The following is a 60948-nucleotide window of genomic DNA, read 5'->3' as shown; positions in this document are numbered from 1 at the left end:
AACAAAAAAACATGTAAAAAACAAACCAATAATGGTGTGATGATAACAATGAATATATCTGAGTAATATTTCACTTATAACAGGGCAACAATGGCCAAAAATCCAAGGTTGGATATTTAAATAATTATTTTATTTGGCTAATAATTTCAGTTAATAGATGTTCCTCTCAGCTCTTCAATGCAGCACAAAATCTGCACTGCAATAAATAACTTCACAGACGTGATCAAGAGTGTTGCCTACTTGATGACTCTAAACTGAAAGTTATCTGACAGTTTGTAAGTGCTGGGGGGCAAAAAGTGAAGAGGAACATCCCAAGGTAAAGTATCAAACAGAGTGATGGAGTGACGCCGGGTGGAGGAGGAGACAGGCTGTCAGCTCTTTTTGTCCAGCTCCACCTGTCTACTTCAGACAAGAGAAAACTGAGATGCAGAAGAAGTCCTCAGAGCTCAATTCCACCTAAGAGCTCTGGAGACTATAGGAGGGAAAATGTAAACTCTTCAAGGTGAGGAGTTGTTTTCTATATCCAGCTATTTGTTTTAATGAGCATTTTTCCTCCTCCGCTCTGCGCTTTACCGTTTCTCTCTAACATGCTTCACCTTCTCCTTCTCCTCTGTACAGAAAACGTCTCATCAACTCAAAAAATCGATTCTATTGCTGTTATTTAGTCCTGCACCTGCCTCATGATATTCTCTCATTAGTTATCCCCACTGGCATTTTAGTTCTGCATATGTGTGTTATTGGGACGAGTTGGCACTGAGGGGAACCCAGCTGTAATAGTTTTAATTTAACCAGGGATGCCGGGGGGAAATGAAAATCACTTGAAAATCATCAAGGTCAGACAGAAAATAAACAAACACAGACACATACACAGTGTAACAGAATTGTATCACCAGGTGAAAGGAGACAAGATGTTTCTTATGAAGACAGACCTGCTGGAGATAGGAAGGTGTTTCAGGTTCTGGTACAGCGGATGACATTCTCACTTTAGTTAATTTGCTCTCCACATTTCCTGTCTCCACCTCCCGAACACTCATTATAATTGGGCAGCAGATGGTGTCTCTGACTCAACATAAAAACTTGATTGGAGTTTGTTGGTCACTTTACAGAAACCTCTGCCACTAGTCAGCGAATGGGTGTGAATGTTTAGATGTGACCTGCAGTATAAAAGTGCTATACAAGCTCAAGTCCATTTGCCATTAGCAAGGCAGATAATCTTTATTTCGGGGCTGTGGTCTTTGGACCATCAGATGGAGTTGCATTAAAATTAAACACAATCCTGTTGAGACTCGTGGCCATAACTACATGGGCTCTGAAACACTGCCAAAAACCATAGTTTTTTAACACAGTTTATAGCTGCATTCACAAGTGCTGGCTGGAACGTTACCATATAAAAAGGAACGTGTACATGAATCAGATGAGGAAATTGTGCTGCCTTCACTTGGTGAGGTCTTATCTAAAATGGACTGATGTAACTCGAACATAGCAAAGCTTTACACTATAGACAGAGAGATTAATGTGCAATTTTTTGGCAGACGATCAAGTGGAGTAGTGCATCAACATGCAGAACGGGATGGTGTCAACTACCATCCACCATAAAAAAAATCTGCTGCACAGCTCCTATCAAATCCCCCTCAGCTTATAAAAATTGATAACTTTGCTACCATGCAGGGCTCTAAAAGCTGTCAAAATGGCACCAGGATTGCATTTTTGTGCAGTCCTTTCAAAACCTTGTCTTTTTGTTATCAAGAATGTATTTAATGAAATTCAAGAAATTTCAGATGCTGCTATTTTTTTAGCAGAGATAAAAATACAAGACATGGCGTGTGCTCTCTCTCTCTCTCTCTCTCTCTCTCTCTCTCTCTATATATATATATATATATATATATAATTTTTTTTAAGGGTTTTCTGCAGCACTATTTACAAAACCTCTCAATCTTTAAGAGATACCAATGTTTTCAACCATAATGTATGCAGGAAGTAAGGGCAAAATGTCAGCCATTCCTGTGGTATTGACAGTTTCACTCGAAATATAAAATCCTAACAAAGGGGATCATTCCTGACACAAACAGTTAACCGCAGACACCCGGCAGCACAAAGCCATAATGAAAACACACAACACAAGCTCCTGGTGTTACAGATACAGACTTTAATTTCAAGCCCTGGGCAAAACCTCTGAAGGGGAACAGACTTCACTTCCACTGAAATTCCAGCTAAGACGTTCCGACAGCTCAGCAGGCTCCTGGCTCGACGCGTACACGTTTGAGAAAAGAGAAGCGTGATCACAGGGGTGAGGCCGATAAGCTTCAGTGGAAAGGCAGGACTGGAGACACGGCTAATGTCCCATGAGTGCTTAAAGGGAGCAGCTTGCCCTTCTAAACCACCTCAGTCCTTATTTTTGGCATCCTTTCTGATAGAAACTATAACAGCAGGGAGATACAGTGTGAACATGTTTGTATGTATGGGACTAAGCAGCAGCAGTAAGGCTTCTTAGAGAAGCTGCCTTTTACTTCAACATGTGAGCTGTGGAGACTTCTTCATGTAATGGTAATGCCTCAGGAGTGTGTCAGCGGTCAGAAAGAACCAGACAACCATTGGTCCTTGGTCTAAAACTTCACTAGTCCACATATAACATGCATTCCTCCCCCGGCTCCCCTGTAACTACTAATGGGATGTGATGTGAGGGCAGAAGATGTTGCTCCTGAGAGGTTATTACTCCTCATGTATTGAGAGTTTTAATTAAATTTAGTAGCCCACGTGTAATGAGGAATTACCTGTCATATATTATCTTTAGAAATCTTCTTAGGGGCACTGGTAGCATAGTGGTAAGTGTGCGCGCCCCATGCTCAGAGGCTGTAGTCCTTCAGGTCAGGTGGTCCAGGTTCAAATCTGACCTGTGGCTCCTTTCCCGTTTGTCATTTCCAACTCTGCTCTGTCCCTGATTTCTGCCTCTATCCACTGTCCTGTCTCAAACAAAAAGGCATAAAAAGACCCAAAGATAAATCTAATCAAGCATGTAAGAAGGCACTTAGAGAGCTTAAGCATGTCTCATGAGCTGAGCAGGTTATTTGAAGCTTTTTCTTTGTGACGTGTTCACACACTGATTGTAAAACTGACCGAGCAGACAGACGTTAATGGAGGTGACTGAGTAGCTTCCTTTAAGTACTGAGAAAAACAAAAAAGCAACCTTTGTTCAACTGGGACCATTAGTAGAGAACAGTCAGGTTTCTGGTCAACACTCGAGCTGGTCTGATAAACATATCAGAAAAATACCAGCTTGCACAATGTACATTTCTATGCACAATGTAAGCATGTAGTTCCCAATTGATAGTACCAATTTTGTTCAATGTCCTGTCCCCATATGGATTACACCTGTGAAATGAAACACTGAAATATTTTACATGACCTCAGTACCTGAAATCACATCTCTCCACAGACTACAAGCTTGCAAAACAAAGTGAGTTGTTGAAGTTGAGCTGAGCTGCAACATTATGAGAGGACTAAGAGTAGAAACCTCTGCTCTGCTTACAGTACATTAAATCCGGATATTGAAAAGGATTATGTAATTTCACCGCAGAGTGACGATCATCTTTCACTGTAGCACCTTAAAATTACAGTCTTAAGTGAGGGCTATGTAAATGTGCACTATAGAGCCCCCTTAGATGAAAGCCTCGCATGACTCTATTAAGGTTTGTAATTACCAGTCTGCCTACAGGACACTTCCACTCATTGTTCTTTTTAGCTTACTTGACTTAATACACAGAATCAGTCATTTTAGCCTCACAAGAAGACCAATAAGTGAATAAAATCAGGTTTATTTCCCATCTGTGACACCACTCAAGCAGGGAAATTGACTTCTGCTTGTGATTTTATCAACCAAAAGTCCAAGTAAAGCCTCGCACAAGTAGCAACATGTGAAACTAACTATGTGAGAGAGCTTCAACCTTTGAGGTTTCATTGTTGGTGTTCCAGCTCTGCTCCCCCAGGGTTTGATTGGAGACTGAAAGAGTGGTTTACCACACACGGTGAAGCGGTCAGGCTCTGAGCTCCTGTGTGCATAGTGGGGAAGTCCACACAGCGCTCTGCTTGGTGTAAGATATACACTGGAGAGACACGCTGGGACCATTAGACACAGTATAATTTTAAAAGGAAGTGAGAAAAAAAAGCGTAATCAGTTCTTGGAACGGTCATATTCAGTCATAATTATATTTGAGGATGCTGATTACCTATGAACGAGAACTCAATTATAATTGTCCTGTTCACAAAGAACACCGTGCGTGTAACACTAACTGTCAACAACAAGGCCTCAAGTACACAAATCATACCCTCCCAGACTTCATTCAAAGGTCCATCTTGGTAATGATGCCATTAGAGGCATTAAAGTCACCTCTGTTTAACTGTTAAATCCCTTGTAGGAACAGCATGAAGTTATAGTTGGAAAAAGAAGGAAGTTGTCTGTTTTGAGTCCCGATTCAAAAGCCATTGATTTAACTGTCTCGTATTTTGCTCTTTGTTTTTTTTCTATATCCACAGAAACATGATGCAAAATGAGCCTGCTGTGGTGGTTATGACCGTATCAGAAATTCCATCCACATATTGATCTGTGCTGACACCAAGCGCAGTCCTTTAAACCAACTGATCAATACATGATTCAAACAGAGTGTTTGAGTGCTGGTTTCACACTCTGATCAGTATTGGAAACTATCAGTCTCCATGCTGAGAGAGACACAGTGGAGTCAGCACAAGCACTGCCATGGAGGTGAAAGAGCTGAGCAATTAGCAATTCAACTGTTTGTAACACTACAGCAACATATGCTACATGTACACACGAGTGTTCTTATGCTTCTAATTCCCTTAGAAATTCTAATGTGTAACATAATTGATGCATTATATTTAACAGTATAGTCAAACAATGAAAGAACACAATAAGTACAGGTGGTGTTTACGAGCAGAGCTCATAATGGAGTTTACAATGTGAACACTGCTAGTTTGAGAGTCATGTTACCGAAATAAAAAAAAACAGGAAAAGGCACAATCTTTAACTCAAACCATTTAAAAAAATACATTTTATTTATTTGATGGTGCCTTTCAAGTCACCCAAGGTCACCTTACATAGGATAAAAAACATAAAATAGCAACATCACAAAAATAAGAACCAAACACTGATGTACAAAAAAACAGAGAAGACAAGTGTAGTGCACAGTGACCAGCCGGAGTGAGTATGCCAGTTTGAACAGGTGGGTTTTGAGTTTGGATTTGAAGGTTGAGATGGAGTCAGACTGTATTATGTGTGGGAGGAGGGAGTTCTATATAATCTAGGTGCTGAGCAGCTGAAGGCTAGGGCACCCATGGTACTGAGGCGTGGTGGGTGGATGGTTAGCAGGCAGGCAGAGGTTGAGCAGAGAGGGGCTGTATTCATAGAGGAGGTCTTTGTCGTTTGATTTAATTTCTTAATGACTGCAGACTTTTGAATCAAGTGTCAGGAATGTACTTTGTTTTAAAATGCAATTGAAATATGAAGTGCCAGCAGTCATAAGACGTTTCATATTCAATTTAACAGAGAATAAAATGCAGAGATGAAAGGAAACAAGAGCGTGGTTGTGTTTATGGCAGAAAACACTTGGCAGTCAGATGATGTGTGGAGCTCCTATAGTGAAAAACACTGAGTTCACAGTGATTTGTTAGCCGGAGCTAACACCACAGCACAAATACTGCCTGATTGAGTGACTCCCAAAGTCCCTGTTAGAATTTTAATTTAAAATAGATCTATTATTTATGAGTGAATTATTGAAATGGCTGGCTGTGGATCCCCAGAGCTCTATGAGCAGAAGTCGTCCACAGCAAATGGACCACAATAGTAGAGGACTGCCAATTACCTCATAGACGGAGAGAAATGAACGAATAATGAGTAATGAAAAAAGTTAACTAGTCCAGGGTTGCAAAATAATCTACATTTACATCTAAATTTACATTTTCAATATGGTTTTACATCGTTTCATAATTTCTAATGAAAATTAGACTGATCTTAAACATTATTTTTTCTTGGTCATGTTTCAAAATCAATTACATCAGTGTGCAATGGTGACATGACTAACAGGCAAATTCCCAAATGCTGATCCAGACAGGGCTTAAATCAATCCCCATCTGTTCAGCAGGTATATTGTCTCGGGTTATCTGGTGCCATTCCCTTTGTATTCCAGATCAATTTATATTAGGGTTGCAATTTTTAAATTGTTTTAAATCGCAATTTTCACATTATGGCAATATGAGCTTTTGCAGTGAACACAGCGCATGAGACTGAATTCATCACAATAAATGAACATTATTTTTTGCAAACAATTATTGCTTTATCTCTCAGTTTGTCTACATATCACTCCGACCAAGGCAATGAAAACAATTTCAATAATTGAAATCCTGTTTGACTTAAGTCTTCTAATTGGTCCAGTTATAATTGGTGAATTTATCAACAATATTACAATTTTCAGAGAGTGAAGTCATCATCAAGTATTGGGACCACTCTGAACACATATGACGAGTAACAACACTATTTTAGTTTTTGTGCATCCTCTCTTAAGCTTAACTAATTGTCATTTCAGTGCATCAACCTGAACCCCCCCCCAAAAAAAATACAAAACTATGTCTATGTCTATTTGCAAAGAAAGCAACTTAATGAATGAATTAACTTCAATATAACAAAATGGGATCAATAGGCAAAATATGTTGGCATGGAAGAATAAGCTAAAAGAAGTGTTAGTCAAGCTGCAGAGAGATGTTTTGTTTACCTGTGCATGTTAAACACTCTTCCTCAGGGATATCTGAAAGTCTATGACATGGTTGATGGGGAGGGGAGTAGGTTTTACCACCAGCCTTTGAAGGGCAACAGAACAGATCTGCTCATTTAGAAGTACGGGTGTAAAATGAGTTCAAAAAATAAAATTGATTAAGTGTTCCATTATGTCATTTAATTAGTGGAAGCTTTAAAAAAAAGACCAAACACGTTTATTTGGGTTCATTGACTTCCTTTCTACTATTATTTTTATTTAAAAGGTCAGCACAACAAGTGCAGAATGAATTCAACATCTTCAGCTTCAACATCTGCTCTTCAATTGAAGCCACATGTGAACCTCAAAATCACAGCTGTTCTGGTGTAAATGGGTTTGAGTCTTAGATAGTGTAACAAATTGGGTTGAAATCTGTTAATTTTAGTAACAATTTTGAAACCAATGTAATATTGTCTGATGATGATGTGTTCTTAAGGAGTGCTGGCTACTTCGTCAGGCTGTAGCTGCATGTGAGCTTTCCAAAAGTAAGCATGGCCAAGGCTTCCATCCCCATGCCCTGGTTATTGATAACAGTTCAACCAGAAAATCAGTAAGGCTGAGTATTGAAAGAACATTTCAAGTCTGGATCATTTTCAGATGATCACTGTTGATAGAGATCTATAACATGTGTATTCCTATTTAAGCAATGTTTATGGGACTACAGAACATCATGGATGTACAGAAAGTGTTCCTGCACACGATCACAATCACTGACACACAGTTGATCAATACCATTAGCCAACCAATAGCAGTACGCTTCAAACCCGAACAATCTCCCTTGCAAACAGATTCTGCATTTAAACTTGAATATTAGTCAACTGAGTTTAATTAAATTAAAAAAAGAAAAAAAAGAAAAAAGAAAAACATCCTCTGACTTTGCTCTGGAAACATTCCATCACTGGCAGTGACATTATACATAATGAATAACTACCAACATTTGCCATCGTCCTTTTCGGCCAACAGTGTGTGTTGATCATCTGGAGTTTGCATCTGGGTAAAGTATCACCTTCTGTGACAAAAATCCACATTGTGTTAGGAAGAGGAAGTGTGAGATGAAGTGGTGCTAACATTGACACACACTCACAGCAAATCTAACATGACAACTGCATCATGATCAACAATGACCCCTGAACAGCAAAGCATATTGGACAAACCTTACAAGCTTCAGCGTTTTGTTGAGCAACATGAGTCTGACCATGGCTTTGTGTGTTTTGCTTGGTTATTCATTGTGTTTTCCTTTATGCTGTCTTGGCATTTGCTGAGAGCTTTCTAGTCCTGAAGGGATCAGGACGAGAAGTCAGCTATGATCCCTCTGTGTCCTGTGACAGCTGTCTGCTGAATCGGAACATGCTATAACTGCTATCCCATATTACACCGCTGCCACTCATCCCCAACAGAGATCAGAAAACCAATTTTAAACAAGGTTGCCCAGTGGGAGGTGACTGTGACGCAAAGACGGGGATGTATGCTTAAATAAAGACAGGGTGTTGTGTGTGAAGTGGCTGAATGGGTAAGTCAAAGAAATTGAGGAAAATAGTCATAAGAGTGTGATGGACGGAGACAAAAAGCTGGGGTGAAAAAAATGGCAATAGAGTAACAATGTCATCAACAGAGCTGATGCACAGGGAAATTAAAGCTCCTGATTTCTCAACTATACTCAGACAGGGAGAAAAACGAGAAAGCCTTAAGGATGTTATCCAATGGACCAGTTTGTGCTCAGTCAAAATGCAAGGAGACAATGATATCTGTGAATTGTGTAGAATTGGTGTATGGGATTGGATGAAAACACACTCCACACCTTTTCCTTGAAAAGAGTATTGGATAGTCATGTGAAGGAATGGAAAATAGACTAATTTTTCACTGTGAATCCCAACTGTTAAAAACTGCAAAATGTTTCAAAATAATGTAGATTTTAAACTTCATTGATTAACAAGTGAATCAGTGTCATGGAAATGGTTAAAGACACGATTAATCAGATCTAATTCTTGTCCATTGTCTGCTTTTTACATTAAGGCACCAGCAGACAGATTGGAGCAAGATTCAAAAGACAGCCATTGTGTTCAAGAGTCTACTTTCAATTTAACTAAAAACCAAGAAAGCAAGCCCCTTCTGGACCATCTTTGACACACCAAAGATCCTATTTTGGCACATCATTGGTTTCCAGAACAGTAATCTGACTCCAGGTCTGTTTTCGTTTCCTCCAACATGTTTGACAGATGAAGCAGATGCACCCAAAACGGGGAAAGAGATGGATGTGATTGAGCATGTGGGACATCCCGTCATAGAAGGACTGACATCACCGACAAATTAAACTTGCCTGAACTACGGCATACATTTTAGGACATCCTCAGGTCTCAGACGAAGGTGTCAGACCTCAGACGAAAAAGCATCAGTTCTCAGGAAAACCTCCGTCGGGTGTCAGACCTCAGACTAAACGGCCTCAGATGAAACTGTCTCAGACTAAACGGCGTCAGACCTCAGACGAAACGGCCTCAGACGAAAAAGCCTCAGACGAAAAAGCCTCAGACGAAACGGCCTCAGACTGAACGGCCTCAGACGAAAAAGCCTCAGACGAAACGGCCTCAGACGAAAAAGCCTCAGACGAAAAAGCCTCAGACGAAACGGCCTCAGACGAAAAAGCCTCAGACGAAAAAGCCTCAGACATATTTATGTTATTTATTTTTAAATTCGAGGGGGGGGGGGGGGGGGGTGACTAAACGGCCTCAGATATAATTATTTTATTTATTTATATATTTTTAAATTGGGGGGAAGCGGAGCGTTGCCGGGGAACATGAAACGTCATCAAGATGCGACCACAACAACCCTGGCGCGTCTATGGGCGCGGAATGAAAATACAGTAAGTAAGTTTTAGTTAACGTTCGCCGTTCTGTTTCTTTTGCTTATGCCATTGTTATATATATTGATTTATTGACTTATGGTTAAAAGGTAGGAAGAGAGCTAGCGTTATATTATATTTTTTTAAATTGTAAAATTAGGCCGATACTATTGTGTCTTGCTAATCGTAGCTAGCTTCAGTACATTAACGTTAGTAGCAATGGCTAATGTTTTGCTAAATTGGTCAGTAATTGATCCATATATATTTCAGCAGATGGACAAAGTGAAAGCCTATGAGGATCTTCAAAAAGAACTTGAAAACGGTAACGACTGTTTCATTGTGGTTTAACGGTAATGGTAGCACATTCATGCTGACTTTAACTGCCACACAACGCTGTATGTATGTGTACTTTTTGTTGTTAAAATATAAAAGGTGAATTTGATTCAAGATTTGGTGACTGACTACTGCATTATTGTCACTCCCTCCACTTCAAATTTAATTTGTAGGTGAGCTTACCAAAAAAGGCTTTGATGCCAAAGTCAAAAAGCTCCTGGCAGCTGACAAAACAGGTAGGCTTGACTATTGATAGTTGTTGCACAACTTGTAAAAAATTACAGGCTGATTGAACGTACAATATGAGGACATCACATTTGTATATGAAGTTCACTGTACAGAAGCCTGTGGCAGTTGTGGAATTAATGCAGTTGTTTCATAACACTGCCCTTCTCATATTGCAGATGACACCAACTCAAGAAGGGCCAATGCATTTTTAAGTAAGGAAAAATAAAATTGTACACAGTTGTAAGAGCTAGTACTGTTACTAAGAAATAGTTTAGATCGCTTGGCTTGACACAATTGTCAGTCTAAATGTATAACTACTTTACAGGTGCAGCAGAGGCATTTGGCAAAGCCAAAAAGCTACTAAAGCCCCAAGTAAAGAAAAAACAATTTCCACTCAATGATAAAGATTTGGGCTGTGGAAAATCATTAGTGAAGGTGTGTGAATACTAAGCCACAGACACAGATTGTATGAATGTGTTGTATACATATCTTTGTAAAGACCTTCTTTTATTATGATTACATTTTATTTTATTTTTTTCCCTTGATGTTAGATAAGACTGGCTCCAATGGAGTGGAAGCCTAGAACTCTCAGAAAGTATGGACGGTACCAGAAACTGATTTTGGATGAAACTCCACCTCGCGTCCTTCTACAAGGCCATGAAACCTATGATGACTTGGTCAACATAGGCAAAAACAGTTTCTGGCCAGGGGATGTTGAGGGGAGTGAGTTCACCCTTTGCCATTCTGATGGGTCCAGGTGGAGTAAGGAGGACTTTCACAAAGAGTATAAGACTGTTTCAGACCTTTCGACTCCATGGAAAAGGACAGTTTATGTTGGACGAAGAGAATGTGGTAATTAATAGGCAATAGTGTAATAAGTATTGCTTTTATCTTTAATGTCCAATTTGTTAATTTTGTAAGAAATATTGTTTTTTTGCAGATGTCATGGTTTCAGGTGATCTAAGTTCCGCCTCAGGTGTGTACTTGTATATCTGCCAATGCTAAATGAAAGATTTTTTAAATTTTGTCTTGTGATTACATTTCCAACCTATATAAGCTTGTGCACTATGTGTTTGCTAATGTATGTTTATATTTTTTTGTGTAATGTGTCTAATTTTGCAGATGAACTCCTTAAAACTGATGTGGGCGATGATGAAAGTGGCATCTGTATGTCTGCCGATACTGAATGTATGGACTTTTTTTAGTGTATCTTGAAATTACATATTGAACCGGTATATGGTTGTGTAGTATGTGTGCACTATTGCATGGTTACAATTTTAGTCTAATACATGTCTTATTTTGCAGATGAATTCCCTGAAACTGATGTGGGTAGGAGTCTTGCAGATCAGGTAAAGCCTTGATCTTCATTATGGTCTTATTTGTGTCACGGACATTAGTTAGTACACAGTGGAAAACATGCAGTATAGATATTTTCTCCAAATGTGTTCATAGGATATCCATCCTAAGACATCCAGCTCAGGTGAACTGGAGACAGGGAGAGCGAGAAAGGAAAGCCAGTGCAGGTCACAGGTGGATGTAAATTCAGGGTCATCTGCAATTATAGGCAGAGCTGTAAGCCAAGGGCTGTCACCATGTGCACCTATAGGGGAAAGGAGAGCAGTGGAGGGAGATGAAGAGCTATTTGTAGGTTCTGCAAATATGTTTCTCCCTGAATCGTCCAGCATGACTCCCATTTTACCATCATGTAAGTAATGTTTTTTGTTAGATTTATCATTAGACATATTTTTAAGCAGAGGTTGAGTTAAACCAAAGAAAGAATAGAAGTTGTCATATTTCAGGGGTAGAAACTGACTACAGCTCCTGGAGATAGCCTTGCATGGTTTAGATATGACTGTTCTACAAACATGACAGGAGTGATTGGAGCACCAAGTGGCAGCTGTTTGATAATGTGTGTTTTTATCCCCAAGTGTATCTTCCACGTGTTCCATATGTGGACAAGGCTTTAATTAAATACGATGAAGAAAACCTACTTGGTGAAGGAACATTTGGCAAGGTATATCAAGGTTCTTTCCATGGTACTCCGGCAGCTGTTAAAAGGATAGTATTTGGCTCTGCAGGATGTGAGGACGACGACATCCAACATGAAATAAACGTGTCCTTGTAAGAACTTACATGTGATTTATATTGTTTTTTTATTTGATAGTGCTGTGTTTGCGAAAGTTTTATAATGATACATTTATCATTGTATTTATCAATGTTGTAAAACAATGTGACACTACATTGTGTTCTTTGTCTTGTATTTTATCAGGAGACTGTCTCATCCCAACATTGTCAGACTCATGGCAGCAGCCCGCAGTGAGACCTGCTTTTTGTTGGCGACCGAATACATTCACGGAGCCACCCTGGAAGCAGTGCTTCATACAGACAACTGCTTTGTAAAGGTGCCATTACTCTTTCTCTTATGTCTGCATGAACAATGTTTAGGTGTGTCTGTGGGGGGGGGGGGGGGCTTACTTACTTTGTCTGCTGCCACAGAAGCACAGGATGTTTGCCATAAAGGCATTTTATTTGCTAGAGCTGTATCTGTGCCTTTTTTTTATTGCACTTCCACCTATGGGTAATTTGGAAGTTGACGTTCTTGTCAATACGTGTACATTTATTTCGGAAGAGATGCAGGACATAGTTACGATTTCTGCACACTTGACCCCATAATGTTTAATTTGAGCAACATTTTCACTATTTCTTTAGTTTACATATATTTTACCTTTTGTCTTGTTAGCTCGAAGGACATGATGCCAGTTTCATATCATTGGACCTTTCAATGGCTGTTGAGTATATCCATGCACAAAGAATCATTCACCAAGACTTAAAGCCAGCAAATGTCATGGTAAGCTACTTGTCTTGAATTACAGTTTTTCTCCCTGATTTTGTTAATTTTCCCAGATCACAACTGAAATTCTCAACTATTTGTTCAACCTCCACGTCATCAAGTCACTTATGCACATCAGAAAAGCAATTTCTCTGCTTTTTCAACAAGTTAAACAGATACAGTACTGCAGATGCAAATGCTTTGGCATATTCATGCAAAGGATTATGTACACTTATACAATTTCCTACATTATCCAGAGCGTATGTTATGTACTGTAGATAAACATGTTTTACATAGGTTATTTTTGATTGTCTTGCCCCCTGAAACATCTAATCATTCGTTCATTGCATGAATCAGTACATGCAGAATGGTTGAACATGTCACATTTTCAATACTGTAACACATTTTGATCGACATGGCATGATCACTTAAATGTAGGAAAGAGTGGACGACTATACATAATTTGCATGAATGTCCCAAAGGATTTGTCCAAAACAATTAGAAATTTGTTTTATGATGTGCACCAATGACTACATGTGGAGGTTGAATAATAAGTTTTGAGATTTTAAATTCTGATCTGAGAAATCTATCAAGCAACTGAAAAAAAATTGTAAAGACAAATTAACCCATATTGTGGGTGTGGTGCTAAGTTGTGAGCTTCATCCCTCTGCCAAGGTTGCCTTGCATCTGTTTCCTGAGATTCACTGCACATCAATAAAAAAAAAGTTAAAAGTGCATCCTACCTGAATACCATAAACATTGGACACTATGGGTGATAGGACTGTAATTAGTATGGGAATTATATAGGTATTATGTCTGTTGCAGCCACGTGGTTTTGACCAGTTATACAATCTGTGAGATTTTGGACAACCTGACCTTAAAAGATTTGTATTTCAATACCTTACAGGTTCACTACCCATCTAAGAAGGCAATCCTGACAGACTGGGGCCTGGCAAACATTAGAGACACTGTGATGGTTCGTCAAGGCAGTAGGTTCACTGCACAGGCTGTAGGGCCAACTGGTGGTACTTATCTTTACATGGCTCCCGAATGCATTCTACACTTTGAAGAGGCCTCCTTGCAGACAGACATGTGGTCCATGGGAGCTACATACCTGGAGCTCCTCACTGGGTCTGTTCCGTGGAAGGTCAAGAAACAACGAGAGCTGGTTGCACTAATGGCTGCCAAAACCCCACCACATGCCCTAGCACATCTCAGTGAGAGGTACAGTTTTCTTAGTGGGTTGGTAAGCTATGACCCCGCATCGAGGCCTGCCGCATCTGATGTTGTACAGTTCCTCAAGTCAGGAGTTGATCTTGCAAGCCGATATGGCTACAGCTGGTAATCAAGCAATAAGTTGGGGTTCAACAGTACATTTTTACCACTGTGCTAATATGTTTTGCTGTATGTTGTAGTCTGCTGTTTATGAAGCACTGAAATTCTTTTCTTACAGTTGAAAATTATCAAGAAATCAAAATGTAGGTTAGGACCTTTGAAACATGGAAAACATTGTTTAACAAGAAAGTTTCACTTTTTCTGAACACTAAACTTCCAATACTGTGAAAATGTTCAAATAAAAACATTGCCAGTTATTTGTATCATTTTATTTCTCAAAAGGTATTTAATATACTCCAGCTGATAGCCCTGTCGCTTGTCTTAGCCAAAGGAAGACTGGTGAGGTGTTTTAAAGATGTCACTTGCTCACTCCCCTCCCATCCTCTGTCTGATGAGAACTTCGTATATCTCATTTGCCTCTGCAAATGTACAGGGTGTAGGAATTGTATTCTTGTTCATGGCAGTGGTGAATTCTTGGACTATCATGAGGTATGCAGCAAGACAACCATCTGCTGTGTTTGGAAAATGACTGCTTTCCAAAATGGCATGGCACATGTCTCGGAACTCCTGGTTTGCCACCATTAATGGTTCATCTTTCTCACTGACAAGTTCTTTAGCGTAGTCGAGGAGGTCTGTGTCGACTGGGCACAGCATGTCAGCAAAACCTGCAATTGGGGGAACATTTTCCATTAGAATGACAAGTACATCAATAATTGCAAAGCTGTTTCAGAGCATGCATATAAATCAGTTCACCATGACCTACAATGCTTTAAGCTGAAGCTTCAATGTCTTTCCTGCATGTTAATTTAAATATGAAATGTTTTAAGTAGGTTTACAGATTTAGTAATATGAAATTAAAAAGATAGGTAGCCAACACTAAAACATAAACAAATATTTACAAATTTCAGAATTTGTTCCTATAATCTGTCAGTCTGATGCAATGGTGTGATTACATTGGCAAATGACGTGTGTTTTGTTACGTTAGAATTAAGTTAAATAAAGATTATCAACTTTTGTTGCAACTTGCAAGTAACATACCAGGAGGTGGGGACGTGTAGAGAACATCTGGCTTCCCAAATGGACCTGCAGCATAGCGTTGTTTGCGGATGTCATGGATGTTCCATGTTATCTGCTCAGTTTTCAAATCTTTCTGAAGGAGTGGAAGGTGTGTGTACTGCAAGCAGTTGCTTTGGAGAAAGAAATGGAACTCAATGTTAACATTAAATCTGTTAGTGACATGCAATTAATCTGATCATTATTGACTTACATGTGTACAGGGTTGTCAAGCTCAAGGATGCCAGACTCCATCATGGCCTAAGCATGTGATTTTGAAAAAGACAGAAGTTGTATGTTTTAGCATTACATCAGTGAACCAAATTCTAAATTTATGTCAATCAAGTCTATGATTACAATAAGAGTGAGGAAATGCCCAAAAACTACAAGATTTTAATTCCCAAAGATGAGTGGGTTTTTTTAAATAAAAATAAAGTCATGTAGCAAAGTAACTAGAAAATCAGGGTATGCAGCATTTATTTTCTTTTATATTAAGTCAAAACATCCTCATGCTTTTCCTTAAATACGCATACACAACAGTTAGGATCACTTCAGAAGGCAATAGAATAAAGCAAATGCTCCTGCTTGACGAGGACTTTTTTGATCTTATACTCTACAGTTTATATGTGTTTCTTGGGGACAGATTCAATCAGCCTTGACTAGCAACACATTACATTTAGAAAACTATCTAATCCAAGATATGGTCCAAAAACAAAAGAAAGTCAAACATCTAAATTGTCAGTTGGTGTTGGATGTTCATTTTACATCAAGCTGGTGTAAATGTCAAGCAAAAAAACATTAAACTTTAGGAGCGTACTTTTTTTATTACGTCTGTATTGTTAAATCATTTGCTTTTATACCTCAAATGTTATCAGCCATTTCTTGATCCATGCCCTCTTTAAAATGCTGTTGAACCATTCGGCTCTCTAAACAATGAAAAATTACACTATTATTTTGAATGCCATCAGTGCCGGTCTAAAAATATTTGTGTATAAATGTAAAAACTTTCCTGGTTGTGCACTGATGTCCCCATTCTGAAGCACTGCTGTGCCTGGTTCCCCTGCTCACGCATGTGAAATGCCATCTGCATTTGACCAACAACAAGGTTCTCCTTTCCTCTGTCACCTCGAATCAATTTGGGACAGCCTGAGCATACAAAAAGAAAATCTTTTGTTTGTGCCATAACTGTTTGGTATTTGAAACCATATCAAGGACATTCTATTGTTACCAAAACTTAAATCTTTCGCTTGGTAACTGTTTTCTAGGAATTCCAACCAATTAAAAACAATACAGTGCATACCACCCTGCTCCTGAACAGCATCGTAGAAGTATCTTGCAACAAATCTTTGCTTGCGGTTGGAAGTGCCTAGCTTCAACCAAAGAAGTTTCCTAGAAAAACTGAGTGGACAACAACAGAAAAGGTGCACATATTCACATTACTATAATAGGACTGAATTACCGTTATGGCACGTGTAATCATAGCAAGACTTTTACTGAAAGTCTACATGGCCATATGTGACAAAATCTACATCAACACCTAATCTTCATGGAACATTAAATTATCAATGAATTTACAGACTGCAAAGAAAATGCAACATACCCATCAATACCTAGATGTATCCACATGCCAAAGAACTTCAGTTTGTCATTACCTGTATGGAACAATGTATGTTTCTGAATGAGTATAAACTTACCATCTTAGAAGTTGATCACTTAAATTTAAAAGATAAGATATGTACCATCAATGTGCCAGGTGTCATTTGGGCCATGGCAGAAGTAATTCCTCCGGTGAATTTTCTTCTTGCCAGGAGCTCTTTTTTGAAGACCACTTGCATCCAGATCCCTCATTATTTCAGCAACATCATTTCTATATTAACAGGAGATTACAAATTAATTAAAATGACCTACAAATTAATTGAAATGAGCTTCTACCTCATAACATTAAGAGCAAAGTATAGAGACCAACCTGTAGCAAGGCTGCACTCCTCTGATATCCCGAACCCGTTTCAGCATTGCCCTGATGCCTTGTTCAGGTGACCACTGTCTCATCTCACTCTGTAAATCAACACATTGCACAACATATTAAACCATTTGAATTATCATAAGGAAAAACACTGCAAATACAACCTGAGCAACTAACATTTCATTACATGTATTCAATATATCGGCAAAAATCCTGCAACAAAGGTTCCAGAAAAACATATTAATATCTTAGCCTTATTGACGATACTTGTTTTATTAAGGCTTACCTCCACAGCTTTGCGGATTTCAGTGAGAGGTCGCTGGGGGTCTCTCCGCCTCAATCCCAGAACTTTCAAAATCCTTCTCATGTGTCTCTCACTGTTAGGTCACAAAACAACCACAATACATGCTTTCCTTATAAAAGCACATGCATTGTGTCTTGTCCACAAGGAAAAGACTTTTGTAATTATAAGACAATGTGCATATCAGAGATGTGTCATGTCAATGGTATCTGATACAGCAACACATTTCTCAAAATGCAGGCCTACCTGATTTCATGTCCAGATGAAGCCAATACAGAGCGTATTTCCTTCTGTTTCAAGCCATTTCTGAATAACAATATTATCATATCCTCTACAAAACGTTAAGTGTGACAACCATAGGTTGAATGATATTCTAACACCTGTACTGATGCAAAATAGCTAGCCAGTGGAATTATGGAAATTTCTGGGTGTGAACATTCTACTTAAGAGGTAGTAACTTTATTCAGCTAAAACTCATACATACATAGCCTCATAAGTATATTGATGATTGTGGATACTCCTTTCACTCTTGCTGTCAGTTGACATCTTGCACCAATGTCTGAAAAAAAGTAAACAACAAAAATGTTATTGCAAAATAATAGCGTTAGGCAATTAGTAGAAATCCACAACTGACAGCTTTCTATACAATACGTCATTTGAAATTTAACGAGCTATAATTTTAGGACTAATGGTCAGTATTTACACTTGGTTCATTTTAAATATCAAACAAAATGTGAGAATTTGATTTACTACAATACACGACCTAATCACTTCACTGTTTTAAGTGCTTTAATAGCCTCACAGCGTTAATCATTTAAAGCCTCCCATAATCATTTAAGGGAGCTAAAATATGTGTCTGCTACAAACGTATGCTATGTACATTTGTAGCAATTGCTACTACTGAAGCTAGCTACGATTAGCAAGACACAATAGTATCGGCCTAATTTTACAATTTAAAAAATATAATATAACGCTAGCTCTCTTCCTACCTTTTAACCATAAGTCAATAAATCAATATATATAACAATGGCATAAGCAAAAGAAACAGAACGGCGAACGTTAACTAAAACTTACTTACTGTATTTTCATTCCGCGCCCATAGACGCGCCAGGGTTGTTGTGGTCGCATCTTGATGACGTTTCATGTTCCCCGGCAACGCTCCGCTTCCCCCCCAATTTAAAAATATATAAATAAATAAAATAATTATATCTGAGGCCGTTTAGTCACCCCCCCCCCCCCCCCCTCGAATTTAAAAATAAATAAAATAAATATGTCTGAGGCTTTTTCGTCTGAGGCTTTTTCGTCTGAGGCCGTTTCGTCTGAGGCTTTTTCGTCTGAGGCTTTTTCGTCTGAGGCCGTTTCGTCTGAGGCTTTTTCGTCTGAGGCCGTTTCGTCTGAGGCTTTTTCGTCTGAGGCCGTTCAGTCTGAGGCCGTTTCGTCTGAGGCTTTTTCGTCTGAGGCCGTTTCGTCTGAGGCTTTTTCGTCTGAGGCTTTTTCGTCTGAGGCCGTTTCGTCTGAGGCTTTTTCGTCTGAGGCCGTTTCGTCTGAGGCTTTTTCGTCTGAGGCTTTTTCGTCTGAGGCCGTTTCGTCTGAGGCTTTTTCGTCTGAGGCCGTTTCGTCTGAGGTCTGACGCCGTTTAGTCTGAGACAGTTTCATCTGAGGCCGTTTAGTCTGAGGTCTGACACCCGACGGAGGTTTTCCTGAGAACTGATGCTTTTTCGTCTGAGGTCTGACACCTTCGTCTGAGACCTGAGGATGTCCTAAAATGTATGCCGTACTGAACCTGTTCTTTGGCCTGTTGCGTTTTCATCCCACATCTGCCAGGTGTTTCAAAGTCGTGGGTTTTTTCTTCAATCAAAAAGTGGCTCTCAATTTGTTTTCACAGTTAAGAGATGACAGTGTGATAAGGGTGTGAGATTGCTGAAACATCTGTCATCAAATACTTGTCCCAATTTTTCAGATACCTGAATTACAAGGCTGGTAACAAAAAATGACCTATTTACAGTGTCTTTCTTTGACAGTTTTAATAGTTCATTCATCAACTATTTTTTTTTTTACTCAAGCGTATCTGTCTCCATGAACACTGAAGGTTGTCTTTATCCAAACTGACACTTTTGAGTGAAGAAAGCAGAAACAGCTGATGGATTCATCTCAGCTCATTGTCAGACAAGCTGACTTTAAGTGCCAAATAATCCTCAGAAAAACAAATACAAACACACCACTTAACCACTTACAGAAGGAAAAAAAAAGGTGCAACAGACCTTTGGATCCAAGTATTTGACATTACATAACCGTTAAAATCAGATAAAGAGACACTTGATGCACCTACAAAAAGCCTTCAGGCTTTACACAAAGTCTTATGGATAATAAATGAAGGCTACGTTGGGGAAATTGAGCATTTCTAATCAATTCATAGAGCAAATTGGGCTGGGTGACAGTTTGTCAAGTGGTTAGGTTTTTCTTCCAGATTTGTTGAGTGTTCTTAAATGTCTTTATAATGATGCAGAGTTTTCCTTCAGACTCCATGCTGAGTCTGTCTGCTTTTGAATGTGTCATATTTCGCTGATGATAGATTTCCTCCTCCAGCAGCGAACAAAAGGTCCTCTCCCATCTGCGTTCTGTCTCCTATATCCAGCTCCCCTAAGCTTGAGCCTTCTTTAACTTAAATCATCTCATTTTCAATACATTTAACAGCACCTCATTTCAAGTTATCCTGATTTTCTAAAGAGGTCTCCCTGGAGCCTCAATCTCAACCACAATTTAATGATTGTATTTCCAGTCTATGCATGTGCACCCTGACACCAGAGTAATGCTGATAAGAGTTTTTTTTTCTTTTTTTTGAATGAAGATTCAAAGGCGTTGAAAATTCTATTGCACTTTCGAGGTAATGGACATATCTTGTCATATCACACTGTTTCTACACATACTTTATTTGTTTTGAAAGGTTGGATATTGGAAACCAGAAAAAAAAAAAAACTATTTCATGACAAGTGTTTATCTTGTAACTGTCCCAAAAAAATTAAACAACTGTCTCTTTTTGGTTGAAGCAAAATAAAACATGCCCCTCACTGCTGACAGCTATCTCAGTTGGACACTGTTGGTGGGGTGAGTGGATGAGGGATGTCTCCTGAGGCAAGACATGGTGCACAGAGAACAAAAAAGTGGTGGACTAATCAACAGTCTGCTCTACGATGCTATGATGAGAATATGTGCCTTAATATCAATGCTACGTGTCGTTCAACTGAATAACAATATCAGCAAACGTGTGGAGAACATAAAACATAATACTGCAGTTTAATTACGTGCATGGAGATCGGAGCAGTCTCATGCAAGCTTCTAGGGTACCAACCAATAGAGCTAATTTCAGACACTGGGACTTTTTTGGTCATTGATTTAAACCAGGCTTGCCAGCTGAATAATTGCAGAGCCCAAAGAAAATGTCTGAAAAAGTCCTGACATTTGCAGGAGGAGCTTTGTGATTGCAAATAGGCGCTTTTGTTCCCCCCCTAAGACTTCAGCTCAAGTTTCTTCTGCCAGCCTCCAAGTTTTTGTCGAGCATCAAATCTGAGAGATTTAATGTGAGAATACATCAGGATATTAAGCAGAGAATTATCCTCAAATATGTGATAGGGGGTTGTGATGATTACATCCTGTGATTGGTTCACGATGCACAGACTGTAACATAGCTGCAAACGTGAGTAGGCACTTACAACAAAGGTGACTGAAGACACAAAACAGAAGACAAGTAACTATTAAAATGCTCCTGTCTCGTGTTCTACATAAAGAGAGAGCTGCATCCGTCCATCAGATTCATTATGACCAACAGCTTTGATCAAAGATGACAGAATGAACAGCGAGAGAGTAAGGGAGGATAACAGACAGCGAGGAGAAAGGGAAAAGAAACATTCTCCTGTGGTAGTGACATGTTCTGAAGGCCTCTATAAGGTGTTATTGCTTTAATAACACTCTATAGAGGCCGTCAGAACCTGTCACACTATTTTGAGATTACTAGAATCTATTGCTCGCCTTACAAATCACTGTTGTTTTCTCACAAGGCGATGCACCTCACTGCTGTGGCCACTGAATGCTGACAATGGCCCCAACGAGAGTCGGGGAGACTTTGTTTAATTTAGTAATTATTCAGCCTCAAACAAGAAGGTGCTGACGTGGAGACTGAACAGATTTACTGTTTGGGGTCAGAGCATCCAGCAGGGTATCTAATCATGCGCACTTACACACTAAATTAGCAGAGCTTTGTTTACCTCTGCTCTGAGAGCGCGGACCCCACAGAGAGCAGGGAAGGAGCCGGGATAAGAAAAAGAGGCCCACATGGATCCGCTGCAGTTCAAATTAAAGCCAATGATCTAAAAGCGAGGTTCAGTAACAGATTAAATTGCATTGTATCCATGGAAACAAAGCGAGCAGGAGAGGCTGAGACGTCTGGTAGCCAGCTAGTCAGTGAATTCCACGAGTGAGGAGAACATAAACTCCTGGTTGTACTGTTCAGACATCTTGAAGCTGCTCTGAACATTTGTGTTACGAGTCAGAATGAATTTGGAACCAGCAGCATGACTCAGAGACAGAAGATACAAACAATTTATTAAACAGCGAGTGACAACGGTGGACAAATGTACTACATGAAAGATGTGACTAGACTGTGATACATGAAATATAAGGTGACTAGAATGTGTTACATGGAATATAATGTGACTAGAGAATGATCCCAAAACCCAGAGTCCAAAAACATGCGCGAAGTTGAGCCAGACGTAGACGAACGAGACGACAGGGGGGAAGACGAGGTTGCAGGAAGGGCAGGCTTGGGTAACTAACGAGAGGGAGAAAAAACACGAGAGGTCAAAAACACGATAATCAAAAACGAGCATTCACAGAGTCACTAGAGAACTGGTGTTGACACGGAGAGTACAAACCCATGAGGGAAGAACAATAATCTGGCGCCAGCAGCATGGAAGGAGCCGGCTAAAATAGTGTGCTGATTGGATTGCAGACACCTGTGAGCCAACCTGAAACTTATCGCTAATTACAGGGGGAAGGGAGACACAGAGGGAGTAGACAGACAGGGAGAACAAAACAAACACACGTGGCACAGCACACCAGAACCCCCAAACCTGACAATTTGGCTTGAAAAAGTAAACAAAAATTCACATAAGACTAAAGATAGCAGTCTAATTTAGCTTAATCTTAGATGTGAATGAAACCATTCTTGTTGTTTTTAAAGGCGCTATATGAACACAATCATTATTATTATTATTATTATTATTATTATTATTATTATTACTATTATTATTATTATTATAGTGGCATTATACGTGTGCTCTTTTTAGAAAACAGGTCCTAATAATAATGTGTTAAGTGCCCTTTGATTTTTTTTGATTTTTTTTTTTACACATTTCTACCTTTCAGCAGGACATATCACACTCCAGTATTGACTATTACAGATGTTTCTCACAGTACTGGTAAAACTAACATTTTAGAAGTTTTCGCAAATAAATGGCTAGGGTTTTTGTGTTTATTACCCCGATCACCAGGACACAGGAGAACCCTTTTAAGAGGGTAAATGTTATAGGTCTTGTTGTGTTTAAATTATATTTCAACATATATCTGTGAAATTTCACTTCCATTTGAGATTTGAATATTGTATTGTATCTATCTTGGGTGATAGGTATTCTGGTTGCCCAGGTTGTTTTGAAAAAAATATAACATTGTTGTATAATATTGGGAGATTATAGATGCCTTTTACAATGAATGAGAACAGGTGTTTAAAAAATAGGGTGACATGCCTGAGACCTCAGGGGGTTAAGAACAGTAGCAGCTCTAAACATGACCTCTGACAGCAGTACCCTCTGGGCCACTGTAAGAAGTTATTTACACGATGAAAGATGAAAATGACCAAAGCTGTGATGACCAAAGAGGCGACAGTGAGATGAAAATACATCACTATATGGTACAGAGTTATTGTGCAGCAAGAGCAGTGTCTCACCCTGTATTGTATCATAAATCAAAGCAGTGCAGTGTCTGAGTGGTTAAATCTATCACTGAGGGGATTGTAGCACATCATACTTCTTTTCACAAAAGATATGTTGTGCGTCCTGAGCTCATGATAACAGATCATTTTAATTTCTCATTCTCAAACCAGGTTCAGTTCTGCAAAATCCCCAAGTCTTTAAGAAGAGAAAGATAGCAGATTACAACAAAGGAGTGCACAGCTTCGGTTACTTTGCAAACATGTCGCAGGTCATAGAGAGAGTTAACTGTGACAGCAGAGGGTGAGGGTGACTGTGGGTCAGGTTGGGGCAATAATTTAGACAGTTATGTATTTATTTATTTAACGTTTTTTTTGGTTGCGTATAACAGCCTTACACACATATGATTCCGAGTGTAATCCACACATTGAGGAATACAGACTATTAATATGACACTGGTTTCAAATCTGTATTGGTATCGACAGAGATCCACAGCTCAGGTATCAGATCCGTATCAGACTTAAACAAGTTGTATGAGTCCATCTCTTGTTTAAAAGTGAACAAATGTTGACCATGTCAGGAACGTGGATTTTGCAGGTTTTTTTTTTTTTTTTTTTTACAATCTTTGGACATCACACATAAGTATGTGTCACTGACCCAGCTCACACCACATTAATGGTCTCAATAAACAGAAGGGTTTAAGGAACTCATTTCTGAGTCTTACAACTGTCTTACTGTATTACATTCCCTGTGCAAGTAAATGTTGGTAAACTCAGTGACAACATTAAGCAGCAACATAGTAGCCAAGCTCTGAAAGTGGATGCTTTGTGTCCTTTACAGAGTGAGGGTGACAAAACGTTGCTCTCAGAGGTGTCTAAGGAAACAAATACCCAGCAACACCTGTGGACTCTGACACAGCACATTAACACTTAGAAAAATCACATCTGCAGTGACACTTTACCCTGAGCTGCACTGCTGCAGGCAGAATGTGCAAATAAAGTTTTTTTCCACTTTCTTTCACATCCACTTTAGTCACCGCCAGCCTCAGACAAGACAACAGTCTTTCAGATGAGAGATGATAACCATGTAAAGCCAATCTATCACTTCATGTCAGACCATACAACTGTTAATGCAGCTCATCAACTCATGAAGTCCTATCAGTATGCCATGTTCAATAACCAGTTCTCTGTAATGTTGGGGTTTTCCTGGAGCTAATACGCAGTCAACATTTATGTTGGGTTTCATAGAGTAACATTTGTTACGTTTTTTATCAAATTAACATTAATAATCTTTTTTATTTAATTATTAATATAAATCAATAATGTCCTATTAAACTGAGTTTAATAGACCTCGAGGCACCACCCTGACATTAGAAAAAAACAACCAAATATTACAACATCAGTCTCAAATTCATTAATTAAGTACTAACATTATTAATAAATAACAATCTGTATTTGATTGAAGGCGTGAAATCCAAACACAAGGCCCTTCCACCCGGCCTATCACAATGCAAATACATAGTAATCACAAGCAACTGCTCTTTACATTCTAACAGAGTTTATTTAAACAAAGAAACATCAAGTTGATCAATGAAAATCAATGAACTCAATCAAACCAAATACTATTAGAAACTCAACTACAGAACAGAAAGCAGAAACAAACAAGTGTGGCACGTGTGTTTCTGTGTGTGCGTGTATGTGAGAGAACGAGAGAGAAGAGACCGAGTGAAACTCTGTCTGTACCTGATCTATGTCTCTGCAGCATCAGCACGGCTACAGATCTCTATGTGTGTGCGTCTGCACTGAAAGGTGCGCGTGTGGGAGAGGAGAAAAGAAACAGCGCACCTCTGAAGAGCTGGATCACAGTTTGAAACTCATGCACAACTCGGGTATTGTTTCCTTCAACCCCCAGAAGCCAGTGGCCGAATTTATGTTAGGCAGTTTTTGCACTGGTCTTCCTGATCATGAAGCTATTACTCGACTTTAACACTCGAGTTCACAGAGAGACACACACGGGACGCAGCGGCCCAAATAATGAAAACAAAAGAGGTTTTAAACTAGTAAAACCTGACACGCAGTAGTCAAATAACAAGCAAATATTATCACAGTCTCACAATAATAACTAAATTATTAAACACACTCCATAAAACTAACTGCCCAGACCTAATTAAGCCTCAGTTGTAAAGTGTTTGTCCGCAGTTGAGGAGAGGTCGGTTGATGAAATCAGATCACCACTTTGTTTCTGTGCAGAAGAGTTTTGATGGCAGCGTCTGTATATGAGCAGGCTCTGTGTGTTCTCCTTGGGTTGCCTGCACGCCAAAACTTTTAAGGTGTGCTGTGAGGTGGAAAAAGACGTGTTTCTCTGGATGCTGGAAGCTTTTAAAGGGGAAGAAAAATGGGAGATAACTGTTTTTATTCACCTCCAACTTCACACCTATGTGTTAGGTGTTGCAGAATATTCTGGGAGTATCTGCAAGGTATGCTGGGAGTAACAGTCTTTTGTCATGGATCACAAAAGGGACACAAGTCTGAGTTTAGTTTGGCATTCTGGCTGGACCCAACAATTGACAGCCAATAGGTGTTTGACAGTTCACAAGGGTCACTGTTTTTTAGTACATTTAGGTAAAAAGCAACAACAAGTACTGGGTGCATTTATCGAAGTTTCTCTAATTTATTTTAAAACACACCGTTTCATTCAACTGGTCTTGTTAAGAGCTACCTGTGATAGTAGGTACAGTCTAAAGTGGAGGCCATACAGTGAAAAGCGCAAAATCTCGCAATACATTCTTTTTTCATTTTCAATCCCATTCATCCTCTCCTTAATACAGTGCAGTTGTCCTGTCCCCTTCGCAGAAAAGCAGCCGCAAAGCATGATGTTTCCACCCCCATGCTTCACAGTAGGGATGGTGTTCCTGAGACAGTAATCATCTCTCTTTTTCCTCCTTCACTCTACGGCGAGTGAAGTTTAGACTTAAAAGTTCTATTTTGGTCTCATCTGACCACATGACTTTCTCCCATGCCTCGTCTGGATCATCCAGATACTCATTGGCAAACTTTAGACGGGCCTGGACATGTGATGACTTGAGCAGGGGAACCTTCTGTGCAATGCATGAAAGCATTGATCTACTTTCACCCCGTAGCCCTTTCCAGCCTTGTGGAATACAATTTTGTCTCAGGTGTCTTTTGACAGCTCTTTGGTCTTGCCCATGGTAGTAGTTGTAGTCTGACTGACAGTGGGGCGGTTAGTCTTTAACCAGCTCAAACAGGCGCTACTAATTTAGAATACTAAGTGGAGTAGAGGTGGAGGTTTTAAAGGCAAAGTATCAGGTCTTTGAGAGCCAGAGTTTTTGCTGATTGGCAGGTGTTCAAATTTCTGTCTTTTAAATGCTGTCTCTCACAGTGGAGATGCACCTATGATGGAAATTTCAGACCACTCCATAACTTTTAAATTGGAGAACTTGTCAAATTGCAGGGTGTTAAAATACTTATGTTCCTTAGTGTATATAAACACTGTTAAAGGCCTAACAGCCAAGTAGTTAGCTAAAATGAAAGTTATTTGGCAGGTGGAGACATGAGAGACATACTTAAGAACTGCATCTGTCACTCTGAGGCAGCATGTGATTGTGTCTGACAGAGCTGCATTAACAAATCCATGTGGGAATACGTGGGGAGCTGAAGACAAACGTTAGGAAAGCAGGAGTGTAACAGATGGATAGATCATGGCAGCTATGGAGAGACAACTAGACAATGTGAGCCAGATAGAAAATTAGATTTATCAGCAGTTTTTGTGTGTGTGTGTGTGTGTTTTATGTGTAAAGACCAACTGCAAAGAGCCGAGAAACGTAGGAAAAGACACCAGAGGGCAGCAGGAGCTCCTTTGTCCTCTGGATTCCCCTGCTCCTCCTGCGGACGAGTCTGCGGCTCAAGGATCGGCCTCGCCGGCCACGAGAAGTGGCACCAACAGCAACGCCATTGACCCCCCTCCGAAGCAAGCGTCATTTTCGGAAACGATGGACAGCTAACCATGTGTGTGTGTGTGTGTGTGTGTGTGTGTGTGTGCGTGTGTGTGTGAGTGAGTGCAATGTAGAGGGTTGTAGGGTGTTAAAAAACAGGATCAGGGGATGGTGTGTTTTATTCAAGGGTGGAATTTTTGCTTTGCTGGCAAATTCTGCTCTGTGTTTAATACGCCCTGCAGTCCATCATCTACGGATACTATCCAATCTGTGGAAGCGTTTACTTCTATTGACCAAGTTTTCAGAAAGTGACATGCACACCGTCTGATTTTACAAGAGACACACTCCCTGATCATTCTCTTTGATAGAGTATTCCAGCAAAGGCCACATTATCTAAAGAAGATATAAAGGCAGCACATGTATAAGATAGGCAGGAGAAGTAGAAATAAAAAGGGACTGAGGTTGAGAATTATAAGAATAAAAATATATAAGCAATATCTAAGCACAACAGACTGCAAATCTTTGCCTCCCATATCAATACAATAAGTTTAGCATCACATCCAAAAGTTGGAAAAGGGTATTTGTTTGTACACAGTATGTGTTGTAGCAACCGAGGGGGGACATCAGAGCAGCTCATGATAAAATAGGAGACAGATCTAATGTCACTGAAAACAAAGTGTCTTTGATGTAACTTTGCAACTCGGTTACCCTCAACATGCTGCTTGCTTGAAAGCAGGTTAGGTAAACTCTGCTCTGCATTCCCCGAATGGCTGCAGGTGACACCAATGCCCTGTGCCCAGAGGCTGTAACACCTGAACTGGGAAGAAGAACACTTCCTCTATATCACCTCCCCCAGCCTGAGCTTGGGGATCTGTTTACCCTGGTTTGCCACAGTGTGTGGAATGCATGCGTGTTGTGGATATGATATGATGCAAGGGTTGCTTGTTAACTGTAGTTTGAACACATAGGCTATCTTTTTTTTTTGGATTTCATGATGAAACAGTCTGGGCCAACTCTCATTACTTAATCAAGAAATCTCAGTGCTCACTGCAATTTCATGTGGCCTACTTTGTTGTGTTCGCAGGCTAATGTTAGCACACTTGAGTTTGTTAGTGCGGAGCCTCACATTGCATATAAACTGACACAGAGTAGCTGTGATCTAAAACTCTTACTAAAACAGTGAGCAGGCTTACTTTTTCAAAAACGTCTTTTATACACAAAGAGAGGACTTGTACATGTAAACCTGATGTAAACGCAGCCAGCGGGACCTCCACTTCAGACATTCATGACTGAGAAATTTGCACAGGATGTCGATTTCTGCTACACTTATCTTGCCGGTTTGATAATTCAGTGTTATGTTTAAATACGTTGTAGGATGTGCAACATTTTACGAAAAGCTGGAGAAAACGCTAGAATGCACACTTATCCATTCAGCATTCTTCATGTTTTTTCACACAGGTATACGGTAGTGACAGATTTTCAGATGTCAATCATACAGCTTGTCTGTCTGTGTGTTTCTGTGTATCATTTTCGTATTCTCTGTAGCCCCTGACAGCTGTCGCCTTTTCTCTCCTGGCTGCATACATTTGCGCATTTTTCTGTTCTCTAAATAAAAACGACAGATAGCATCAAAACACAGCTCTCACTCCTATTGCATAAAGCACACGCAGGCATAGTTACACAGCAGGAAATAAACACAAAAAAATGATGACAAACACACAGGGCAGTTTGAGCATAGATAGCATAACATCTCCTGGAACATGTGCGTTATTATAACAAACTGGCAATGAAGCGTGTGTGTGTGTGTGTTTGTGTGTGTGTGTGTGTGTGTGTGTGTGTGTGTGCAGCTTAACTCGTGTTAAGGGGACACCTGACAAGAACAAGAATGGAGTCTTTGTTATCTTAATAGCAGCTGTAGAGACTATAGAGAGCAGTGAGTATTCATGTCTCCGTCCATCCATGAGTGCACAGCCGAAGCTGGAGGAGAGATCAGGAGATACAAACGTCAATAACACAGATGCAGGGATGAAGGAGAAAAGGGAACAGGAGAATTAAATGTGAGCAAGAGATGGTAAACAATGACGATGAGAGAGAGGAGAGAATGCGTTACAGTGACTTAACAGAGGGACGTTTGTAAGCAAAAGTCCCTTTACTACAAAAAGCTGCCATTGCAAGTGGTTTTCTAGCAACAAGGTTCATGACATCAACTCTGTCACAGATGCTCCGACGTTAGTTTGCATTTTGATTCTCCTTGTTTAGCAACAAAGGCTCTACATTCAGCTTCACCCCTCAGTTACATGAAGATATATTCTACCAGAGGGCTTTCCCTCTGATCCCCTGTTGTGCCTCTAAAAGCCTTTCAGCAAGATAGGTAACCCCCATCTGCCCAAGTCCTGCTGGATGACCAGCAACCCAACCACAGGGCAGGAAGAACATTTACATCGACTGTAAACAAATAAAATGATTTGTTCTATGAGCACTAATATGAAGCACTATCCAAAACTGTATTACTAAAAAATTTTTTTGTAAAAGAACAACATACCACTAAGTTGATCTTTCTGTTCATAAGAATAAACTATTACATGAAGGGGGACATCTTCCCTCTCTTCAAAATCTAACTCTGTCACTCCTTTGTTGTGTGACGAGAACAGTCAAGGAGCAATGGCTGCATTCTCCTTTCTCTTTTATTCTCTCCACTTTTCTCATGTGATTTCTCTGAAAGCCTTTCCCTCTCTCTGTACCTTCATATCTGTATGAACACTGGAGTCTTTCAGAGTGCACTGTGAGTGGAGTTGCAGCTTGCTCAGGCCCAGAGGAGCGGTTGGAGCAGTAAAGATTAACAGCCGAGGCAAGTGGAATGAACAAATCTGAGAGATGGTGAAATGAGCCAGAAGATACAGAAAAAGGGAAAAAAATTATAATGGGGAGTATACTACCTTGTTGGGATGAAGACCTAGTAAACAGGGGTTTATTCAAGAAATTGGAACTTTCTTTATTCCATCTGTGTTATAAATTACTTTTATGAAAAGTGTTTATTTTGCCTGATTTAAGTATACACAATTCCTTTTAACTATTTTTGCCATAGTGTCTGTGTGTGACACTGCGATATGTGACCAAAAAAAAAGGAAGAGAAGACATAAAAGTGGGAGAATCAAATGTTGGTGGAGTTAAGAACTATAACAGCTGTTCTACACTCAGATAAAAAAAAATGGAGACAGTTCAGGAGAAGGGCCCACTCTGGCATCTCTCTGACAATCTTCTTATCATGTGTCTTTTCCCATAAGTCCTCAATCTATCAGAACCTGCCCTCCTCAGATAAGAATCCACTTTAATATAAAAATTCTATTACAAAGGTGAAAACTATCCATCTGCTCTTCTGCTTACATTGATTTATTTGATATTGCAGGCCAGGGAACTATTCCACTTTGGCCTCGGGAATCTTTCTCCACCCGTCACTGTCCGCAGAGATTTCAGATTACACGATTACCTGACAGGTTGACCTTCACTTAACTATCTGACCGCGGGTCCATGTCATCCTCCATGTCTTTTATTGATGTGATTTGATCTCGTCTTTGGCTCAGCAGATGTTTGTTATTGTAAACTAAAGCAGCCTCTCTGGTTGACTTGGTTCCCCTTTAAAGTAGAGGTTAATAAGTAATGGAGCGTTTCATCTTCCTTGGCTGGCAGGTAGCTGGATGTCTAACAGGGACATCATTGCACGGGTAAATACAAATACCTATTATCAAATCTATGTGTTTCATCAGTTTCTGATTCTTCTGACTGCCACAACCTGAGACCTGAGAGTACTGTCTGAGCCATCTCATTTATTTGAATAAAATATGTACTGGTCTTGTGCTTGTCGTTCCCTTAATCACACACTGAGGTTGTCGTCATCTCATTTTATTAACAATATATGTGGACATGTGCACAGGACCAATAATCAATAGATTGTAAAGTGAGAGAGAGACAGATACAGATAGAGAGAGGAGCAGGATATTACAGGTAATTCAGTCATTGTCACTATAACTGTGACAAGAACATAGTTGCTGGGTCTTAATCAGATAAGAAACAATGGAATGACATTTGTTTCTTCCAGCATTATTATTATTATAGCATCTATTGTCTGCCTCTGAAGGGGTTCATCACACTATCTACCTCCGCCTGCTGCCACGCCAGCAAACAAGCTGCCAGCCGACTCACCGGGAAACTTTTAAAAGGTGGAGAGAAACAAAACTCTCCCTGTCTGCAGAGTCTCACTCTTAGTCTCACAACCATTGTCTCCCTCTGCTCTATCTCCATGTGCAGAAACTTAACACATAGAGTGAACGCATGTAATTCTACAGTATCCTTTAGAGCTACACAGGCGCATCTCTAAGGATCTCTCGAAACCACAAAATCAATTCTCCCTCTTTAAGCAAGCCATTAGAAGGCACCAAGGAGCAAAACAACACTTGTTCAAGGCAAAGCATTATCGTATGTATTCTGTTTACAGGCAACCCCTAATGAACACAGCCCATTACACACTGCTGCACAGAAGCTACTATATGCATCACATTAAATCTATGCAAGTATAAATTTCACTCCATTTGTGTGAAAACAAGAAAAAGCAAACTCAGATAAAATGTCCTCTCTCTTCTTCCTGCTTTCTCTTGTACAGCTGATTATGCTCAAACTGCTGAGACGGGTCCAAACTCAATGAGGGTGGAGCTGAGGGGATGAAGTGGAGGTGGAGGGGTTGGCCAAGAGCAAATTCACAATAAAGCCAGAACAGTGGATTGGTAATTAGAAGAGCTCTGTTTAAAATTCCAGAGGCATCAGTACATTATAGATTTCGTAAATTAAAATTTTCAGGGGTTTTTTCGTCTCAGTCACACAGAAGCAATACACGGAAGAGATTTAAAATAAATAGTGATATACTGGCAAATGCTCTTGCTTGCATGGGAGGTCAGCATTCAATCTTTCTGGACAGGAGAATATATATTTCTGAATGTCTCTGAGGAACAGTTTGGATTTGTGTGAGTAAACACTGAGAATTCAGTGCAGCCTATATAAAGATATTTGTTGGCCGCTGCTTGCTGCTAATGGAGTCCTGCATTCTTGGTTTAGGATGAATGTTGCAATACGCATCATACATGCAGATCTTTTTTTGTAAGGGACATTTTTCAAAATGTGAGTAATTTTATTGAACGTATGTAACTTACAGCGGATGAATATTGTCGAAAGAGCAGAAAAACACAAAAAACAAAGTTAAGAACAGAGGTAGGGAGGGACGAGCCACTGTGGGAGGGAAGGTGCAAGTGTGTGCAGGTGTAACATGCGGTTGGAAGGGAAGAAAGATGGGTAAATTAATGTTGCTTGTGCCACAAAGAATAAATGAACATGTAAACTACCCAAATATTTGATGTAACTTTTTCTAATCTTAGTAAAGATCCCCCCGCCCCCCATCACTCCTTCAGCCCTGTACATCCAAATGATGTGGGACTCACTGACACAGTTTGATGATAGGTGGCCCACAGTATCCATTATTTCTTTGTGACAGTTCATGAATATCTCAGAGATGAGGCTTGGGGAGCAGATGGAAAAAACTCCATCACATCTTAAGAGGTACACACACTGAATCGCTCTGGTCTTTGGCACTTCGTTTTGCGCTCAAACACAAACATGGTTTTATATTTGCAATGAAACTGAGTATGTTGAACTCTCATATTAACCTCCTCTGTGCTCCGATTTCACATCAAAGTTCTGCTCAGCAATAAATGGCAAACTCTCTCTGACATAGGGGAGATTGCTCTGTCTAAAAAAAAGCAATCAGCCAAAGCATGCACTCAAGTGGATAAATCACTGTGGTGCAGGCAAAGAGAATGCTTGGCCATTTTTTTTCACCTACTACTTCTGTCAGAAGATAAGCACATTGTGGAAGTCCCAATGCACTCCTGCATCCTTCAAATCTGATTGAATCAATGTTCTTGCATGTCAAGTTGAAAAGAAAGTTACAAGCAGACTAGCAGATACTTTGCTGTTCTGCACAATTCCTGCTGCAATTTCCTTAAACATATTTCCCTCTCTGTTGAGCTGTTGTTCACAGTGATGGTGACTTGTACTTTCACTCGACAAGACCTGTTCACAGAAGCCTTCTTTCTCCAACCACCATTTTCTTTATGATCCTATCAAGACATAGGGCTAACCTTTACTTTGGTTTCATCACGTGTGTTAACAGGGTTAACAAAGTATGTGACGTGAGACTACCTCCTCTCTGTGCTTTCAGCACATGTGGTGATTAAACATAGAACTATTTTTTTATGATATGTAAGTTTTCGTCATCTGTTGTTGTCTTTTGAAATGTGCCTTCAGCTTTTATAGTAATGCGTCCCTAAAGGGACTGCCATACAGTAGTCGTTGTCGTAGTCCAGCTCGCTGTGCACATATCCATGTTTAAAAAAGCTTAAGCTGTGGCTGGAGAAGTTATACCACTGTGTGTGTGTGTGTGTGTGTGTGTGTGTGTGTGTGTGTGTGTGTGTGTGTGTGTGTGTGTGTGTGTGTGTGTGCCATTCATTATTTCTGTTTTACTTACTATATACAGTTAGGTTAAACCAAGAAAGTTTGGTTACAAATATAATGCCAGTTGAACTATTGTAGCCTATAACAATGTGAGCACAAAAGAACTGAACTGAATAATGACGTCAACAATGAGTACAGTACTGATACTAATTGCGTTCTATTTTATTCTCACATTTGTACTTATTTTAGTCTTGTTTTTTCTTTTGCACTAAAACAACAAGACAATTTTTTCAAAATGTAAATGTACTTGGCGAAAAAAAAAAAAAAAAAGATTCTAATTCTGATTCTGATACAAGAGATCTTATTTCCATGTTTGGTTTCTTCCCACCCTTTTTTGTATGCAGTACGTGATTGTTGCAAGTCAGTGCTAATATATCTTCAGAGAGCTAGCATGGCATGCTAACATTGCTTCATGCCAACGTTGATGAGACATCTGAGCTGTCACACATTTGTCTGTCCAAGCAGAAGCTGCTGGCTAATGTAGATTGAGAGACACTTGATCTTTGAAGATTCCTTCTTCAGGACGACTGGTTCTGGTTGTAAACACGGAATTAAAAGATTAACAGAGGCAGCTGTCCTTGATAATCGTGTTAACCTCACTTATATATCCCTGATCTCAAGTTTCTTTCAACTCCTTTCCTAAAAAGACACATACATAGACATATATTTTGTTCTATTTTCTGCAACGACAAACTGCCAACACTGTGTCTGTTTAGGAGGGTCCAGATAAAGAGCTGAGAGCAGCAGGAGAGACAAGCAGAGCTCAGAGCAAAGGTGGCTCCTGGCCATCCATCTCCAGTTTCAGGTCTAAGAGACCTGACAGGTCCACGTCCTCCTGGGCTGTAATCACAGATACCCAGACAAGCCAAGAGCTGTCATTCAAAAGGTTCCAGCTAGACAGTCCCAATAAATGGGAAAACAAGATAGTGTGGCACAAGAAGGGAGTGTACCACCTGATACTGACGTGTGTATGAATTACAGAATACGAGACAGGAAATGCTATTAGTCATTATCAGTCTCTCTCTGGGAACACACATGCAAAGGATACTGAATAAGCGTATTCTTGTTACAGAAGAAGGTTTGTGGAAAACGCCTGGCCAAGGAAAACACAGACAGGCTGATAACAACAAACCACTACCCAATGAATTTTCAAATCCATGTGGATCTCTGAGAGATACTCTTTGTTTTTCTTGTGTGCTTCCTTTTGAAAGTTTATTTTGAGACAAATAAAAATGATTAGATTAGATAAAGTAGAATTAAATTAAGCAGGTGCCAAATGTACAGAGGCCACAGTCCTCCTCAAACTGGTCACAGGTTTGAGTCCGGATACAGATGTTTTAGCGCATGTTGTCTGTTTTCAACTGTCCTAACAAATGAAGCTTCAGCGTAAGTTCAGTAAGGAAGACTTTAAGTGAATGATTCTCATTCACCCTATCTCACGCTATCACATTTCCACTGTCAGTTTGGGTTGTCTGTGGGCTAATCAGCTGTCCTGTCAGTGGACCTCATCTAACCAATGGCACGGCATTCCTCCCTCGTTTTCAGCCTATCATCGTTCAACTCTTCTTTTAAATACGATTCTTTCTCTTCCCTAGTTCTTTCATGCTGGCTTTTGTGAGCCCCTCCACCTCCCCATCACTGCTATCTCCAGCAGCAGAGTCATCTTCCATCAATTCTTCTCCCACTCAGTCTCATCAAATCATCAGTTCTCCACCACCAGGGTCCGGACTCCATGGGGGGGATCTATTCTAATGACGAGCAGAACTTCATTCTCGAAACACGTCATCCACCCCATAGAGTCCAAGCGCCAAAGTTTCTCTCAATCACATTATCATTGTAATAAATAATTTAATTTAAGATCACTTGTCTCGAAATAAAGTGAAAATTAAGTGCTTAGAGAAGTCGGGAGACTATAAAAATCATGACCTGATCCTGACATTGACACTTTTTTTTGTGTGTTTTTATGACCAGCATTTTATTGTTTTCAAATGTTTTACAACAACACAATACCATACAATATGGGATATAGCACAATGCCTAACAACAGTAACACTATCAACTCAAGACAAAGAGACAGACCTGACAAACACAAATTATGAAGAAATTCAAAACATTTCTTTTTATTCCGTCATGATGAATAGAAAATCATCTTCCCAAATATGAAGATAATAAGATGTATTTCTATTAAGGTTTTGCTTACTTTCACACAGCAACAGGTCATAAAACGTGGATATTTCATTGTGTGCTCTTCCATAAATTTAAACGCTGCTTCAACTTTTTTATGTTTCATCTCACTGTGTCCATATTTATCATGCAGGGATCAGCAGTTTGTTTACATACAAAAATGAAATATATATTCCCAAAACACATGAACCCTGTTTTTTGTTTTTCTTTTATCAAATACCACACGCTGCAGTTATGTCAATGACTACTCTTTTGGAAATGATGTTATTTTCCAGATAAATGTCATGTTACTGGGTCATGGTTACAATAGTGGAGCCAGTGAGCTTGAAAACCCAGTGACATGGAGGGCCTGTGGTAAATTAACGTAAAGTAAACCCATGACACGTGAGCCCAAACTTGCACAAGTATGGTAGTGGTGCACAAGATGGAGAACAGCTTAGAGGTTTATTTTCATGCCAGTCTTACTTCGTTTTCTGCAATTCAGTGCATGTTTTTAATCCTGTATCAAAGTTTTGATCATTCCCCCTCCTTTGTAATGCAATGTTACAACCGTCTATGTGCCGTCATAAAAGCATTGCTTTATGCTAATATTTTTCTCTGCTCTCAATCTGATGGCCCGCAGTGATTCCGTCTGTGCACTGCAGTAAAACTGGCCCGAGATGTTTCGGGAAATTTTCCCCTGACAAACAGGGCAAATCAATATCGTCTCGGCTGACGAAGCCAGTCTCCGTATAAAGGTGAGCTGACTCAGCAGCCTAAGGGGAAGCGGAGGGGTAGTAAGGATGAAAATGATTGCTTTACAACTGTTCAGATGCGACATGGTGTTGAGAACCCTCTGTGGAAGCACGCTCTTACCGCATTCCTAATCCCCCGATAGAGGAACGCGATGCAGGGCTCATACACAGCTAGTAAATCCAAAACGCTGATTTCTTTAAAGTTACAAGTGCAATGAAAAAACTCTCTGTCAATCTCCTCTAACACAGCAGCCTAGCTGACATTTAGCCTTTGTCAACTCAATCACAACTTTACAGAAGCACAGTGATGTATAGGGAGCCTTAACTGTATTAGCACATGAATCATCTCTATCCACCATTGAGTGTTCCCATCTATTTCCTTCCCTTGAAATATTATAGCCAAGCTGCATATGCATGTCATAATTGTCTCTGACCTTCAAATGAGAAATTGATTAACTTACTCCATTACAAAACCAGCAAATGTAGCATGTGTAAGAATTTTGTTCAAAGTAGAAACTGGAGAATTATTGTTGCTGGCAAGGCCACATTTGATAGTCAACAAATTGAACATGCAACTAACTGAGCTAATATAGGTCCCATGTAAATGAGTCGCAAGGTAGCTTGAGGATCTTTGATTTTAGACTAATAGGATAATGGAGCAAAGTAATAAAAAAAGGACAAAGGTGCAGAAGGTTGAAGCTGTTACTTTTTTGAAAACTGAAGACACTTAAATGCTCTCTGAGAATGGATTTTTTTGTTTCAAGCAAAGTTTAAGTCTGAGACTTGACTTTTAAATGTAGAACAAAAGGAAAGTGATTGCTCCACAGAAGGAGGGAAATTGATCCGAAACTGGAAGCGTGGGTTGTTTTGGGAGTTCAAGATGTAAAACGTGTCAAACATTGGCAGGAACATTGAAAGACGTGTTTCTGAAAGCTGTTCTGCAGAAAAAAGGGAATCCATTACATCTCAGAAACTGAGCGTGATTAACCATTTTTCTCACACTCAATGAACTGGGGTGATTCTGTGGTTCCCTGCACTCTGGTGAATGTGGGTATCATGTTTCCACATTAACTTCTTCATGCCATCAGTTTGCATGGAGGTGTGTTTAATTTAATTTCCCATCCCACTTCCACTCTATACTCTGTTGACCTGCACTGGATCTGCAACCAACACACATGGCCGCGATCATCTACACCAGTGGTTCTCAAACTTTTTACAGTGAGTACCACCTGAGAAAATATCGAGCTCTCCAAGTACCACCATTATGACCAACTTGAACATACAGTAGTGAAGGTTCATGGTATTAGTTATGGACAGTTTACAAAAGAGGCATGCTTACTCTGAATATGAGGATTATTTATTGGTAACTGTTGCCAGCTACAGCCACACTGTACACGTACACAACAGTGCATCATAACAGGCACTTAAACTCATCCTAACAAGGTGTGGCGCCTCTTTATCTCTCATACACACAGCAAGTGAGAACATAAAGAATAACAGTTGTATTTCATTCACACACACACACACACACACACACACACACACACACACATTCATACATACAGTAGGCTGGTAGAACCATAAGTGTTCTGTTTCTTTTTTAAAAATCTTCTAATCTAGGTCACAGATAATCCAAATTCCAAAGTGTTTTTTTTAGTAACAAAGATATAAAACATAAAACATATGTGAATGAACATTCATATTAGAAAAGTCAGTGCATTATGTCGGTATGAACAACACATGAAGACAAAAAAACAAAAACACACACCTGTCTGAACATTATCAGGCTCAATACAGTCTTTCAGTCTCGCTTTGACCAATGTGTCCTTACTGTTAACACTCTGCTACTTAGAAATATAACCTGTAGCAACATTACAGGAAAAAGGGGATCAATGAACCACTCACAATCATTAAGAACTGGCCAGCATATTAATTATTAGTTATCAACTTACATACTCCTAATGAGAGGGTGCGCCTGTCTCTGTGCACACAGTCCTGTGATGTCTGGCTCGATCGTGGTCAGCTTCAGTCTCAGGTCTGGCTCAGCATCCATCCTACTTCTGTTTTTTGTCTTAATGACGGCCAGTGAAGAGAAGCCTTTCTCGCACAGATAGGTTGTCGCGAAAGGAAGGAGAAAGCGCACGGCCTTATCCGAAAGCGCAGAGTATTCCCTGCATTGCTGTATCCAAAAGTCCAACAGCGACTGTTTTTTGAAACCAGTCTTCAAAGTTTCATCACAAGACAGTTCTATTAGACTCTCCTGTTTCCAAACAGTAAAATCCTTGGGGATTTCAGAGGTTTCAATACTGAATGGGTTTCTCATCCAGCTGGTCAATTCGGGCGTCACTGGGAAATATCCCCTGAACTGTCTCAAGTAGCCTATGCACGGCGTAAGTGCATGAACCGGACTACGTAGCATGAACCGGGTGATGTAGCAGGCGGATATTGAGACAAAAATAATGGAAAGACATGCTTATTTTAAATATGAATTTAATATGTTTTATGTATTATAATTTTAGGTCTTCTACTATTTTGCTAATATACATTTTCAAATTAATTTTATTTTCAAAAAATATTTATGACCTTCCTCCGCGTACCACTAGAGGGGAGCTCGCGTACCACCAGTGGTACGCGTACCACAGTTTGAGAATCAATGATCTACACCATGCACAAACACTGAGCACCGTTTGATCATTCCACCATACATGATTCCAGCTCTAGTTTAGCCCTGTTACCTTACCACCCTCACGTTTGCTAGGTTGTTCTTGTTTCACTGCTCAAGATTACGTTTGTCATGACTAGTTGTTGGACAATACAATCTGTTTGTGTGTGATGTGCCAAGTTGGTCATCTTGTTGTACACAACACACTATAAGAACTGAAGTGTTAAATTCAGCCTCATTCGTGACAGTAGTTTATATTGTGTCATGGAATACAGTGTGAGAGACAGAATGAGATGCTCTCTGTAAAAAGCTGAATGTAGTAAGGATATAATTCTAATCAAATGTTAAATTACATGCCCCTTACACAATTTCAGGAAGAAAGAACATGATGGAAAAACTTCACTACAATCTGTTGGAGGTTAAGAAGGTCTAGTTTTGTATAGTGTAATTTAAAAAAACAATCAATAGTGAATGTGTCTAAAAGTAGTCTGCGTGTATTTCACTAACAACAGTGAAATCCCCTGTATAGCACCAGCTCTAAATAACACTAAATAAAGTCTTGAGTCTTTTTACCTCATTCTGTAGCAGTACAATGATGCAGGATTGTGTGAGAAGACTCATTGCACAGCTTTTATAGCAGCTGTCTGCTCTACTGAGGGCCGAGGTGAGCCAACAGAGGTGAATATATTTCTCTCACTCAAAGTGAATGTAACAAATGTCATTTCCAACTGCTGAATGTCACAGCGACTGCCAGGTTGACAGCAAACAGTTCGAAGGAACATGGAATCTATATCCCCGCTGTTAACATCCTGTAACCTTGCTTTTTAAATATCAAACCAACTGCCCACTGTGAGCCAAATGAATATCAAAGAGGAGGAGAGACTGAAGGCAAGGCAAGTTTATTTATATAGCACTGTTCAGACACAGTGCTTTACAGTATAAAAACAGAAACACATTAAAATAAAACTTCAGGAAATAATTAAGAAAACAGCAAAAGAAAGGCTAATATCATTAAAAGACAAAAAATAATTTAGTAACAACTATTAAAAACTATTAAGAAAGAAAGAATGTGTTGCAGTAAAGCAGACAGTATGTTTCTCAAGGAAAGCCTGAGTAGATAATATATTTAAAGGCGCTGAGTGTGCCATCAGTCTACAGGTGTGCAGGGACTTTGTTCCACAGGTGAGGAGCTTCACCTTGTTTGCTTCTGACACTGAGTAAACCTCTTCCTGAGGGTCTGAAGCCTAGTTTATGCTTCCGTGTTCACAGTCCTTGTAGTTCGCGACACCGTAGCTACGCCGTCGACGCGATGCGGAAGCATAAACCAGGCTTGAGTGGTCTGGATGTTTTATATTCTACATGTAGATCTGACATGTATTTAGGGCCAAGACCATTCAATGCTTTATAGACCAGTAGTAAGATTTTGAAGTCGATCCTCTGACACACAGGCAGCGAGTGCAGTGATTGAAGCACAGGTGTAATGCGCTCCAAAGTGTTTTCAATAGGAGTTACAGGAGTTACAGTCAGGCTGGCTGTAGTAGACCGAGTGACTGTCTGTCTAATCTTTTCAATATTTTGGGTGCAATGTAATGCAAAATCATTGCATACCTTTACAGATAAAAATTCAGCAGGTGATGCTAAGGGGTGCCTGTAGTCTGTGCGTTGTTGCTGTGCTTGTAGATTATGTTAGAGAGTCACGATTAACGCATGAACATTGTTGGGCAAAATCAGCAGGGACAATTTAGTGGTAGCTGGATATTGACACATGCCCCTTAAAATCTTAAGTATATGCTCTTGGCTGCTGCAAGAACTCTATTGTCCATTGTCGGCTGAAAACTTTTCACGTCTTCACTTTTAACTTTTCTTCCTTTGAGTTTTGTTTTGGCCTTTTATGGTGTATTGGACTGATTATGATACAGTGCCACCATCCCCTCGGCATAATGCTATAATTTCAGTTAGCAATGCCAAATTCACCAAGTGCTGGATGAAGTGCTATTGCCCATTGTTGCCAGAAAAATAGGCCTCTTTCATCCCTGAAGTGACTCCTATCTACAAACTGATGGGAGCCAATTGGTGATGTCAAATATGACACTGACAGATTGCTGCAGACACATAAATACCACTCAGAGATGAATCCAGACACACCCCAAAAGTAAAGCCATTTGAAAAGTACAGAAGGTCATCCTAAAATAGCTCCGTCATCATATTCCCTCGCAGATAGAGTTATTTATTTTCCCCTCTGAGGCGGTGGCCATTTAAAGCGAAGAAGCAACAGGCTCATCTTCCAAATGTGTTTACCAGAATTCAGAAAGGAGAAAATCTGACTCACAGATTAACCCTGACATGGATTTATGTCTCTGTCTTCATATCTGACTGTGTATTCATATCTGAAAAAGATTGGGAGCGGTAAGCAAAAACTGAAGCTCCAGTGGTGCTCCAGTAAGAAAGTCAACAGCCACTATCTACATGATAATCAACATGAGGACACAACTAGAGATGCCACCAATCCAATCCTGGTATTGGATATCGGTCCGATCCTTACGCAAAAAGCTGGGGATTGGTGACAATGTGCCGGTCCATGTAGCCGATTCTTCAAGCTGAGCTTTTCAGTTGAGGTCTCTGTTGCTTCGTTTACACCAACCGCACGCCCCTCCTACGTCATCATCAGTGCGCTGGCAGCTTTGATCAAGACGACGGGCTTACTGTGAGCTAATATAGCATGGAAAAGGCTACTACGACTTTTGGTTTCATTCCATTGGATCTCAGAAATTCTAAGGTGCCAGTTGGATTCATCATCCAACCCCTTAAGTCAGAACTCAGACACTTGGAGGAACTTCAGTTGCCCCAGATCAAAGTCCCAAATGCCTGCTTCATGAATCAACAGTCAAGTTAAGCTGCACATTATGTTTTTTTATTCGATGTAGTAACAGAGGCTTTACAGGGGTAAGATAAGATCAGCAGAGCCAGAGGGTGTGCATGTGTGATTGTGTTTGTGTATTTGGAGATTGGAATTGTGCAGTTTCTCCCGTCATGCTTATGCAACAATGTAAAGCCATGTAAAAGACTGGCACACCAGTCTGTGAATGCTATGCTCTGAATGTACAAAGACATAATGATGGCAGACCTTTGTTATGGCAGTTTTGCTCGCATTTCCGAAAGTGCGAGCATGCCCCATTCACAGATATTATCCTTAACAGCATGGTTAATATGCTGCATGTGTCAGCCTCTTAGGAGTTTATGCCCCCTTAACCACGACCCGCCCCTCTGCTGTGCCTCAGATCTTGTTCACTGCAGGGGCGTGTATGACACAATGCCTCATGCTTTATATGTGAGAATATAACCTGTTCTGTGACAGCTGATGTTTATCTGTGTGAGTTTATGGTCCGCCTATGTGGTGATTTGGTAACAGCATGTGAAACCGGTCTCTGTGTATCCCACCTTCTCAGATCCCAGATAAGACTGGTGTGCTCTTCTTGTGTATACTGGAGCAACCCTCTGCTTAATCTTATCTCCTTTCTGTCTTCTTCTCCGTCGCCATAGACTTTAAATATTAAAGGATGTTATTTCTCAAACAGTTTTTAATGCTCAAATTGCCTTTTTGAACCTTTCTTAAAGTGAAACAGTTTCAGCAAAATAAGCCTGTTTTCCTTTTATTTAAAAAAAAAATCCCGGGGCCATCGGGCCAACAGGCATTATTTTTTAATCAATAGGACAACTTTGTACCAACTGCAGTTCCAGATCAACGTGTGGAGCAGTGCCAATGTGTGTTGTGTTTAGTGTAATGAAACACTGAAGCCATCCAAACTTCAGAGGCACTTATCCACCAAACACCTAACTCTTAACAATAAACTGGAGGAGTTTTTTGGAAAGAAAAAAATGTGAGTTGAACGCCCAGCATGAATTTGTGATATCCACAACATCAGTTAATGTCGCTGCAGCAAAGGCATTATATCTTATTGCTAACCGAATAGCTAAAAAACCCTTTACAATTGGAGAAGAGCTCATTTTGTTCATTTTTGGGGATAAAGCAGTGAGTAAAATGGGAAATGTTCCACTCTCTGACAATACTGTTGCCTGAGGGATTAACAATATGCCCAAGGGTATTGAGGGGCAGCTGTTGGGCAGATTAAAAGCATCTTCATGGAACACACTGAAAGTGGATGACTGTACTGATGTGGAAAAATAAGGCAATCATGTTAGTGTATGTGCAGTATGTGCATTAAGCGAAGGTGCAGGAAGATATGCTCTGTTGTCAAATATTCCAGGTGTTAAAGGAATCAAGGCAGAAAACCTGGATTTTAAGTTTTATGTGGGTGTCTGCACTCTAACCCTAACCCTCCTCTAATGTAATGGTATTATGCTCTTCCTACATATTAAACGAGGTGGAAAGTGAAATTCTAGAGAGAGGCCTTAATTTCATCCCGACGCCACGGCCCCCTGACAGACTGGAGCTCCGAAGAGATTTACACAACTATCACCGTACATTGAATCTACGAGATTATCTTCATGTACCCTTCACAGAGCCCTCGACTTGGGAGCCGGACCTGAGCGCCCTTTCCGACCCCTTGCAGGCTCTTATCAGACAGGATGTGGCAGACTTCGCCCGATTTAAGGCCCCCTCGTCGGTGAAAACCAACATCACTAGGGACCAGAGAGGACTCTCAAGGTCTCAAGGCCCTGACAACTAGATAACGTCATCATCAAGCCTGCGGACAAAGGAGGCACAATTGTCCTCCAGGAGAGACACTCCTATCTCCAGGAGTCTAATAGACAGTTGGAGAACACCGCCAACTATGTTCGGCTCCCTCAGTTGACGCAGTCAGAAACACAGGTCATGATTAAAGGAGTTATTGTCCACTATCTGTTAGTTCCAAATCCACCTCAGCTATGTGAAGGGCATGAATGATTTTGTTGCAAAGCTTAGCCAACTGACAGTACCGATAAACACCTCTCCTGTTTTCGATAGATGAGGACTCTTTGTATACTAACACTGACACGGACCTTGGGCTCCAAACCATCAGAATAGCCTTTCAGATGTTGTCACAAAATGATCAGCCAGATGAGGAAACTGCAAACCACTCTAACACGCAACAATTTTGAATTTAATGATAAACATTATGGACAAGCATCTGGTTGTGCTCGTATGTAGATATATACAGTATATGGCTGGTTGGGAGCAATCGGCTTTCAAAAAATGCAAGAAACTGCCAGTACTGTACCTGTGCTACCTTGATGACCTATTTGGACTATGGCTGAGCTCCTTAGCCGACTTTAAAGAATCCTCCAAATCCTAAACACCCATCACCCCAAAATAAAGTCAAAACATACATTTATAGACACTCAGGTCTTTTTCACTCACAAGTTGGGCGCTAAGGAAAAGAAGACGATCGGCATGCGCTGCTCTATTTGAGTAGTTACCACCAGCATACTTTAGATGATGTCAAAGAGGCGACAGGGACTCTCTTTCAAGCCCTGGGTCATAGAGGGTATTACAAACGGTTTCCCCAAGAAATTAAAACAGAAGTTACCGGAATCTTTCAATAACAAAAGCCGAATAATAGAGCGAATGATAACATCCCATTGGTACCCATAGTAATCACTTATTCTTGATGCCTTGGCCCATTGAACACTCAGATTAAGAGCCACTTCTAACCAGCATAACAAAAGAGCGAGCCACTGAAGATTTAAAGTGATAACTGTATACAGGAGAAACTAGAGTTTAAGAAATATTCTGCTACACCCAGCCCTCAATAAACATAAAACCCATAATGACCCCCTCTTTCTTCAATTTACTCCGTTTGTTTTCAACAAAGCTTCAGGCAAGTCAGCCTCTTAGACAGAGAATTCAGTCTGATGCTATAATGTCGTCTACTGTGTCCAGTTTCACATTTGATAACGCAAGTTTCTGTAAGTGACTGTGAACTCTTACTACTAACAGCTGATGTGTCTTCCAGTGTCGCTGAATGATCTAGTGTGTGTTGCCTGTTCCAGCAGGCATCTTTAGGCTGATTTGATTATTCAGTTTTGAATTAATTACCACATAATACATCCAACTTTCTGGGTGCCGGTGCACTCTCTGATTATGCCAGGAGTATTCTGACTTAACAGCCCAGGCACACCAGGACTAGATTTAAAATGTAATTATAGATAATGTTTATTCCAATATAGAGAGAAGATTATAAAATACACCTCATTAAAATTACTTATGTTTCTAAAGGAGATGCCAGGGGAGCTGTGACTGTCAGATAGTTGCTGAGCAAAAATACTTCTGCAGCCATGCTAAATGGGAGTCTGCATACAAGACTAAACATGGTTGTAGCTCTGTTTGTGGCCATGATCTGTGGTAAGATAGTACAAAAGAACTACCCCTCACCGGCTTCCTGAAAATGTCAATTGTTATATGCTGCAAGGATATTTTAACAAACTCAAAATTGTGGCGAGAAGGCAGCAGATGAGAAGGCATGAGAAAAGATTCAGCAGCCATGCCTGTATCGGCGGTACGTAGCCTAGCCTGCGAGCCTTAGCTCAGGGCAACAAACCCCCACAGCTGTGCAGATCGTCAGATTGTATTCAAAGGTATAATTATGCATGTGAAGATCTTGTATGGCAGGAGGCAAAAGTCACAAAAATGACAGTGGAGAGGCCTGCCTCAGTTGTAAGCAATGATTTGTGTCTACTTTCAGGACTAACAACAAAAAAAGCTAACTTTTCTGCCAATATTAAATCAGTAAACATTTTGGAATATTTGCAAATCATTACACACATTTGTTGATCTATTTCTGTTCCTTTTTATAGATAGTTTTGCCACAACAACAGCTCCATAGAGGCTGCATTATCCAGAAACACTGCTGTCTTTAAAATCTGTGGTGTGGGGACGTTTAACGTCAAGTAAAAGAGACAAGGAAGAGGAAAATTAAAAAGAAAACGTCACACACGCAGCATATTAACCATGCTGTTGAAAACATAGTTTTACACTTGGCCCAAATGGAAGCAGAGTTTGGCTAACATAGTTAGCAGGCTGTCACTCAGTCAGCAGCTGATCCCTGCATGATGCAGACGGGGTGAGAGTGAACAGAGAAGCAATGTTTCAAACAAACCAGTCACAGTGAAATATCTATATTTTTCTCCAGTTTCTGTGTGAAAGGTCTGCAAAAATTATGCAACAAATATATGTTAAAAAAACGTCCTTTTCGTACATTTCTACATGGCACTACTTAAGAGTCTACTTTTTACTTAGTCTTTTCATCAAACACCATGAATGTGAAGAAATGGAAACAGATTATTTTACTACATTCACAATTGCTAATGTTTGAAACAAGTGTATGTTTTCATGTCCTGCCACTCAATGCAGGCTCTCTCATCCATAGATATATATAAAAAGTAGATGATGCAGGCGGGATTCTCCGGCGTAGCGGCATGGCGGCCATCTTGGGTGAGGCAGCTGACGTGCTGTGCTCTATGGGAGCAGATGGTAGGTGAGTGATTTACAGACAGTTTGCTTTATTACAAACCGTATTATACATAGGTATCACAAATGACGTTTGTTGTGAAACATAGTTGTGTCCAGCCTATTTGTGCAAGTTATCATGGCTGAGACAACAATCAACATTAATTTATAGACTAATACGAAACCAATAACGTTTTTATACAACCTCATTGATGTTGGTTGTATTTATTAGCTGTCTATCTTGTCTTAGAGGCTGCCATGGGTGCACCTTGTTACATTAGAAAGTTGACTCAGCTGACCTCGGACTTACATCTTTAATCTGTTGTCAACATGTTTCAGCTGATCCTGAAGAAAATACAATATAGTAAGTGTCAGACGTTTATAACAAATCATTCCGTTTACATCAGTGTACTGAGCGGGGCCAGCTGCCTGACCCAAGATGGCCGCCACGTTGCTATGTCGCTCCCCAACGACGAACAGCGCGAGTGAGTCATCTAGTGTTCTATGTACTGTATATCTATGCTCTCATCTGTATTTCTAACACTCCCCCACAAACAAACAAAAAAACAAAAAAGGGTCCCCACATGATCTGCTCTCTCGTAATTGGTCAGTCGTTTTGTAGTCCCGCCCCTTTTACCATATTGGGAATGCTACAGTCAGTCTGAGGGGAGCTTGTGCTTACAAGGGGTGCTGGGCACTGATAGTAACATGCGGATATTGCTACTGCTAACAGGAGGACGTAGGAGAAGCTGCATTTCCACAGACTTTGAATTTTGTCAAATAGATGTGCCTAAACATGCACAAGACACCTGGAAAACTCATTAAAGAGCATAAAACCAGGAAAGACATAATATGGGACCTTTAAGCCTATGAAGTGAAAACAGGCTGCTTTAATGCCACATCAAAACACGACTGCCTGCAGGCCACAGATGTCGTCTCCAGCAGGTAAAGACAATCTAAATTGGTCCTGCGTATGAGCAAGAAACCCCCCCCCCCCCCCCCCCAAAAAAAAAAACGATGCAACGAAAAGCTGTCAGCATCATGTGTGTACAAAAGAAATGCCACCAGAACAGCAAAATCACAGACTTCATTCATATATTGTTTGTGCATAGAGTTGGAAACAGAAGCCAAGAATACATCATTCATGTTTATCTGAATTATTTGGGAGGGAAACTGTTTGCAGGAGAGCCTGTCACAGCTTATGTTCTATAGTCCATCATCAGAGGCAGAAGTCATGAATCACAGCTTCATCCAAGTACAATAATACACACTGGACAGTATGTCTTACATTCTTTTCCTGAATCTACAGCGTGGAGTACTGTGCAAGCACACCATTAAGACTATGAAGTCCTTACTTTGAAGAAGAGCCTTCTGGGTAAAATTTGTAAAAAATACCAAATGGCCTGGCGCTACGGCATAGTAATTTGCTGACCATGAAAACAGGAGTCATTTCTTTCTCTCTTGGGTGGCCTTCACTCAAAGGATAAATGCCCGTGTGTAACTTAAAAAGAAATTCCTCAGGCAAAAGCAGCTTCTCGAACAAACAAAATTCACATTTGGTGTGGGAAGATTCTTGATGAAAAAAGCATTTTACTAACAGAGAAACTATCATACATCCACCAGACCGACGTTTGTCTGACAATGAGGCCGTGTTCGTTAGCTCACAGACGAACATTTCACAACTCTCAACTCCACTACTAATGCTGCTGCGTCATGCCCCTACAGTGACTGCTTATTCTAAAGACTGTACAGTATGTGGAAACAACTCTCTAACAGGTGCAGAAGATTAGCTGAAGGGCTCTGAGGCAAATGCATAACACAATGCATTTGCCTCAGAGCCCTTCAGCCTCATTGACTGCAGAGCTGCCTCGATGTGCAAGGCAGACTAGGACTAAAGCCCTTTATCCCCACTTTGATTCATGACTTTTATTATTGCAACACACTCATAAATGATAGTCAGTGCAAGCAACCAGAATTGACACATGTATGGCTTAAATTTGGAGCACATATTAAATGTGATGACACCACAACTAGCAACAACCCCACTCTTTCATCAACACCGTCTCACTTGCCAGGAAATAAATAAGACACAGAGACAGATCATTTGGAAAGAAAGATGGTTATGGACAAGTGCTAGTTATAAATGAATGATACTGCATTCAGCAGTGACTGTGTGTCAAGAGGCACATATTTAAAGAACGTTATTCCACAGAGTGGACAAAAGCTGAGATGTAGTAGGCCCAACTAAGCTAAAATGTTATTACATTCCCTTTAGCAGCTTTGCAAACTATTATCAACAGATCCCATCTTGCTAGTTTGAATGCTACTTAAGCATGAACTCACGAATGGAAGAAGAACAGTCTTCTTCTAGGTTTTGTCTTGCTTCCCTTATCTTTGTAAAATCTGTGTTGGGTAACTGAGGTTTTTTTGCTTACCTTATAAATAAGCATTGTAAGAGTGGCACATAATGTATAATCCATCGGTTAACTGTTCCTGTGTTGCACCTCTATGTATGTGACCACACAGGTGTTTTCACTTAAAGTGTCTTGGTCAGTGCTTTGATTGACATCTCTATCAATCAAGAGGGCCAAACAAGCGAATTGTTTGCATTGTTTCATAGTGTTTGGTGACATCATACATTCCCAGTAAAGCACCGCCCATCCCTATCCTCATAGGAGTGCCACAGGAGTCTAATCAGGCTTCAGTGAAAACACCTGTGTAAACACAGGAATACCGTGCAAAGAACAAACAAAAAAAAACCCACAAGATCTAAATGCATGTACGTGTGAGTGTGGTTTTAGTTCTTATGAAATGATTATCAACCAATTAAGAAAATGTCTTCATCCCTATCCTGAATATAACATTAAAAGTAAAAACGAATATCACTGAAAACTGGCTAATGAATAAACATACTATTCATTGTTTGGTAAAAAAAAAAAACCCAGTAAATCCAGTTGGTAGACTTGTATTGGCAGTATTGTATTAAGTAGGATTACAGAAAAGGGGACAGTGAACCTATTTATCCTCTTAGAGGGAGATGAAGGAGACAGTGAGTCTGTGTCTCTCCATTAGGAAATCCATATCTGTCTGGAAATGAAACATGCTAGATTCAGTCTCCAAACCACTTCTCCTTTTAGTATCGCAGTCTGACATCAAAGCATGTGTTTCTTTAAATGATTTAATGGCTGCTTAATTTATCAGCCGTCTTTGGACAAAATAAAAAAATGTTAGAAATGTGTAGCTACGTGACACATTCAGGGCATCATTATCAAACGGAATTACAGCATGTGAAGTCATGATTTAAATAAGGAGAACTTGTATCCTGTGGGGAGACAGCTTTCTGTCTTGTTTTAGAAACATTTCTTGTTGACAGTTTTTGGCTGATTACATCCTGAAACTATCAAGTATTTTAAGTTGTGGTTTTGTTGAATATATTATTTTGAATCTATGATGTTCCTTGATTTTTTTTTTTTTTAAATTTCCCATTGAAAGAAACGATTCAGAAATAACTGGTTGGGTGTGTTTTCTTGTTTTGTGTATGATTTTGGCATTCAGATTTTATTATTCTAATTGTATGAAATCTCTGCTCCCTTTTGAATGATTGAGTAGGAAAATGCACCTCTGCCAAAATATATGTACAAATATATGCCTTATACAGAAAATGAGACTGTTCTTACGAAACATTTGAAAACTCTGTGTCACTTCAGTGTCTTTTTCGGTAGATTTTCTATATTGAGTATTGACAATATTTTGAAGTGTTTTACCATAAAATGTTGAAGGATATTGTGTTTAATATTTTAATAATAATAATAATAATAAATTGGTTTTATATAGCGCTTTTCTATATATTCAAAGACACTTTAAGGAAAAACAACCATAATTAAAAAAATTCCAGACCTCTATCCAGATCCATACATAACTATCACCATTATTGTTTGTATTTTTGTGCATTGTCTGTCTATTGTCACACTTTCCTTTAATTATTTTTGCCACTTTTACATTGTCATATTTATTTCATCAATAACAAAATAGAACATAGTCATTACAAATATAATCCACTGCAAACTGATACAACTCTATAGGACAGAATTTCCAATAAATATTCTTGAAGTCCACTGTTCATTAGAGCAGTGCCTGCAGCAGCCACACGGAAAAACTGTATTTTTTTTCCAACTTAGTAATTGTTTCTAAGAAATACTTTTGGGCAGAAACACTACATAAAATGTTTTGTGTTATCTCTTCTCTTAAAGTCCAACCATTGCCTTTCCACAATTTAAAGCCATTAATGGTTGATCATTGTGTCAAGTTGTTCTGGATTGTTGCAATTAGAACACAATTCCCTCCAAAGCTATGATAAGTCCCACGTTATGTGTGGGAAGGGCACCATGGAGGATAATTGTGTATTGACAAAAGACTGTGAAAAGCAAAGACAGCATGCAAGACCACTCTCCAAATGACTCTGTCATCCTAAAGCTTTCATTATTCTGTTTACTGACCACATAATTGGGGCAGCATAGGATAAAAACAAAGAATTGTTTTAGTAGAAATTGTCAGATTTAGGAAACTTTCATTTAACTAATATAACAATTAATTGGGGTGAAGGTTCTTGAGTTTTTGCAATGACTGATGAACTGTGTCAACCCTTCACCAACACAATGTGTGTAACTAACACACACCCATGATGGGGGTTATAGCAACTTTATCACTTTGGAGGTGCTTGTGAAGATATAGAGAGTGCTTCAAAGTCCAAAACTTTGGATAACAAGGTTGCCATGCTAACTTCTGTGAATTCCCCAGTTTGTACCGTAGCTTATCAAGGATGATAAAGCTGAAACCAAGCTGCTGAATGGAATACAAGCCATTAATTGTTTTCTTCATTGTTGACATCATAATTTTTCTATCCTGTGACACGTCCAAGACTTGTTTAAATTAAAGAGGCAGACATTCATAATGTGTGATGCTAGTAAGTATTTTTGATCTCTTCAAAGGTTCACTTTAATTCTTTGACAAATATTATGATTTTTGGTTGGATTAAAAAAAAAAAGATTGCACTACTTTTCATGAACAAGGGCACACATTTGATTTCAGATGTTCTCCGATCAAACTCACAACAAAACCAAACATCACAGATGTGGACCACCAAATTAGATGCTCTAGGGAGTCTTTATCAGCCCCCACCAGAGGTTTAATTAATTAGCCTCACTCAGGTGATTAATTTGTGACATTGACAGCTAGTTTGCACTCTGGAGCACCTCAGCAAGGCAGCTATTAAGCTAATTGATCTCAGAGTCAGTCGCATCTGCAGATATGACACAGACTCACAATGAAAGCACAGAGGAGAGGACAATATTCTGTGTCTCTACTTACAAAAAGTATTTTCATGAATTTGCACCTACTGCAGCCAGCTCATTTCAGGGTTTTTTGGCTCTGCCTTCCTGTGAAAGTCAGGGCACATGAAGGTTAAAGTTATCCTAGATCATTACCTGCAGGAGGAGGCCTATCTGGAGCTGTTTTGGTATCTGCAGGTTTATAAGACCGTTATCTGGGCCACTCTTCCCATCTCCTTTCCACTTTTCTGTTTGCCCAGAGCTTAAAAAAATGCCTGTTAATATCCAATATAAGAAAAAATGTGAATGCAGGGATTGGGATGCACTATTTGTGCACTGTGACCAAAATGGTGCAAAAGCTTTGAGAGCTAAATATATATTTTTGAATCAGGTTTTTAAAAAAGTGTTTATATGGTTTATCTTGATGGTCAGGCAGCTGTTCGGTAAATTATTGGGTGGAAGATGGGAGCCCAGGCTGCTGTTGGTGAAAGAGTAAACAGGATGAAGGATGTCTGCATTGATAGCACTGTCAAAATGTCTTCCTCCCTGCATTACTCTCTACCTCCCTCTCTCATTCCTGCCACTTCCCCTAAAGAGCAGCAGAAAACCCAAGGCCCATTTCCTGGGCTTCAGCTCTGGATTCATTTAGAGGGCCTCATACCACAGAACTGGTTACCTGTGACAGTCAAAAGATAAATGTTCTTGATAGATTTTAAAACTGTAATCTCTGATTACTTTTTAGTTTTCCTTAATGTCATACTTAAATGTGACACGAGAAACGGTGTGCTATTTTCTCCCCTGTTTTTACATGGCTCAAGTGTTTTTCACTGCCAGTTGACAAGATTGCCCCTAGTTCACTTGCTGAATTGTTTGTGAAAGAATAGAATAGCCAGTGCTGCATAATGTTTCCTTGGTGCCGCTCTGTTGCATGCCCAAGGAAACAGCTACCAAGCTGCAGTCATTGTCTATAGAACGTTGCTGTTTCTTGCCTGCCCAACTGCTTTGTATCTTACATCACAGCAGACAGTTCCCCTCCATATTACGGATGTCAATCCATTAAGACCGTGATGGGATATTTCAAGTCGTTTTTGCCCTGGACAAAAAAAAGAAACAGCAAGCGCACTGGTACATCTGGCACATTGCTGGTGGATGTGGAAATGGGTAAATAGAAAAGCCCTTTGTCATTCAGGAAACATGGAACACTGCTATAGACGTTCAACCAGCTGCTGTAGGTCTTTAATGAGGTGTGGTTAGGACCATTGTTGACACTTTGTTATCTGGAGGCAGCAGAGAGCAATTTTGCCATAATCAACAAAAACCTTGACTGAAGTCAATAATGCAGTATTTTCCTGCAATTTAAAGGACACTCTAGGGATGCCAGAAAATGAGGGCATGCTTACTACAACTCTTCCAACTCCTACCTCATCTTAAGAAGCAATTGTGGATTCCTGCTGCTCCAATTATGGTCATCTCAGGTGCCATCACTTCACGGTCCAGCAGACTTCTTTTTCTTCTACTTGTCAAATCCCTCACTTTTTCCTGTAGTTCACACCTATTGTTCCAAGTGCAAACATTTGAAACAAAATAGTGATCATTCAATTGTTTGCCTGTATCCCAGCCCTGCAAATTGATTCAGAGTTTTCCTAAAGAACAAATTCTGGAAATAAAAGACTTATAGTAAAATTATTGGAAAATGGATGGATGGATGGATAGTAAAATTATTTCATATTATATTAAATATCATAGCAATCATAATAGGAGAAAACCATTCCATCATAGTTTAGGACAGATCACCAGTTATATTGTCGTATTGTTCTGTGGATTAAATATTTATTCAGATTCCTGAAGGGATAGAATTAGAAAGTTGAAGTGGCCAGAATTATAAACCAAAGAATCTAGCTTGAAACTGGGCTTCTCTGCAACCAAAAACAATCTTGAGTTGGACTCTGAAACCCTGAGGCTTCGACTAATAAATTCCATGCAAAGCCCAGAGCGAACAAGCGCTGTGCCGAAGCTCCCATTTTGTGGGTACAGATGCCTCTCGGATCATTGTGGCACCAAGCGTGAAATGAATGTAAAATCATCCATGATGCCTCTTGCTTCTATTTATTGTTTCAGGGTGAAGATGAGCTGACATCAATGTTAGGGTCTCTGGAGAGTCATTCTACGTATCTGGCTCTTTTACATTCACAGCATATCCTTGAGTATAATTGTTGCATGCTTAGTGTACAAAGTGGAGATCCTCTTCAACAAATTTGAACATGTTTCATTTTATAACTGTGTGATTCTGATACAACATAATGTATTTTTGTTAAATGCCTTTACATATCTGCCTAATAAAGGAGCCAGTAAAGTTGCACTGGAATTATAAAGTGTGTTGCTCATTGCCTCTGTGTTTGCCCAATGACTCCAAGCTGTGCTGCCTAAGGATGGTTAATGATGTTGTTAAATAAAAAGAGAGGGGGAGAGGATGAGTTATGGGGGTTTGGAATGTGAGTTAGAGATAACGCTGACGATGCTCAGTAATGATACAGTGGTTGTCTTTTAGAAGCTGGGTTAAGTGTAATCGACTACCGAGCATGTAAAATGCTGCCATCATGTAGGTGGAAATTTTTGGAGCTGGTTTGTCTGTACTTAATGTCACAACATGATGAAACTATTTGCTGCTTTCATACTGTTTCTAAACCATATAAATTCTGCTCTTTGACTGGACGCTTGGATCCCCATTATAACATTATTTTGATGTTGTGTTTTTTTGCTCTTCAAAAATCTGTCCATCACAAATGACATCCAGAGGCTTTCATCTGTGGTTTGCATTTTCACAAGGGATTGGCCAGCCTGTCATTCCAGTTTAAGTGCATCAGTAATAGTAGTGGATGCTGTGCTTTGCATGACAAACGTTAACATTTTATTCCTGTTTTTCTCCAAAGTAATATATTGGCTATGGATCTCAGCATTTAGACTGTACTTCAGAAAGAAAATTAAGGCCCCCTGGCTTTTTTTCTCAACACAGCTTTGTTATTGGTCAATTTTAGTATACATTGGAAGCAATTAATCAACCTAATGGGGTGCGATGTCTTAGCCCTGATCAGAACAAGCTCTTTCTGTACCTATAGCTTAAAATGCAAAAGAGCTGTGTTCAACCATGTCACTCTCTGGAAGGGGATGTGGCTGGAGCTTTCTCGACTCATGTGCACAGTAAATATTAATGGATGAAGTCTGAGTGTCATCAACAACATGTTACTGCAGGGAGCCTTGGAAGCCTGCCGGTAGGCGGTGCCATGTTGGATATGCTTTTTCAACTTAAATTTCCCTCAACCTAACGACAGGCTGAGAACTGGAGCTGAGGTGAGTTGGTTTTAAGCCACAACACAAATCAGGTCAGCAATGTGCCCAACTAACCATAAATCATATTCCTCATATAACCAAAACAGATCAGTTGTGCAGTGTGAGAATATAACTAATTTGAACAAATGTGTTGTTTGTACCAGGCTTTAAACATGCACACTACTGCTGTAACAGATAGAGTGTGTATGTGACTTTTGGGTCTCTTAGAGACAGCCTCAAGTGGACACCGGACAGACTGCAGTTTTTTTAACTTTGCATTGGCTTCATTTTTCAACATCTGCAGTCGCAGCTCGTCCTTGCTCTATTGTATATGGTGAAAGGATGGACTCACACAGAACAAACTCCTAGCTATAGGAGTGTTACCCCCCAGATTACTTCTCTTTTTACTTCACATATTCCTAATATTGAAGCAGCCAAAAGACGTAGAGGGTGGACTTTTCTCATTATGAGGAGTTTTTAAACAGTCTAGGGACACATTTTAGTGTTAGAAAACTATGGCAAAGTGCATTTCTGCATAATATATGACCTTTCTGTAAATGTTTGTTTAATTCAAAATATATGAAACTCTTTAGTCTGGGAATGCTACAGGAGGTATTGCATCTCCCAATATTCTCTTAAACCTTTGTTTTATGTATTTTCTTAGGCTTAGTTTTGGTCCTTTAGTTTGGTTGGAATTGGTACAGATACTTATAAATAGTAATGGATGTGCTAATGTCTACTTTTTCCTTGGGATCTCTTGGGACTCTTTAAGAAGTGGCCTCATTTAATGAGTCACATTATACCACCATGAAATAAGAATGTTTGGGATTAGGTTTTAATTACATCAAATTACTTGTCGAATTGCACTCATGGCTAATGGCTAATTGCCTCCTCCCCATTAAAACCATAGATTATGCTTTTTCTCTTAATATAACTACCCCTTTAAAACACACCAATCTTTATGGCATGTCATTAGAGTCAAGGGCAGTTAAGTAACCCATCGGGACTCCAGTGCCTACTTCAGATCTGTGAATGGTTAATTGTTTAACCCTAACCCTAACCATCTTCTTTGCGCCATGTGTTACAAGTGATCCTTTTTCTCATAGGACATAAAAAAATGTACTCACAGTATTTCATTTACTTTACGTCCCAAAACTGAGCTTGTGTTGCTGTGGAACCATTGTTTGAATTTGGGACAAGTAAGTTAGTTGTAAACAGCTCTCTGTCTCTTTCTCTTTCAGACCTTTTAATGACTTCAAGTAAAAGATTATTCTCTGATCCGAACATTGTAAATCATTCCTGTGATGAAAGCGTTGTCAGCTAATAATATTTGTGTGTGCATCTATTCATGGACACACTAGAAATGCAATAACACCACAAATTGAACCATCAAAAAAGCCCTGATGCCCAGTCTATGTAAGATACTCTTTTGGTAAAACATCTCAAGGCTATTGGTAACGTTTTGCTTTCCCGAAATGTAATTTGGATTTTTTTATTTAATCTAAGGTTAGCCTGTGGGAAAAGATATTACTTTAAGTCTCCTATCTGAAGATATGAAAAAGTTTTGAAATCTAATTTCAAGATATGTGTGGGAAGATTGTATATGAACTTCTCTTGCCTCAGAAAATCTTTCACATACTTTAAAGGGAAGACTATGCTCAAACTGGACATAGGAGTACAAGTAAAGGACCAATTATCTTTTCATACCTGCATTTACGCATTCATTTTCAGCAGATTGTATTACTTTAATTACCACTATGCTGGACTTTCCCCCCAAAAAACTCAAACAAAGTCCATTCCAACTCCAAAAGAAAATAAAACACAATGCACCTATTCTAAAAAATCTTCATTGGCTTCCAGTTCAGTACAGAATGGAGTTCAAAATGTTACTTCTGGTTTACAAAGTATTACATTTATTGGTCCCTCAATATCTTTCTGACCTGCTCACTGACTACAGCCCAATAAGATCCCTCAGATCAGCAGCTATGGGTCTGCTGTGTTTATTAGGATTGTGTGTATGTGTACATATGGTTGGTGTACTATATGATCCAGAGGCACTGCTCGTCAACAGACAAGGCAGGCAACTGCTTGGGGCCCTAGACCAATAGGGGGCTCCAGAGTCACAAACCTCCCTGAGGGAGCCCTATCTGAATACATTCACTTTCATTTTCAGTTGGTTGGAGGACCCCTTAATTGATCCCAGTGTGCTCTCTAGATGGAACAGGTGTATGTGAGTTCTGTGTTGTGATGTGAAGGTTCCTTTCATAAATGTGTTATAGATCTAGAATATGCTTTTGAATATACATTTAAATGTAGTTAGTTTGTATCCCTTGTATTTGTTTTTAACATGTAAAGCGTCTTTGAGTTCTTGAAAAGCGCTCTATAAATAAAATGTATTAATCTTATTATTATTATTATTATTGTTTGCTTATTTTAGTCTTCTGTAACTCTGGGAAATTACATTTATATGAAATGTATCCTACAAATAAAATTGAATTATTCATTTTAATACTACAGGAATTATTTTTTTGGATTTCAACATGAAATGTGGACATAGAAACATCTAAGTTAGACATTCTAAAATAATATATTCCCTCAGGTATTTCCGAACATCTTCATAGCCCACAGATGTATAAAGGTGTTGGGGAAGAACATGTGGACAAAGAAGATAAAGCACCAGCTGTGCAAATAGCAGATCAGATGAGCATCCCATTTAATTGTCTATAAAAGACCAAGCAACAGATAATGCCACTTTCAAGAGCTCTGATGACAGATAAGCAAAATAAAAGCACAGCAGCACTTGAACTTCCTGTGGTAATTAGTAGCTTCACATTGCTTCAACCTGTCAATTTGCATACACATTTAATTTCTTGATCACTGCCTTCAGGCTGGGAACAATAGTAACCACAAACACCTCAAACTCCACTGACTACAACAATTTCAGTTGGGATTAGCATGAGTGTTGACTCAGTCTCTGAATAATACAGAGGTAGGAAGCCAACCATTTAATAAAATTAAAAGCCAACTAAACTAAACAGAGGAAATCATAACAGAAACATCAGTGCTTCACTACTGATCTCAAGTTGCTCTCAAATTGCGGAAGTTAAATTCTGTGAGCAGATGGGGATTTTAAGAAGTGTTTTATTAAACAAGCAGCTAGCAGCTGGACATTGTTATTCTTAGAGGTGGACGCTTTCTTATCTAAAAATGTGTGAAAATCATACGTCAGTCAAATGAGCCAACCCAACCATTGAACATCTCTGTACCTCATTGCTCCTGCCTTACAGCTTGTCTGAATGCATCAATTGGCTATGTGTGACGGACCTTCCCCCAGAAGGCTTTTATATCCTGCTTTGTATGTACGTGTGTGAGTAGGCTGACATCTTCAACTTTACTTGCAGCTGCTGGTGCATTGGGGCATATCTGTCTTCTTAGAAGAGAGAATCACAGGGACCATCATCCCACCAGCCATTTATGGAGCAATGGAGAGGAGAGGGACTGAAATACAATCATGCCTTTAATGCCTTAATCTTGTGACTTTACTTCTGTTTTGGACCTGCAGTCCATTTCCTGATAGACTTAATCAAACCAGTGACATTTTAGGCTAACTTTGAGTAGTCTGATCCTTTACAGAGCTCTTTCACTGTGGGTGAAAAATGGTTTTGTTCATATATTTTTAAAGTACTTACCAAACATGTAGCTTCTCTTTTAAAGCAAACAAGGGGCTGTGGCTTTGCTGGCCTTCAGGTGAAAAATGATTTCAAGGAAAGAAATAGAAAGGATGCATCATAGCAACCAAAGTGATTAATGTTTTCTATTTGAAGAAACCAGGATAGGATCATTTATTGACCGGATGTTCCATAAAGTGTCAGTGTAAAGTATCACATGATGTGACAAATTGCTGTCTTCCTTTCATGACACACAGACCCGAGGCCAAGTGTCATCATGACAGTCTCTCTGGCTCCAGCTTTTTTTACACATGCACTCCAGGAAGATGTCTAGAACATTCAGAACAGAGTACCTGCATTATTTTATTTTGAGTAATGTCCTAAAAAGGATTTAGACATGGAAAAAAATGCAATGGAAAAAAGAATGTATGCATGCACATACAGTTTATACACACTCGGGCAGATAGCAATTATTCCAGATAAAGTAAAAACCAAGTATATCTAGAAATACTGACTGTAACCCTTCAACTGGATGGAAGTCATTTAAAATATTCTGGACTGATAAATAAATTGAATGATAAATTAGAGAAATCATCAAATATTCATGGCCACCCTTTAAAATAACTATGTCAACCCGTTTAAAGCAGTTATTCTCTTAACTTGTGTTTGCTAATGGTGGTTATTTAAAAAAAAAAAAAGAAAAAAAACGTTTTGCTGTGTATATGTATTTTGAAAAAAAAAATGTAATCATTCCTTTTCTTGAAATTATTACGAGACATGTAATTGGAATTTGTTCCATTCCCAAGGCAGGGTATATGCAGCCTTTGTGCTGTGTTATTTACAGCTCAATGGAACAAAGAAGAAAGGCAGGAATCCACAGAGAAGGATGTTGTGGGGAAAACATGTTATTCAGGAATAAATTAGTCTCTCTGATGCTTAGAGGAGAAAATCTGTAGCTATGTCAGAATGATCAGAAATGCATTTACCCCAACATACCGAAGTAAAACATGACAACAAAAAGAAACGTGTGAAACGAATAGAGGAACTCTTTTCGTGTTATTTTAATGATAACTGTCACACATTGGATACCTGAGTCTTATAATTTAAAAACGGGCAAATGCAGAGACAGTCTGATCTGACCTATTACAACGTTTCTTTGCATCAAAGTTAACATTTTCACAAGAGTAGTTCAGCTTTGAAGAAAATAAAACTCTGTTACTTTTTCCTACCTTACAGACAGCCTGCACTGTGAAAAAAGAATTTCAGTTTTTCAGTCTGTTTATGTTTTGTGCCACAACTTTAAACTTCCAGCTCCTTCCTATCAGTCGCAGTGGATGAGGGCACAGGGGATCAATACTTCATTAATGTTTCAAGATTGAAGCCCCTCCTCACGTTGATTCCCATGAATCAG

At 39.6% G+C, this 60948-nt stretch overlaps 2 protein-coding genes across 8 annotated transcripts; one reads left to right on the top strand and one right to left on the bottom strand.

Moving 5' to 3' along the window:
• Window positions 1-9571: 9571 nt before the first annotated feature.
• LOC306841029 (cyclin-dependent kinase 2 homolog) lies at window positions 9572-14637 on the top strand. 7 transcript variants are annotated; one of them, XM_079370655.1, is made up of 15 exons: window positions 9572-9675; window positions 9925-9976; window positions 10161-10223; window positions 10392-10427; window positions 10541-10650; window positions 10767-10999; window positions 11156-11191; window positions 11338-11403; window positions 11521-11564; window positions 11668-11695; window positions 11780-11920; window positions 12144-12336; window positions 12485-12617; window positions 12956-13063; window positions 13953-14637. In XM_079370655.1, the coding sequence occupies exons 6-15, from the start codon at window positions 10927-10929 to the stop codon at window positions 14388-14390; spliced, it is 1260 nt and encodes a 419-aa protein (XP_079226781.1). In that variant the 5' UTR covers window positions 9572-9675; window positions 9925-9976; window positions 10161-10223; window positions 10392-10427; window positions 10541-10650; window positions 10767-10926; the 3' UTR covers window positions 14391-14637. The 7 variants fall into 7 exon arrangements, 6 of the variants coding, with proteins under 6 accessions (XP_079226781.1, XP_079226777.1, XP_079226776.1 ...); XM_079370651.1 differs by having other exon boundaries at window positions 9574-9675; window positions 9928-9976; window positions 11668-11920; XM_079370650.1 differs by having other exon boundaries at window positions 9574-9675; window positions 11668-11920.
• Window positions 12960-18920, bottom strand: LOC306841064 (uncharacterized protein). The gene is made up of 14 exons (XM_079370707.1): window positions 18776-18920; window positions 18182-18256; window positions 17944-18003; window positions 17683-17773; window positions 17400-17488; window positions 17173-17300; window positions 17034-17085; window positions 16734-16831; window positions 16439-16579; window positions 16294-16355; window positions 15648-15694; window positions 15419-15567; window positions 14831-15045; window positions 12960-13064 (listed from the first exon to the last, which is right to left on the bottom strand). Exons 1-14 carry the CDS (start codon window positions 18823-18825, stop codon window positions 13059-13061), a joined length of 1263 nt encoding a protein of 420 aa, XP_079226833.1. The 5' UTR covers window positions 18826-18920; the 3' UTR covers window positions 12960-13058.
• Between the last annotated feature and the right edge of the window lie 42028 nt (window positions 18921-60948).

Source organism: Symphodus melops, assembly GCF_947650265.1.
Source record: "Symphodus melops genome assembly, chromosome: 1".
Taxonomy (NCBI): domain Eukaryota; kingdom Metazoa; phylum Chordata; class Actinopteri; order Labriformes; family Labridae; genus Symphodus; species Symphodus melops.
The sequence above is the reverse complement of the archived record's forward strand: the minus strand, read 5'-3'. Positions and strand labels throughout refer to the sequence as shown.

Coding starts and splice junctions, on each gene's coding strand:
- LOC306841029 (XM_079370651.1), top strand. CDS start 10,927: ATGTTGAGGGGAGTGAGTTCACCCTTTGCCATTCTGATGGGTCCAGGT. Junction 11,565..11,667: donor GTAGGAGTCTTGCAGATCAG/GTAAAGCCTTGA, acceptor ATGTGTTCATAG/GATATCCATCCTAAGACATC. Junction 12,618..12,955: donor CAGACAACTGCTTTGTAAAG/GTGCCATTACTC, acceptor TTGTCTTGTTAG/CTCGAAGGACATGATGCCAG.
- LOC306841064 (XM_079370707.1), bottom strand. CDS start 18,825: ATGCGACCACAACAACCCTGGCGCGTCTATGGGCGCGGAATGAAAATA. Junction 18,004..18,181: donor CAATATACTTATGAGGCTAT/GTATGTATGAGT, acceptor ATTGTTATTCAG/AAATGGCTTGAAACAGAAGG. Junction 17,774..17,943: donor TCATCTGGACATGAAATCAG/GTAGGCCTGCAT, acceptor GTGACCTAACAG/TGAGAGACACATGAGAAGGA.